This window comes from Xiphophorus hellerii, chromosome 21 (assembly GCF_003331165.1).
Source record: "Xiphophorus hellerii strain 12219 chromosome 21, Xiphophorus_hellerii-4.1, whole genome shotgun sequence".
NCBI classification, from domain to species: Eukaryota; Metazoa; Chordata; class Actinopteri; order Cyprinodontiformes; family Poeciliidae; genus Xiphophorus; species Xiphophorus hellerii.
The window spans coordinates 4,864,739-4,936,827 of NC_045692.1; the positions used below are offsets into that span (position 1 = coordinate 4,864,739).

The window sequence follows — 72,089 nt, forward strand, 5'->3', positions numbered from 1 at the left end:
ACGTAGATGTCTTTTCCTTTGTGCATTCCATCCTACTCACCCTGTCCTTCTGTCCACTCCTCAAGCGAAAATCTGTTTTGACCATACGATATAAGCAAAGGGAAGGTAAACAGAATCACACACACTCACACATAGAGAAAAGGAAAACAGAGGAAGAGTTGTTATACGGTACACATTCCTCCCCTTTTTTGCAGCCATGTCTTGTTTGTACACAGGGAATGTGGCAGAGTCTCATGTTTCACCAGCTCCTGTCAGGTAGCTGCAACCGCCACGTCGTCTGGCGCTGTCATCCCTCCAAACCCAGTTGTCAGGTGCAGCATTGCAGCGTGCCGTTGGACTGCTTCGCTTCTTTCAGTCGGCGTCACGAACGGGACGCAAAGGGGGATAAACCAGAGCAGGCGTAGGATCTGCATTTCCCTGCACCGCTCTTTGTCTGAAAGCTTTTTTTTTTTCTCTCTCTTTCTTATTCTCCCAGCCTCTCCAGTGATGTTACGTGACACCGGCCCGATGTCTATCACGGTCCTCATTACACCTCTGTTGTCCTTTCACCGGGGCCACACAGAGGATCCCTCTGTCTCAGGTGGTCATTTTTCTAAGCACTTTTCCTGTGCAAAGATTGTACAGCTTATGTGAATTTCTAAAGGTCAGGCGTCTGGATTTGCACCAGTTATATTCAGAAGTGCAGAAAATGTAGTACACTTGACTTGTAATGGCATTTGGGTCATGACTGCGCCGGCGTTGAGGAGGAGGAATCTCGAGTCGGGGCCCAGAATGACGTGGAAAGAAGAACAGCTTCTGAAATGCCCTGCGAAATCCTTCACATTACTTTAAGCCTTTTCACTTCTTTTTTTTTTGTCACATTGTCAAAGTTTATCGTATACCAATGTGACAGTCCAACACACACAAAATTGTAAAAGGGAAGGAAATTTGTATTCTTTTAAAAGTCTTTGACAATCAGAAAAATGAAAAGTTCATAGTTTCACATTAATTTGAGGCCAGTGCCTACCTCTAATGAGTCGGACATACCGTTCACTCCAATGAACCAATTGCCTCAAGAACTCACCTGTTCTTTTCATATAGCTCCCTTACAAGTCATTTATTCATAAAATGCCCAGTTTTAATTTTGCATGTCAAAACTAACTTTTTTCCTTCATTAAACATTTTAATATGGTTGAAAACAAGCACTGCACAGAACCCCCAGCATATCGTCTCCACTGTGAAACATTATGGTGTCAACATCCTTTTGTGTGCATACCCTTCTCTCTTCAATGTCATAACTATTCACTTCTATTTAAGATTAATTGTTAGATATGATTTAAGACAAAGCATACATTCTAAAGAACAACACATAAAAGTTGATCTCCAAGCACAAGAAATGCCACAAAACACAGAGGAACACTTGTTCCAAGGTTTAGAGAACCTTGAGTCAAAGTGCTTATTATCTTATTGACATTTCTTGACTCCTTGAAACTACATTTATACATAAACTTCCTCAGCAAGGCATAAAAACATGGGACTTTAAGAATCAGACACAACCAGTGACTGTCAGTCTTGGAACCTTTGGATGGATTCTGAGTTGCATCCTGAAAAGAAAAGCCACCTGCAGTAAAGTCATTACGGCGCCACTGTAATTACGCCACAAGCGAGTGATATATAAAAAAAGAGGTACAGTTGGATTGAAAAAAAAAGCCTCTTTAGCATAATCTGTGCACATGTAAAATGTATGTGCCTTCATATGGGCTTGCATGTCGTCATCTTATGGTGAGTATTTCATTTCCTCGACACGTAAGACTTCGTCTGCAAAAAAGAGAGGTGGAAAATGTAAAAGTTAAGCAAAATGTCATAGCAAGTCCAAATCAACTGCATACATTAAACAGATGATTTACAGTCAGCCCTACAATCATCTAGCATACAGGGAAACCTCTAATTCAAAATTTTGCAGGTCTTTGTAGCTAATTAAACGCATTTTATTTGAAAACCCTATATTGGCAAAATAGGCAAAACTTTTTACTCCAAAACACTCTTATTCATTAATTTAGCAGCAGAGATAATTGTTTTTAGTCTGTTATTCAACAATCAAATTGGTGAACAACAATCGTTATGTTGTTTCCATGTGTTAGGATAGTCCAGTGTTATGACGCAGCGTGGTATGAATACTTTTGCATAGTCAATTGTCACGTCTGAAGGACGAAGCAGTGCCGCAGAGTCCACTTTCGAAGGACGACAACCACTGCAGCGGTGAGAGCTAGAGATGCTAATCCAGCCAAGGAGTGCCACTTTAATCAAATGACCGTCAGGCCTCTGAAGAAAGAAAGGGGGGGGGGAATCTACATTCATTTAAGTTTTGTATGCAATAGAAAACAACTGGAAATGGAAACTCTCAGACAAACGTAATTCTCAAAGACATTCTTCAAACTCGAGATTGGAGGGAGCCGCCGCAATCGACGGCGCACTTTCCACTGGCAATCAGCGTCCCCTCCCCGAAAGTTTGAATAGCTTGTGATGATGATTAGTTGACCATGTTGCGACGAGCGACGAGGAGTGGATGCAGATGCGGCTAATTCCAGGGGGTTGGGTGGGACGGAGGAGGTTCACGGAATGCTGATTGTGTGGCACACACAAGTGCTAGCGGCTAATCAATACAGTCAGCATCGCTAGCCCTTGCATCTTCATTTGAGGGCTCAACACCTGTGACTGCGAGCCTGGCGCTAATTTCAGCTTGATTACTGTTAAAGCTCATCTGTTTCTTTATGATCACCCCTCCCTCCCTCCCTCAATTAGAGGACTTGCCGGTGCAGTTAAATCTAAGCAAACAAATGTATTTTCATTTGAGAAACTTAGTTAAGTAAACAGCGTGCCACACAGCATATTGAGTGCATGCATAATGCAAAGGGAGGAAATTTTGTTCTTGTTGTTGTAATTATAAACCTTTCTGATGAATCTGGCAATAAATATTTCAAACGTAAAACATGTTCCTCAACTCATTTCCATACGTGGGGATGTTTACAGTAAATTGCATTGTTTTGAATTTGGCATAGGGATATCATTTGCATAGCAAAATGACTCCTTCTGTGCCACACACTCAGAGCTATACACTAATGTACCGTATAGTCTGTTGAACGGTGGCGTGCGTGTGGTTGGGGAGGGACACGCAAAGCGCTTGCGGCTATCATTCCCCGTCCTTTTGTTTTCGTTCGGTTTGAAGCCGGAGCCGGGGCCACGGAATGACTCCATTAATGCAGAACCTATTTCTCCCCAAATCAAAGAGAAACACCCTACCCAGAGTAATGACAACCGCTTCCCTCCTTGCCTCTGGTCGTTCTCGTTTGCCTCATCACAGGGAAGGAGGTCACGAGCTACCGGCAGCAGTACAGTAGAGCAACGTTTCCTTTGACAAAAAGGCCGGAGTGGTGCTTTCATCACTCAAACAATACGTGCAACCGTGAGACTTTCTTGTTTTTCGAGGAATTGGTCAGCCCACATCTCGCCCAATGACCCCCGGAGTTAGGCAGCAGAATATTCCACGTGCAAGGTTAAGCGGGTATCGATAACGGATGTTTCAACATAACTGATGAGTATGACTCCGAATGTGCAGGACATAAATACGTTTCATTGCTGCGTGGAGCAGATGTTGACAGGCTTTGTGTTATTTCCTTCATTTGTGCTCTGTTGTGTCTGAATGGATGAAAATATAGTTCATTCTGAATTTGTGTGATATTGGAGAGCCTAATGGTCATGCATATTTCCTCTGCTTATATTCACCAATTTCTTAGAATGGGCACTGACTGTATTTGCAATTCAAGTACAGGACTTAGAGGGTTTTTTAACAGATAGCAACATCCGAGCAGTGTAGAGCACAGCCCTCAACTACCGTGAGTTGCAAAAGTTTTACCACTCATGGTCCAATTTAGCCCAACTACAGGTAAAAGTTGCTAGGTCAAAAGATTACGCAAGTTTAAAACATCAAAACTATATCAGTTTAAAAACACAAAACCTGCTGAAACCGCCTGATGACATATTGACGCGTAGAACCACTCTGCTTCAAAAGGTCTACACCGCCTGTAAAAACGTCAGCATTAAATTGCAATAAAGATGGCAGCTATTTTCATTGTTTTTTAATTTATAAACATCTCCTCCCAACCCCCCCCAAAATAAAAACTAGTAGTGACTTTTTTCAGCTCCCAAACAGCAATACCAGTAACGATAAGCAATGCCACCCTTAACACAGAACCTTGCAAACATCAAACTTCGAGTTAAGATCTGGTTTCTCCACTTTGGCTTCTGCATGACGTAATTCCAAATCCGGTGTGAGCGGCGACTGTGATTGGTTCTCCTTTACAAGATCTGAGGTTAAAACAGCATTCTGTTGAACCGAGGCTACGGCCCTCTTCCCTGGTCCTATTCAATTCCACAATGTATTCAGGTGTTCTTTGCAGACGGTCACCTGTTGCGGGACTCTCCTGAAACCACTGACGGTTTCTGCCTCTGTGGCCCTCAGCCCTAATTAAGACATTAGTCGATTAATTGTAAGAATAATTGATAGATTACTCGAATACTAAAATATTCGTTTACAACAGCCCTAGAATATAATAATGCCATTTCTCCATCCATTTTCTGTTCACCCTTTGTCCCTAATGGGGTCGGGAGGGTTGCTGGTGTCTATCTCCAGCTACGTTCCGGGCGAGAGGCGGGGTCACCCTGGACAGGTCGCCAGTCTGTCGCAGGGCAACACAGAGACATACAGGACAAACAACCATGCACACACACACTCACACCTAGGGAGAATTTAGAGAGAGAGACCAATTAACCTGACAGCCATGTTTTTGGACTGTGGGAGGAAGCCGGAGTACCCGGAGAGAACCCACGCATGCACTGGGAGAACATGCAAACTCCATGCAGAAAGACCCCGGCCGGGGTTACAATGTCACTGTTACCTTCTTGCTGCAAGGCAACAGTGCTACCAACTGCGCCACTGTGCAGCCCATAATAATAATGCAACAGTGAAAACTTGGGACTGTTTCTCATGTCTTTTATGTGTTTGTATGTATAATTGGTCATGTATTTCATTTGTTCAAAGCAGTTCAGTGTTGCTCAGTCGTGAATGATGCTTTGCTACATTGTTTCGTCAACAGCAGTAAGATAGTTTTGTGGTTGTTCCTGTGCTCTACTTACAGGATACAGGACAAGTAGAGGAGAGAGAGCGGCGCTATTTTCAGATGCTACTTATTGTAAGAAAGAGGAGATAACGTTCAAATTAACATTAAAACTGCAGCGCAGGTGACATCCAAAAATACAGAAGCCAATGCAATTAATGCATCAAAAAAAGAAAAAAAAAAACAACCTGCTGTTAAAAGAATGTAAACTGACACATTAATTTTAACAGCTCCGCTTTAAAATGTACATTTGGTCAAGGTGCAATCACAAATTTATTGTATTTTTACTTGGATGTTATTTGACAGATCAACATGAATGGGTGCATTATCAAGATGTGGAAATCATACAGCCTTTTCGAAACTCTGTCAAGTGTCGTGTGCATTTTGTGTTCACAACCATTAAATGCGACTTGGGGCACATCTACAGTCAAAAATATTTGCCCATTTGTCATTAAAAAGTATCTCATCACGCCTAGTGTCATTAAAAGGAAAGCGTCTCTGGACGTCACTAGTTTTCGGCCTATAGATAAATAGGTAGGTAGATAAACTGGACCTTGTTTATGCTCAATTGAATTTCCTTACGGCGTTTTGCTCTTAGTGTCTTTTTTCAAAAGGGAAGACAGGAGAAAGGAGAAGAGTGGTTTGGTGGATGGGGATTGTGTGCATGTGTGTGTTTGTGATGGGGGTTTCCTTTCATATTCCCAGCATGAATCCTCCAGAAAGTCATTACCTACTACAATGGACTTTCTGCTCTATTTGCCTGTCATATTTTTCCATCTGGCCTCTGAAGTGTGCCACCCTCTGTCCAGACTCTAAAAAAAAGAAGTGGCCCCAGACAAACAACCCTTTCTAACGTTGCAACAAACCTGCCTTTGTCTCTGACTCGAAGATGTGCTGGGAATACACAACTGGCATTTCGCTCCCCGCTCATGACAAACAGTCTCGCACAACAAGGCCACCGGAGGTGAGGATCCTTCTCTCCTACGATTGCCATGTGTGCGTCTGCTGCACCAGTGATTTCAGAATGGAAGCCTCTTGGTAAGACATCTTACCCAGCAAAACTCAAAACGTGGGAAAATCAGTATTCAATCTCACAAGGCTGGAAGGCTCTGGAGACGCCGGGTCTGTGCTGCAGTGCAGAGCTTTTCATTAGGACTGAACAATGCGGCGCATCAGTCGCATTGAAGACAGAAGCAGGGCTGTCTATAGCATGTGTTGAAAACTCAAAATTGATTTTCCAAATGTGCCTCTGCTAAAAGTAACCATGTCTCGCTTCTCTCTAACAACTAAGTGTCTGAGGAGAAACCGAGCAGATTCGGTGGATCCAAACAAAACACTTGGCAAAACCACAGCACAACCCCCAGTCTTCCTGCTGAAATCTCAGTATGTGGGAACTTTTCAGACCACGGTGGGGAGAGCTCTCACCTTTCCTCCCATCTACCCTCCCAGTGTTTCATGTAGCTCCTTATTCTGTCATTCAGTACGCAGTGGGAGGAAGATGGCTTTTTTTGGCATTGGGGTTCTTTTGTTGTTTGACTGAGGCTCACCGTTACCTCATCACCACTCATCTCCACAGGAGGAAATAGTTTCTGTTTTGACTTTCTAAGGTAAGGTAAGGTAGCTTTATTTATATAGCACATTTTCAGCAACAAGGCTTCTATAGACACGATGCCACGTGACGTTGCACACGTATAATCCCATCCTCCAGCTTCCTGCTGGAGGGCAAAAATCTGCTTCCAGACGATGACTACTATTGGTTTTAGCTGTCAAGTTGTCAGCATAATGCGCTAAATCTTAAATGTACACATGATCTATAAACGAAAATGGGATGCCGTGTTTAGATACTAATTGACAACATAACAAGGTCAGGAAAAGGTTTTAATTTTTAAAAAAAAATAGCAAGGGAGAGGGAAGTAGGTTAGTTATGCTAGCTTGACTTTGACAACCTTAACATGTAGACGGGCTGTGGAATTCGGTGTGTTTCAGTTCAGTGAGGGAAAAAAAGAGGTGATCCACACATCAACTCTGACAGATCACCAGTAGAGCAGGTGTTTAAATTGTTAGTGTTTGGACGATCACTTATCAATAATCGCAAAATAAACATGAAGCCTGTGACATAATATTGCAACTGACTGAATGTTCTGTTAATTTGTGTGGGAAATATTTGTGTTGTTGAATCCTGATACCTAAGTAGCTTTGTTTCCAGTCGGTTGCTATGGCAATGTGTCTGTGTAGAGCAGCCAACACTGAGAATGAGAAAAACGAAGTATACCAGCAGTTTCGAGTAGTTCTTCAACAGTTTTTCTGCATTTTCTCCTTTTACTGTGGCGCACCGTACTAAATTAATAACACCTACACCTCCAGGTCTCATTTTATTAACAGAATTATACCAGGGCAACATGACTACGGATGGCAATTAAAAGAATCATCTTTTTGCCTGACAGCATTGTGCACACGCGCAACATTTCCAGATCTAAACAGTAACGTGCAATGTGTCCATAGGGATTCATCTCACAGCACACACAGACGACACAGAAAAAACACTTTTGCCACTAAACCCGCCAAATATCTGCCTCGTGGCATTCTTCCAGCACCCCAACGTTCCCCGCTCATCTGTAGTTATTTAGGTGAAGATTTCTTCTTTTCTCTGTGTGTACCTGTGGCTTTGAAGCGCCTCCTCTGTATGTTTGGAATATGTTTGCGTTTCCTGCTCCAAGACAAAGCCTCCTTGTGATTCCGATGGCTGTTTCCAATTTTGGCAGACGCTGCTCAGATTTGCATAGCAAAGTGTCCCACCTGCTCTGTGTTTGTCAAACACAGAAAGACGGATATAGTGTCTTTATTTTAAGAAGGGAGATTTGATTAAAAGATTACTAATTCATCCTCACAAAGCTTGGGTTTCTTGGGGGGGGGCTGCATGTTTTTGGATTTGCTCAGATCTTTAATTCTGCTGCTTCTGAAGTGAGCAGACATGACTTTGGAAAAAAATAAGAAATAAATAGCACTACTGATAAAGGCTAAACGAGACTTTTCGATGTAATAATTTTGAGGACATATGTTTCCAAAAAACAGGCTTTATTGGAAAAATCTCCAAGCTAAATATCTGCAATTTTAACCTTTATATTTAGGAATTAATGTGGAAATGTCCCAGTTTATTCTACATTTGACCGGGCATTGTTGTGAAACACTTTTACAAAATTCAAATTTTGTAAAAGTGTTTCTATTTTCTCCATCTGTTGTTTATTTACTTTACTTAAATAAGTTGAGATCACATTTCGTATACAAGTTATCCATTGTTCCTAATGGTAAAATGTCTAATTGAAATGAATAATAACTAGGAGGTAGGAGACGATCTCAGGAACAATGATGTCCCTGTTTGAATCATGTACTGAAAAGTGAGAATTCAGCTAGAGTATCTGTCTGACAGCTATTTTTTTCCTACAAGCAATAAGCTTTGATTAAATTACAGACGGGGCTGCTGGTTATTTAACCGCTTTCTTACATGTAAAGAAAAAAAAATGGCTCACCTAAGAACATACTATGAACGGATACATTTTTATACCTTAAGTGGAATAAAATAATCCTGCCAGTTCCTTCATCAGTCAAAAGCTAGGTTAAGCTGTAAAAAAAAAAAAAACCTAGCTCCGTTTACGTTCACTAGCACATTTAACTGCTTCTTTCTTCAACTCCTTTGGGATGGATGCAAAAGCTCTGAGCCATCTAAAATGAGTGCTCACACAGTTAAGAAGTGTGGTTGTGTTTTGTTGAAGGAGCTCGGGCACCAGGCGTGCGGCTCGGAGCAGAAGTGAACCGCAGCCGGAGTTTAAACACCGGGCTCGGGTCCCGGCTTCATCGCCAGCAGAAATGCAGACGGTTTGGCTGTTCTTGTGTTGAGGGACCGGGGCTTTCTCGCAGCGAGTTGTCTAGAACACATCTGGTGTTGGACTCACAGAACATCTCTGAGGCACGTCGGGAATTGGGGCGACTTTGTGTTTGTAAGAATAAAAACGGTGTAAAAGTGAAGCTGGCCTGGTGGGATTCAACACATCTTCTATGAACAGTGTAATGCTGCGAGAGTTCTGTTGGAACTAGCTGCACAACAAACTATCGTCCTCCTAGTACTTCCTGTCGTCTTTTCTGACTCTTTCTCCAGCTGAGACATCTGGCTGTTGATCATGCGACTCGTTTGAAAACCACCTCATCCTAGTGCAAACCTTTTATCCAAAAAGCGTGCTTTTTTTTTTTGAAATTGGCATGTTTCCATTAAGCAAATCTATATAATTTCTATTTGCACAATTCTATGGTTAATGGAATCGAAGCTGTTGACAAAAAAAAAAAAAAAAACAGTTCTACTTTTAAAACATCAAACAGAACGTCATGACAGAAACTATCAGTTATGTAAAGATCTCTAGGAACTGTGGGATTTGCCGTGGCTCCCCACAGTGGAAAACACAAAGACCTGATATTGCTCTAACTGTGAGGCGGTCGCTGTCCTTCATCGTCATTTCTGTTAGCATTTGCTGCTAAGAACACACACCGGCACGCGCGTGCGGCGGGGCACACACTCTCCCGGCTAACTCTGGCTTTATGAAACATTTCCCAGGAGGCTGTACTGTAGAGAGTGTCGCGTAGATCATTTTCTCATTTCTCCTTTCTGATGAAAGCTTGTTTTGAGAGCCCCCGCCTCCCCGCGCCCTCTTTGAAGGCACAAACTAAAGTGACTGGAGCGAATGAAGATGCTCAACAGGATATCATAGCTGTCAAGGCGATATTACATTCCAGGAATTGTTCCTTGGACCATTGTTAAATTTAATTGCGCTCCAACTGAATCGTCGGTGTCATCTGCATACAAATACGCGTTCAGATTGCGCTGCGATTTAATGAGGGGGGGGGAAGGAAAGTTCGAGTCGGGGGCGACTGTGGCTCTTTGGTAGAGTAGTCGTCTTGTGATCGGAAGGTTGTAGGTTCGATTCCAGCTTCCTCCTGCCACATGTCGATGTGCCTCTGGGCAAGGCACTTAACCCCAAATTGCCTACCGATCTGCATATCGGTGTATAAATGTGTGCGTGTTTGTGAGTGCGACTGGGTGAATGTGACTCTAGTGTAAAGCGCTTTGAGTGGTCAAAAATGACTGGAAAAGCGCTATATAAGTTCAGTCCATTTACCATTTACAATGAAGTTTGGCAATAAATAACCGCATTTGTCATTAGCGGTGCGGTTTGTCGCAGGCTCGGAAGTTACTCAAAGCCAAAGTATCGGAACGATCTCCTTCCACAGCGAGCTGACCCATTCTCAGTAGCATGGGGGGAACCAATATGTGAGCTGAGTCCCGTCTGGCAGCGGGCGGGAATGAACGGAGCGATAAGGAAGTCCAGAGCCAGTCGCCCACTGCCCGTCACAGACAGCTAGACGTGTGACAGATCATAAAATTAACAGGCTGCTTTTTTTTTTTTTTGACATATCGAGACATTACACAAACAGAACTGCAGTCCAGAGATAGCAAGGCGAGGCAATCACCGCAGAGAGACGGAGGGGGTCAAGCGAAAGAGGGATGGGGGGGGAGGGTGGAAGAGGATGGGCAATTTATTGTGCTTGAGCGGTACCTCTGGTTCCTGAAACTTAGATGATGTTGGAGGGAAACGATGCCGGTTTTGGCGTTCTGAGAGGCAAAATTGCATTTCTCCTTAAAACATTTGCTGCAACTAAGTCAGTCCCCCACGTAGAAACAAACGGTCAGAAGGAGGATGCAGAAGCAGATTCGGACTGTTCTGTTCTCCTCTGTAACACTTCCAACGGTCTGATTTGACCAGGCTCATACAGTATCTTACAAGAGTAATAATATTCCTTTAATCTTTCATTATTCCCCTACATAAAAAAAACAATACAGTGGATGGCCTTCAATTCACAGAACTATATAGCACAATCAAGTTATTATTTTGCCTTCAGTTGTCATAAAGATTCCATATGTTATCAAATATGACTTCAATTTGACTTCGTAAATTAGCGCCCTGGAATTGGACCTCTGTCTCTTTAAGACACTTGCTCTTGCCTCAGGAAGTGGTCAAATCAAAATAATCTTAGGCAGATTTGGTATTTTTTTTTACATTTTAAATTCACAGTAAGTAGGGCCATAAACATCCAGCGACTTTTAACTAAAAAAAAAAAAAAGACTGGGGATTTTTTTTTTTTTTTTTTTTGCTTTAGTGAAGCACCTTTTGATCTCCACATGAGTTAAAAATAATTTTGAATTATTATTTTACACAAAGAACAACATGTTGTGAAGACTACATGTGGAGCCGAAGAGTAGAAGAAGGATTTTTATTTTAATTTTTTTTTAGTATTCACCAAGGTCCTTCCTCAGATCTAATTCATAGATATCCATCAGGCATGGCTTCTTGTTCAGGCCGTCGGAGCTGCTCTGCAGGATGACCAATGGGGGCTCCGCTGCGGCCGCCTCTGCTCCGGCTGATAACCCGTTACCAAAGCGGAACCCGCGCGTCACTGTGGGCCCAAAGCAGCCCAATGTTTGGAGCACATTTTCCACTCGAATGGACCCAGTGTCTTTTGGAATTCTATTGAGTCCGCTGCTGGTGATAAAAAAAAAACGTGAGGATAAAAAACGAGGGCAGTCGACAGTGGAGAGATGTATGAACAAGCTTTTTTTTTGATGGAAGATGAGATTGGGAAGACCGGGGGGGTAACGGGTGGCTTCGGGCTCCAGGGTGTACCACCTGTTCTTGTGGGTTTTTTTTCTTTTCGGCTTTCACTGCTGAAATGTTAAATCTACCCTTTTTACTCAGATGTTTCTTTTATTTTTCTAAATACAGTACATGGCACAATCCCCCATTGGTTTTCTTTCAGTCACTGCTTCAGCTTTTTGTTTCTGGCTTCCATATGTCATGTTCTGAGTTTGCCTGTAGATTAAATTAATTTTCCAAAATAAATTTCAATGATATTTTCCTGCTCTAGTTTTCAATCTCGTATTCACTTCTCATTTCTAAATTTGTTTCACCAAAAATGGGAAATTTAAAGGGGCAGCGTTACGTAAAATTGACATTGCATGTTATAATTGTATTCCCTCATCAAAAACATGCCTGGAGTGTTGCTTTGATTTTTTTTCTTCGTGCACGTTTGAGAAGTCCTTTAATCTCCCGTGGCAACCATTCAGCTGAGCAAAACGCCTGGGTGGACCTATCCCCGCCTTTGGGGCGGAGCTCCAGGCATCGCTGGTAAAAACGTTAAGGAGTTAATAGAGGAGCCATGTTGTGATGACTTCTGAAGGTGGAGTTTCAGAAAGAGACAGAAGCCCAATTTAAATTTTTAAATCACTAAGTCTAATTCATTTTAAGTTATATTTGATATGTAGTATTTTTTATAGCAACTGAAGGCAACATAGTTACTTGATTGTGCTGTAAACTGATACCATGTGGCTGGAAAATACATGTTACTTCCCCTTTCAGATATGTTTCTACAAGACAGATGGAGATAAAAGCCTAACAGTATGGTGAAGTCACATTCAATCACTTATTTTTTTTTTATTCCAGAACGAGATCGCGGATACAAGCGGCCGAAATGGGTTTTCTCCGTAGGGTGTCTGGGCTCTCCCTTAGAGATAGGGTGAGAAGCTCAGTCATCCGGGAGGGACTCAGAGTAGAGCCGCTGCTCCTTCACATCGAGAGGAGCCAGTTGAGGTGGCTCGGGCATCTGGTCAGGATGCCTCCTGGACGCCTCCCTGGTGAGGTGTTCCGGGCACGTCCCACCGGGAGAAGGCCCCGGGGAAGACCCAGGACACGCTGGAGGGACTATGTCTCTCAGCTGGCCTGGGAACGCCTCGGGATTCCCCCGGAAGAGCTGGAAGAAGTGGCCGGGGAGAGGGAAGTCTGGGCCTCCCTTCTGAAGCTGCTACCCCCGCGACCCGACCCTGGATAAGCGGAAGAAGATGGATGGATGGATGGATGGATGGATGGATGGATGTTCCAGCCTCTCTATTCACGTAATATATTTGGTGACAATTGTTGTCTCATGCACCATCAAATTGTTTCGTTGCACCAGATGTCAGTCAGAAGCAAATTTTTCAATAAAACCTTGGTAATATGAATAGTTGTTTTTTTTTTTTACTCCTAAAGTTACTCTTTAAGTTGAGTTGCTGTTTGCAGTGAACCCAGAAGCGGAAAGCAGAAGGAAATGAACATCTTTTAATTATTCATTAATTTATTGCAAGTCATTTAATTATCACAGAATGTTTTCCTAACATCTCTTAGAGCAGTGGTGTCTGGAAATGTTGCTACTCAGGCCAAAATCACCAAAAAGAGTAAAAGCACAAAAAAAAAAAAAAACAGATTGGAGACTTTTTCTACTTTTACCTGTTTGTGAATAAGTAAATATATTTCCAATATTTTAGTGGAGCAAACAAACTAGCCTGAATTTTTAAAAAAGGATCTATATAAAGCAGGGTAGTTCTAAAACATAAAAAGGATCAAGCAGTTATTTTATTCTTGAATAAACACACACTTTCCTGTAACCCTGTTTGTTGTTTTGCATTGTTAGTCAAGAAAAGCTTTTTTCCCCTCTATATGTCACATCAAGGACAGGATGTGAATCACTCTTTTCTTTGAAAACACTTGCTGCCCTTTGGCCAAGTTTAATAAAGGCATTCCACACTGTGTGAGAGTCACTGGATTTTAGAGGTCCTACTTATGAAAGCAATCAAATGAGAGTAAATTATGTGTTAATTAAGAGACGAGTACTTCCTGTTGTACCATTTTTCATTTCTTTGGAGATTGGAGTTAAATGCTAGAAGCTGGCCCTGGGAGATTTGAAAAGTGTCCACCTGAATCAACTCCCTGTGCTCGTGGGCCAAATTGGCACCACTCTTCAAATGCAGTCAGGGGCCACACAAAATCATTGCAAGGGCTGCTGCGAATGGCTCCCGGGATACACATTGGACATCCCTGCCTTAATAATTCCTATCAAATGGCATCAATTAGCCTATCGATCATAGCTAAATATTGAAAGGGCAGCATTATGTGTTTTAGAGCCACATAGTATCATTTTATAGCACAATAAAGTAACTGTGTTACCTTCAGTTGTTGAGTCATTCATGACTTGAAAAGAATTTGACTTCATAATTTCTCCTTCTGAAACTCTGCCATCAGGCAGTTATCATGACATGGCTCTTCTATTAACCCTTTAGCAACGTTGTTACCAACACTGCACTGAGAAGTAACTCATTTAATGAGCTCAGCAGATGGACAGTTCCACCAGGTGTTTGCTAATTGCTTCTGGCTAGTCTGAAGGAGCTGATTGGAGGAGTCAGAAGCCCTGGAAACTGCAGCTCTGAGGAGAAGCTTCATCCTCGAAGGCGGGGCTAGGTCCACCCAGGTGTTTTGCCCACCTGAATGGTTGCCACGGGAAATTAAAGGATTCCTTAAACATGCATGGAAGAATCAAGGCAACAGCCCACATATGTTTTTGATGAGCAATATAACATGATGTAAAGCTCTAAAACGTCTATTTCACATAATATTGCCTCTTTAAATCACAGATGTGTTCATGGCACGGTTCAGTTTTCCTAAATCCCTTTGCTTCAGAGGTAAGATTTTAAGTTCTGATCTGTACCTTCAAGGCAATTGAAACCAGTCTCATGAAAAAAAAGAAAAGAAAAAAACAGCAAGAATTTATATCTTAGTTTTTGTTAGTTTATAGTTAACTTAATATAAATCTTAACTTGGCAGGATCACTAATTTACTTAGCTAACAGCTAGCCAGAGAGGAGCCAAGTGTGAAGTTATATCTTAAAACTACTATTATCTCCAAAACACCATCAAGCATGCAAACATTATTTCACGAACCTTTAAGTGATCACAAACAAACTTCACCTACCTTTGTATTCCATAAATAGGCTTAAGAAACCTACATGTACTGAGACTGGAACATTTAAAGTAGTTCTGGCCAGACTAACCCTCTTATATTAAAAGCAAAGCTGTGTAAAAAATACAGTTCTATTGATTTTTAAAATGCCTTGTTTTTCTGTGTGGTAGGAAATCCACCCCAGAAATGCTTTACATATTCCATTATCAGTACTTGTTTTGCTCAAACAGATTACGGTCGGTGTACTGCACTTTTTTGAGCCTGGAGTTCAGCAACACACACTAATAATTCTGTATTTCTCCACACTGTACACATTCAAACAAATGAGCTACGTTAGATTTCGAGGAACCTTACACTTCCCCACTTGATGGTCCATCTGTATTAATCGTTCTGTAGGATTCTTTTTTACTTCTCACAGTGTGTCAAAGTGGAAAATTTACTTAGACTTATTTTGCTCATGTGCGTTTTTATTGAAGCATTTTTGCATTTCAAACATCTTCTGCATCTTCCTGCCTACCATTTTTGGACAGTAAATCGGTTTATAACGTGACGACATTGATCCCGACAGCCCTTAAACGGTTGTTCACGACGTCGTTGGCGCATTGTTTTCACATTACCAACAAATCTCTGAAGCAACGATGAATATGTATAACCGTCGATTCTTCGGATGTGGAGGGCTGCTCTCCTCACCAGAGCCAGCGTGGTCACAGTACTGTGAAGAGACCGCGGTTATGAAATGCCACATTGAATTTAGATATTACATTGAGACACCAGACTTGTCAGGCTGTGTGAGATTTATAGCATAATGAAAATAAGGAAAAGAAAAAAAGGGGGCCCACACCATGGCCTGTCTCATTTATCGCCCCCTCTGTTTGTTTCCCATAATGCTGGGCCATAGGGAGTCAAGTGCTCCAAATGGTCCTCTCCCTTGGATATAATGCGTGCCCCATGCTGTTGTCAGGATGACTTAGCGGTTACCTGGTGAGAAGTGCCAAGAGTCACCTGGGCTTTTCTTTTTTTTCCAACCGTGTGGCTGAGAAAGTTGCATCCCAAAGAAATATATCTAAAAAACTGGGGCTGTCCACGTCAACGCACATAATTAATCTAAAAATGTTAATGCATTGATGTTGCATAGTGCCGATTAATCACATTACCTATTTTGACCTAAAAGCCTCTATTACTTAGTTCAAAACAGCGGTTACATGGTCTTGTACTGCGGTCAACAGTGCAAAGTCACAAATGAAAGTAAATAGATGAGTGAAGAGCGTAAGACTGGTCCGCTCAGCATTAAATTTTGCTTTAACCCTCCTGCAGTCTTAAGAAGATGCTCAAGAAGAATGTGGCAGATACAAAGCGGGGGGTTGTCCAGTCAGACCGTCAGTTCCCGAAACCACACACATACAGAAGCGCCGTAAAAGCACACGCGGGCTCAGTGTGACCCTGCCGGACCACTTACAGAGTAAAAAGCTCATTGGGTCCAAGTGTCTCAGTCTCTTAAGACCGGAGGAGGATTAAAAGAAATCACTATGGTAAGAGCGGGTGACCTCGATTCAGTTCGAATCGCATCCTCAGTTCCTGTCAGATTACTGTCAAATAAAGGCCACTAGTGAAGAAAAATTCGATTTAAAAAACACATACCACGATGGAGGTTTGGATAAAAACCAGGGTAGTATGCAGCTTGCCTATTGCAACTGTGAATTTTCTTTCCACCGAACTACAACCAGTTTGTAGTTAACATTTCTAAATTACGATGGGAACAAAAATAATAACTCGATTAAACTCGATCCCATCCGCGTCTTTCAGTGGGCGGGGCATTCTTGAATGTCCCGCCCACTGATTCTGTATGTAAAGTAACAGACGCATGGACCCAACTCATCCTTCACCCATGCATGTGTTCTTCTCTTTTCTCTTCTTACTCGCTCGATACAGCTCAGTACCCTGGTTCACTTAAGCCACGTAACATCCTGACTGATGGCTCCCTCAGCAGCGCTCTAAACGACTGGGCCCATAACCATTAGGAATTATGGAACATGAGCACTTTGCCAGCATTCAGAAACATACACTGCTGATTGATCAGCAGTGTATGTGGTCCCCGCCCCCCTCCTCCTCAATGCCAGCTGCTGTAATACGTTGACACAAAGGACGACTGATCAGCGAGGCGCCCAATTGCTGTTGGTCCGTCCACCACCGGGAGAGTCCGGAGATGTACCGGGGTCATTAAAAGCGACACCCGATACGGAATGGCTGTTCTCATCTCAACTTTTACAATTTGGCTGTTTGTTTGGGAGAAATCCATGTACTGAGCTCAATGGTAATCAAGTCATAAACATGCAGACAGAAAAATGGAACTCTATCCCCACAAGGGGCTAATTGCTGTTAGCTAATTCAAATGACTTTAGAGAACTTATTGTAGCTTTTAACGTGACACATTATGCAATGTGATCACCTGATGGAGGAAAACAGGAGCTTCAGCGTCTTGCGCTGTAAGTGAACCGTGTAAAAAGTATTAATTCTGAATCTAAATGCAAATAGGGCGCTTTAGTTTTGGAGGTGGTGAAGATGCCACAATGGTTTAATTGAATTGATATTTTATGAAGCTGTAATGATGGGTAGATTTCCTGACGTGACATCCTTTAAATTCCCCATTATCAATAACCCCCTTACTTTTTGTAGGCAGACATATAACATTATGGAACATGAGCACCTGTTATAACCTCGGTGTGGTGGAAGGCTAACGGCTAGTCAGACAAACCACTGTTTTAGCTAGGCTTAGCTATTTAATAAACTTAAACTTTGATGGGATACGGCACTATATCAGCAGAGTTAACTTTTTCAGTAATTAAGTTTTTTCTCTGAATTACTCAGTTAAAAAAAACAAAAACGTCAATGCCGCCACATTTAAGTCACGCTGGCTGTTGAAGTGGCTGTTAGCATTCCATCGTTCCTAGGATTTCTTTAGTTTTGTTTCTTCAGAGTTGTACGACCAAATGACAATATGACAACTTTTTTTATCATAGACGGGAACTATTTCTAAACATAAAAGTCCCAACTATCCCCTTAAGCTGTTATCATGTTTGCATTAAGGAAATAATGATTATTTACGTAGGAATTGGAGGTTGGGAGAGAACCAATAGATGGAAAAACTCTTTTACTAGCCAGATCATTATTCAGATGCATTCTAAATTAATCGGGCCCTTTGTCATTTAGCCTGTTGCATTAATATTCGTACTGATATTTCATAGACTTTTTACTGTTTTGCCAATGTTGCTGCGTGATTCTATCTGTTTGTGTTTAAATTTTTATTTTCTTCCTTTCTGCAAGGAGGATTTCCCTAAGGGGGTAATAATAAAGTGATATACAGAGATATACTGGAAGAACAGCATCTTGTCTTTATACAAAAGTAAAGCTAGTTAAACATCCAGAAAATTATAGTAATATTCACATAGTTAGTAGGACAAGAAATTCTTTAGACGTTCCATTCTTACCAGTTGTTTCACGTAGGAAGACCTTTGATGGTGCACTGCCCTCCGCCTTTATTTTGCTGAACTTTTGTGTAAATGACTACCTTCAAGCAAAGATGGTTTATTGGTTTTTAAAGTAGCATTTGCATAAACTATTGAAATTTTTAGACAGGAGTGAGTTTAAAAACGTAGAGGGCCACTTCCTGAAGCACCCTTAATATAATCCTCCAGAAACAACTGATCTTCTGTAGCTGCCTTTCCATTAACTGTAAAATTGCGCAAATTGAAATTGCGAAAATAAATTTGTTTCATGAAAACACAACAATTTTGAAAAAAAAAATTGTTTTTTGGCTACCACTGGCGAAAACACCAAAGAAGACAACAGGAAGTGATAGGAGGATGATGGTTTTTCGGGGGCAGGGAGGTTTGGACAATGTCTAGCTGGCTCTACCAGAGATCTCACAGTAACACACAGTTCGTAAAAAGTTGTGTGCCATTCAAACATGTTGAATCAATACCTCTTCTGTAAAATTGCTGACTACAATTTCCCCAAAACGCCACATACGTAGCCATTCCTAAATCTCTCCAATGCTTGAATAAGCTGATGTCATCTCCTCTAATGCCTGAATTATGAATATGATCTCATGTAACTGTTTACATCCGTCGCCGCCGCCACGATTTCTAATGACGTATTGTGAGAATACGTGATTTTAATGACATATTTTATTTATTGGAAACACCATAATTGCAAAATTTGTATTTTTTTTATTTTTTACATCGACAGAATATAGACAAAGATTTGCGCATATTAGTAAAGGAAGCGCAGCTACTCCAACACACTCAAATAGCTGAGTACTGCCGTTAAGCAGTGTTTTTTTTATTTTATTTTGCCACCTGCTTTGATTCTGCAAGGAGAAAACCTGTAAAACACCAGGCCTAGTTTTTAGGAAACACCATAGACCGCAGGCTGACAAGCAGCTGGGGGGGGGGGAGAATACTACGGTAAGTGCAGTTTTGAGCCTGAGTCGGGTACTGCTGCGTCGTTGTTTATTTCCCCACAAACAGCCAGACTGCAGACCGCTCACCATAACTGACACATGAAAGCCTGGCCGCATTTCAAGAAGTTTCCGAAGAGAACGCGGTCTGCAAAAACACCTGTGAGATAACACTCAGGGAGGATTAAACTGCCATTTGATTCTCACTATCCCTTTCCTCCCCCCTCTCTCTCTCTCTCTCTCTCTCACGCTCTCTTTTCATGTGTTGCGTTTCAAGTAAAAAAAAAAAAACTGCGACTGTGGCATTCCTGCTGCCTCCAAAGGCCAGCCAGCTGATATCATTCAGAAATGAGCCTCTCGGATTTGTTTATTTAATCCAATATTTATGGCCCCCGCGCATGTCGGAGAACGCAAAACAGCTCATGCCTCTACGGGCTTTGAGATAAATCTAAGTTTTTTTTTTTTATAAAAAAAAAGGGTTGAAAAAGAATACAGAAATGGGAAAATAAGAGTATTAAGAAGATTTTTTTTTTCTTTCTTTGAGGATTGTTTGAAGCTCAGTGCAAAGAAGATAGCTGGAGTCGACCCTGAGAGGAATTATCACAGCGGGCGAGATGGATTTTTACTCGGCATTGTCGTAGTTCATTTGCACTGCTGCTTGTTGACAAACTAATCCCCACGTCTGGTCAGAGAGCTTAGGCAAAATTGCAGGAGAAGTGTGAAGAACTAACACTCAAAAAGCCCCAAATTATTTTCACATGCTCAAATAACTGACTTATTAAGCAAAAGCAAGTTGGAAAGTGAATTTACTTATACCATAGAGAGTAGCTGTATGGCTATTAAACGTAGACTTCAAAACATGAAAATGAATTTGCTTAATGGAAACGCACCATTTTCGAAAAAACCTTCTTTGATTCAAAGTGTTTGCGTTAGGAGGAGGTGGTTTTCCAGCAGTATCAAATCAGATGTGCTACGTAAACGGCAAAGGAAACTCGTTTTCGCATCACACGAGTCACATGATCAACAGCTGGATGTTACTTCTGGCAAAAACGCAGAATAAGGCAAGAGGAAGTAGTAAAAGGATTAGGTTTTTGCTTGTTTTGTTTTTCTATGGGATAATGTGCAGCTGGCTCCACCAGAGCTCTCACGGCGTCGCACACTTCAGGAAACGTTGTGTGTCACTCAATCGTGTTGAATCCAAAGCTCTTCTGGAACAACAATTTCCCCAAAACGCGATCCCAAGTATAAGGGGCTTGTCGCCCCAACGCCTAAATAAAACAATGAGCGCTGATGGTTAAATTACGAATATATCTCGCATAACTGTTTACATCTGTCACTGCCATGATTTTTTATTGATTTATAACATGAACAAGCTTGATCACGTGTGATTTTAGTTTCATTTCTTATTTAATAGACGTACCGCAATTGCAAAATTGTTTTTTCAGCATTAACAAAACACAGACAAAGATTTGTGCACACCTTTAATGGGAATTCAGCCACTAACATCCATGTATTTTAGATTTTTTTCCCCCTACAGAACAGTATTGCTACAGCCTTTCTAGGGAAGCGTCCGAAATATTCTGTCCTCGTTTGATCTCCCCTGATCTCCTCCCAGTTGGCTGCATGTCTGTCGGCTCTCCCCTCCCGTTTTTGAAAGCGAGCCATGATGTTCTCCCAGATGGGAGTGTGGAGCTCTCTCTGACTCCTCGCTGCGTGTCCAGATAAATTGGTCAAAGGTCTCATCTGCCGCCGCTGTTCTCCCCCCTCCGTGGCCCCGCGCCTCACAGGACGCCTCCAGAGAGACGATTCACCGAGCACAAAGCCACGATTTGGTTCGAGAAAAAAAAAACATGTTGCTGGATACTCCCATGGTCATGATCACCAATCATCACAGATAGCCTAATGTGTTTTTAACGTTTAATGTTTGAGTTTGTATGAACATCTGATCAGACATGAACACAGATAAATACACAAAAAACAGAAGTTAGATATAAAGTAAAACATACTGCTCTATTTCATTGCATAATCTTTTTTTAACCTTCAACTTAAAGCACTAAAACACAGTTTGCTTAAAGATTCTTTGTAAATTAATGTTTTTGTTTTTTACAGAAACTACACTGAGATTAAACTGAGCATCATCTTATCCCATCCCTCACACACTTTTGTTTATCTGCTTTTCATTTCAACGGTGTACGAAGACAGAATGTCATTGGAAGACGCTCCCGTGGGATTGCTCTGGTTTGACAGTTCGTGTGGCATGTACACAGTCTGATCTCCGGATAAGCAGGATGTCACTGAATTTATTTTTGAACGTGTCTAATAATGTAAGTGTTGCAATTCGCACATGCCTGTATTTATGCAGCTGGGAACCAAATTTTACTGCAATGACCCAAAAATAACATTCTTTGTTCTCAAGCAAGGCCTTTGCTTTCTGCATTGATGAAGACTGACTCACATCGGTATGCTGGATACTTGAAAGTGGAACTGACAGACTGACCTTCTTTCTGATTAGACCACTTGGTGGCAGTAATCACCAAGTGATTAGTGCCAAGTGGCACAAGGATCACAAGGATAAGTGATCCTTGTTCACATACTTTATTTAGAATTTTATTGCACATACTGTCATGAAGTGCGGGTGGTGAGAGTGGTGAGGCAGATGCAGCGGACCCAGGTATGATGAATTATGATGTTTAATATGAAAATAACTTAGTCCAAACAACGAGCAGGAGTACACACACTGAACACGAAGAGACTAAACATTGACGTTGACATTGACGAGGACCCGACGAGGAACAAGGAACACAGGTGGAGTTAAATACACGGGAGGGTAATCACAGAACGAGACACACCTGGGAACAATCAAGGGGAGGACAGGACAACGAAGAGACTCAAGGACACAAAAAACTCTAAATGAACACAGAAAACACAGATCCTGACAGTACCCCCCCCTCAAGGGCGGCTACCAGACGCCCAAAAAAAAAAAACCACAACAAGGGTGGGCGGAGGGGCGCCGGATGGGGGGCCAGAGTCCAGAAAAACAAAAAAAAACAACCCACCATTGTGGGCGGAAACACAGGAAGGGCCAAGAGTCCAAAAACAAACAAAAAACTACCCACAGGGTGGGCGGAGGCAAAGGAGGCGGGAACCACGGAGGTGGTCTGGCGGTCGTCCGCGGCGGCGGGAACCACGGAGGCGGTCCGGCGGCCGTCCGCGGCGCTGGAGGCGGGAACCACAGAGGCGGTCCGGCGGCCGTCCGCGGCGCTGGAGGCGGGAACCACAGAGGCGGTCCGGCGGCCGTCCGCGGCGCTGGAGGCGGGAACCACGGAGGCGGTCCGGCGGCCGTCCGCGGCGCTGGAGGCGGGAACCACGGAGGCGGGACCCCAGGAGGCGGTCCAGCGGCCGTCCGCGGCCCTGGAGGTGGCGATGATGAGCCCCGGGGGCCGCCCACAGACGGCGACGACGAGCCCCCCGATGCAGGGTCTCTGGTGGAACGCTGGGAGTCTCGGTCGGAACGCAGAGGGTCAGGGTCTCGGGTGGAACGCAGAGGGTCAGGGTCTCGGGTGGAACGCAGAGGGTCAGAGTCGGAACGCAGAGGGTCAGGGTCTCGGGTGGAACGCAGGGGGTCTCGGTCTCGGGTGGAACGCTGGAGGTCAGGGTCTCAGGAGGAACGCTGGAGGTCAGGGTCTCAGGAGGAACGCTGGAGGTCAGGGTCTCAGGAGGAACGCTGGAGGTCAGGGTCTCAGGAGGAACGCAGAGGGTCTCGGGAGTCGGGGTCTCGGAGGGAACGTAGAGGGTCTCGGGAGTCGGGGTCTCGGAAGGAACGTAGAGGGTCTCGGGAGTCGGGGTCTCGGAAGGAACGTAGAGGGTCTGGGTCTCGGTAGGAACACAGGGAGTCTCTGGAGGAACACAGGGAGTCTGAGTCGGAGCGCTGGGGGTCTGGGTCTCGGAAGGAACACTGAGAGTCTCGGAAGGAACACTGGGAGTCTCGGAAGGAACGCCGGCTGGAACGCCGGCTGACTCGGCCTCGGGTGCGCCGGCTGGAACGCCGGCTGACTCGGCCTCGGGTGCGCCGGCTGGAACGCCGGCTGACTCGGCCTCGGGTGCGCCGGAGCGAAGCCTTGGAACCGGCCGCGGAGGCGAGCCGCAGCGAAGCCTTGGAACCGGCCGCGGAGGCGAGCCGCAGCGAAGCCTTGGAACCGGCCGCGGAGGCGAGCCGCAGCGAAGCCTTGGAACCGGCCGCGGAGGCGAGCCGCAGCGAAGCCTTGGAACCGGCCGCGGGGGCGAGCCGCAGCGAAGCCTTGGAACCGGCCGCGGGGGCGAGCCGCAGCGAAGCCTTGGAACCGGCCGCGGGGGCGAGCCGCAGCGAAGCCTTGGAACCGGCTGCGGGGGTGACAGCTCCGGAAGGCGACGAGGGGCCGGGTCCACCGGCGGCTCACGTCGCTGTCTCCGGGCTGACCGTGGAGGTGGCGGCTCCGGAAAGCGACGAGGGGCCGGGTCTGCCGGCGGCTCACGTCGCTGTCTCCGGGCAGACAGCGGAGGAGGTGTTTCCGGAAAGCGACGAGGGGCCGGCTCCACCGGTGGCTCACGTCGCTGTCTCCGGGCAGGCAGCGGAGGTGGTGTTTCCGGAAAGCGACGAGGGGCCGGGTCTGCCGGCGGCTCACGTCGCTGTCTCCGGGCAGACAGCGGAGGAGGTGTTTCCGGAAAGCGACGAGGGGCCGGCTCCACCGGTGGCTCACGTCGCTGTCTCCGGGCAGGCAGCGGAGGTGGTGTTTCCGGAAAGCGACGAGGGGCCGGCTCCACCGGCGGCTCACGTCGCTGACTACCCGGACGGAGGAACCGACGCGGGCCGAATCCGGGGGGCGCCAACACCAGTCTTGTCCCTCGGAAAAGCTCCCGCTGCAGCTCGGCGAGAGCGTCAGCCAGCGCCCTGTCCTCCCTGCCGGATCTCCGCCTCCGCACTCCAGCTGGGTCCATAATAGCAGCCTCACCTTTCGGTCTGGTCGGGTCCTTCTGTCATGAAGTGCGGGTGGTGAGAGTGGTGAGGCAGATGCAGCGGACCCAGGTATGATGAATTATGATGTTTAATATGAAAATAACTTAGTCCAAACAACGAGCAGGAGTACACACACTGAACACGAAGAGACTAAACATTGACGTTGACATTGACGAGGACCCGACGAGGAACAAGGAACACAGGTGGAGTTAAATACACGGGAGGGTAATCACAGAACGAGACACACCTGGGAACAATCAAGGGGAGGACAGGACAACGAAGAGACTCAAGGACACAAAAAACTCTAAATGAACACAGAAAACACAGATCCTGACACATACTTTTTAAAGAAATGACAAAATTGAGTGTTCTATTAAAATCACTCAATTTCCTTATGTTTAGAAATGCATAACAATGTCTTTTTCATACAAGAATCAGGATATAGGTAGCACAACACTGGTGGAACTACTATTGTTTTAAAATAGAATTGGAAATCTACGATGGCGTGTTGGGGCCATTGCAGATAGAAAGAAAAGAGTTCAATTTCCACCAAAAAAAAAAAAAAAGTTGATTAATTTCAAACTTGGACATTTCTGAGCTCAAAACTTTCAAAAGTTGAACATTTTTGAGTTTAACAGCTCAGAAAATGTCCACTTTCTTTCTAGAACATATTTGAAGTTTATCTCAATTTCTATTTTTTGTCAGAAATTAACTCATCCACTTTATTTACAATGGCCCTAAAACACTGTTATAAATATCACTGTACTTGGAAGATATGTCCGTTTTTTTAACTTGGAAAAAAAATAAATAAATAAATGAATCACCATTAGATGTAAGACTGGAGTTCATGGGGAAAAAATTATTTCAGCCTCGGTCAAATTTTTGTCTGGCTAGCCAAATTATATCTATCTCTCTCACAAAAAAATAAGCGCTCTGAAATTATTGTTGGTGTTAAATCCATAGAAGACTTTGCTTGCCTAGAAATGTTGCCAGTGGCAGTTTTCAATTTTTCCATTTAATCCAGGTCAGTTCCTGTAGTTTAGTCAAAAATACTCCAGTTTCTGCCCATTTGACTTTTCATTTCTGTTGTTGTATATTAACTTTTCAACTCATACTGCTTTGAGTTTTCCATAAAAACACCTCAATGTTTACTGGATAGCTTTTCTTTCTAGAAACCCCTGCGTTATATCTGGACTTACTCCATATTTTAGATACAGATGACTAGGAGAAGAATAAGTTGCAACTCTTCATGGGGTTCATGTTTCTTTGTAACATTTCACCAGACTGCACACTGCAATCACTAAAAAATGTCATTAATTAGACTTGTGTAGCTATTTGTTTACTGTAAAAATTGTGTAATTTATCCCTGGTATGTCCTTTATTATTTATCTAAAGGACAGAGCTTACAAAGCCAGAATTGAGCTTAACAGTCTGTTAAATCAAATGGTTTTGTCATTACTGGATTTTTTCTTTTCTTTTTTTGCTACAGTCAAACAATGCTTTAAATATCTTCCAAGTATAGAGATTCAATAAATTTTACCTAGGATTCCAAATGGAGATCTGACAGCGCCTTACCGTAGAATCATGTTGTGAGTCGCAAAGCGTCAAGATGATTGCAAACAAAAAAGATCAAGAATGAAAAATGTAATAGCTCAGCATTGTCTCACCCTAACAGCAGATAACAGGGTCCCACGCGGGTTCTCACTTGATTTAGTGGTCGTGGGAAAGAAAAGAAAGGAAGAAACACAAATGGCTTGCCTGGCAGAGTTCCTAGACAAAAACCATTGCTAAGGAAGAGGCTGACAAAGAAGAACTCGTCGTCTGTCTTTAACTGAGGGACTATTAAGAATCTACGCAGCACAAAATCACTTAGCACGAGCAATTGCAAAACTTTAATTGGGATATTAATTAGAATTTCTCATTAAAGCGCCCCGTTGTCGTAGGGAATTAGCTTAATGAAAGGGAGGCTTTGGGTCGTCATCCTTTCCCAGCAGGTGCACACTTCACCCAGAGAAGAAGAGTCGCGGTCTGGGCGAAGCGACACGTGTCAGTGGGAGGACCACCACCAGGAGGAAGAAACATGGAAATAATTCACAGAAGTGTGGAAACAAACTGATTCAGAAAGCAAAGAGTGATATTTCATCACAAGCTAATGCCCTTGAAATGTCTTAAAAATTTTGTACAGTGTAACTAAACGTCGATGTGTATAACTGGGTCTTTATTTCGGTAGAACACAAACGTGTGAGTTTTTGGAGCGAAAGGAAAACAATATTGATTGTTATGTTTTTTTTAAACTAGTTTAGAATCTAAAAAGTGACATTTATATTGCCACTTCACTCTTAAAGCTTGAAATAAAATCCAGCTCATTACTGCCTACAGAGGTCTTGTAATAAATAGAGTTTTCCTGTATGGAATTTTATTTATCTTTATTTGTTTTGCCAGGAAGGCTCTACCTGGCATGTAGATTTTCCTCTGTAAGAAAAGATTACAAAATGTTTATAATTTTTTTCTTCGTTGTCACACTTTTAGTCTACTTTATGTCGATGTATCATATAAAATAAGTTTGAAAAAAAAACCCCCATCAAAATAGTACAAATGCATTTACATTTTTCTGTGAATATTCACATTTACTTTGTGTCTATGTACTTTGAGTATAGATGTACAATTTTGTTTTTCATTGATGAGTGGGATCTTTTACTGAAAAAATCATTACCCATTCTCACCACCAAAGGAATTGTGTTGTCTTCCACCCCTCAGCAGATCAGAGTTAGCAGGAAACCTTTTCATTTGACAGGACGGGTGAGTGAATAATCAGCAGGCGCTCGCCATGATGCCGGGCCGCGCTGGGGACTGGGCCAGGTGCTCCAGTTCACAAAGTTATTTATTAACCAGAAATCAGCATTCTAATTTATTCTGCCACCACAGCTGCCATTCCCACGGTCATCTCCCAGTCGCCGCACGGACGCCCCGCATGTTTATTATCTCTGTGTCCCTCGGTCTTTATCTTTCTCTCTCTCTGTCTCGCTTGTCCTCATTCGCCAATGTACCTCCCAAACCCCCCCCCCCCCCCGCTCATCATCCAGCCTGCCCGCTTTGTTTTCATTTGCACAGATTGCATATGAATCCCAAATCCACAAAAGTAATGTTGAGTAACTTGTCTGACACCCGGGTTTGTGAGACGAGGTCCATATCACAGTGTTCTGCTGACAGGCGTAGTTGTGGGACACGAAGCCCTAGATTTGCAACGTGGCCTCAGAAAAGTTTATAAGCAGTTAATGATTTCCCCACAGTGGATCACTTTCAATGCAGCATCACGCTATAGATGCAGCTAAAAAGAAGGCGGCTAAGTATCACTAGCTTCCATTACAACTGTGCGCAAATCTTCGGCGTTATTCTGTTAGTGTCGACAAATCACAATTTTGAAATTGCAATGTTTCCATTAAATACTAAATTAAAACCACACATGCGCCTACTAGGCCTATGTATGTGGTAATTTGGGGAAATTGTAGTCGGCGATTTTACAGGAGAAATATGAATACAACATGTTCGACTGACACGCTCCTGTGAAAGCTGAAAAAACAAGAAAACAACCCATCATCCTCCTACCACTTACTGTCGTCTTCTTTGTCATTTCCACCAGTGGTAACATCCTGTTGTTGATCACTTGACTCGTGATGGGAAAAAGTGTTTCCATTGCATTTTTGCGAAAATAAATCTATTTCGACAAGGCTGGAAACCCACCTAGTGCAAAAACCTTTTATCGAAAAACTAATTTTTTCAAAAATAGTGTGTTCCCATTAAGTACTATTTTCTTCGCAATTTCAATCTGCGCAATTATTTGGTTAATGATAACGCAGATATTTTGTCAAATGCCTTCAATCTCAAAAAGATCCCAGCAGTCTTCATGAAGGCTGTTTTATTAATTTGGCATTATATTACTTTTCCATCAAATAGCTACTCGAACGGAAAAAAGGGCTAACACATTCTGTTCTCAGTACGTGCTTTACAGGGAACAGTATTGGTAGCCATAACTACCATTATCTATATTTCACATGTAAATAATCATTCTCTTCAATGTAAATAATTATCTAATTTCACTGTGATGATGGTTTAAAACTTCATAAAAATAGTGTTTTCTCAAACCATTTCGGGTATGAGCAACTGGGTGGTCTAGCTAAGTGCTAGGTGTTAGCTTCAGTATCCAGGACAAGCTAATCTTGTACATTTTTGAAGTATACATCCCCTTCATTTTTAATTACATAGCTATGGTAGTATTATCACAAGTCTGCTCTAAAAAGCGATCAAGACTGTCACCTCCAAATGCAGAATGCGTTTTTTAAAATAGACGATGCGTTCACTCCTCAGTAACCTAGATACAATGCCACGTAGCATGAAAACGTGTCAGGCCTGTCAGCCATCAAAGCAATCCCACTGGCTGGCCAAGAAAACCTATTTCACTTTAACTAAGCCTGCAATCATTTACAAAGCCTTCCATTTGACTCCCTTTGAAAAAACATATCATCATTTTGACAAATAAACCCACAGGTAAACAGGCGAGTCCATCCACTCTGTGTGAAAACAAAACCAAGGCAATTTGCATGAGTGACTCGAGGTGTCTAAGCAGAGGAGAATTAAAGCGGCGCCTATGAAACCGAGCTATTGATGCCCCGTGTGCCTCCGCTGAGCTGAAAGGAACGCCTTTCTTCTTTTGTCAAGTCACACAATGCCGTTTGCATTGTGGAGCAAATATCTTTTTTTGAAATGATATGTTCCAAATATGCCATTGTGCAGTTTTCCCATCAAGTTTCCATATGTAGCTGACAAATAACAACACGAGGCACACGCTGAGGCGAAAGGCCACACTCTGCGCGCCGCAATTTCTGTCTTTACAGAAATAATTCAGAGTAGATGATAATGCTCTCGCCTTAGGGCATTGTGCTTTCCAGTTTCACATTGCATATCGCGTATTATTGAGCTCCTTGTGCCGGGGAAACACAAGCCAAACGTGCGATCGCTTCACTTCCTTTCAGCACCTCTCCCAAGAAAATGACAGTTTGAAACCTTGCCAACGGAAAAGTGCCGACTGATATGATAGCGGAGGAGGAGGATGATACACGAATGATTCACACATACAACATGGTTGTATACTCCTGACTACTCGCAGATCTCCTTATAAGTGACTACGTCAAACCAAAAACTGGTCACATCACATCATTGCATCTTAGGTTAAAATAGCCAAACGAATACTAAAGTCATGTTCTTTAATAACAAAGAAAACCTGGATTAAAGACAAAAAGCATTTTTCAAATCAGTCCAGTTTATTCTACTTTCTCTCCACTACACTACAGCTGGTTAAAAACAACGTAGCCTACCATGAATGCTAAAGCTAATTAGCATAGCATTAGCCTTAGCATTTGATAAGCATTCGTCTTATCAACAACTTATTCATTTGTTCAGTTGTTTGTCCACCATTAGCACATTTAGCAACAAGGACATGAGTTTGATTGACACCGCTAAGACCCTCCCCTGGCCCTGATTGGTGGTTTTTGGTCGGGAGTGGAGCATTTCTTCAGACGGCAATAGCAGCTCAGGGACATGGAGGAAATCGATCTTTTCACACATTATCTGTCTCATAGCAAATTGTCGTGACATGGTGACACATGTAAAAAACATATTGTAGTAAAAGTTACATACTGCAGTTTTAACTCTTTTTGGGGCAAAAAAAACAAAACCTATTAGAAATGACATTATTAGAAAAATAATGTGAAACATTTAGGGTAACCAATAAAATAAATGTAAGTGCATTAATCTTTTTCTGGATGTACTTATTTTTTTTACATTTTTGAGTGCTCTTAGGAGCCTTTCATAAATAATCCATGATGATGATATCTTTCAAGTAGCAAAGTTGCGCGTTGATGTTCGTAAATCTGGACATGTTTACAAGTAAATAGCAACCAAGATGTACAAGCCATCCAAGTGATGCAGTGCTAAAACCATGTAAAAAGTCACGTTTACAAATACCTAACATTTACTCTCCTGCATTCAAATTCCAAGGATTTAGTGCATTCCTCTTCTGGGAATCAATGTTAGCTTCACCAGCAAAAGGCAACCCTTTGGACTGGAGTGTTTGAACAACGCATTGCAAAACCAATCTTATCATGTCTCTGCCCCGTGACCCTGCACATCTAGGTGGTAATAGGTGAAGTGGAGGCTGTTAGACCCCCACCCAGTTGCTCATAAACCATTTACGCCAGTTTGTAAATGGAAGTAGCCGTCTGCGTGTTGACCTTGCCATGCACCCGTGAGTACTGGAAGCTCTGGTTGTCTCCATTTATTAGGAATGGAAGTGAACAGTGGAGGAGTTGATTGGACTGACACCAGACACCAGGTACCTTCCCCCCAGTGGTCTCAGGTCTTCCACCATAACGCTAATAGACACTGACAAGCTCTCTGAACACAAAATGTTAATGACCAACTGTGTTAGCGAGATGTTACACGCTCAAACTGATATCAAAGGCTTTGCAGGGGGCAGGACGCTGAGAATAGAGAGTAACTTAAAGACGGAGAAAATGACATGTGATAAAGAAGAAAGAAAATGAAGCTTTTGTGAAGCTTTTTGTGTATACAAGTGAATCAGTCAATACCAATAAGACATGTCGAATCTAAGGAATTATTTGCAAGACTTTTCTCTACTAAAACCTTAGTTCGGTTATGTCTGCTGGACAAGAATTCCTCAGTTGAACTTAAAATATCAGAACACATCGCCACAGCAAAACATTTGATCATGGGCGTTTGGTTAAGTAGTAATTTGCCTGTAGGCTTCTAATAAGAAGGAGCACTTCAATGCACCATAGATACTACTTTATTCAGCCTCCCCAAGGCCTCAAAAGTGCTAACTCCAATCACCGCGTTCAGGAACAAAAAGTTCAGGGAAAAGACGTCATTCATGTTCATTTAAGACCCTTAGAAAAGCCGCCTCCCACTGTGGAAAGAGTAATACTCATTCTTTTGGAACTCAGCGAGGGGTCCGCACTTTTTTTCTTTTTTTTCTGGGGAAATAAAGAGTCAGAAATCGCACTGTGATATTCAAAAGATCTGAATAAAATGAAAAGCAGGCTGGTCTGTCGCCATGGAGTTTGTGTGGCGAGTGGTTCAGTCAGGCCAACTGGCTGATCAGTCATAAAAGATGTGGACTTAAAAGTTTCATCCATTTAAAATGAATTCATCATCCAACGTATATAAATGTGCTGCTTTTACCATAAAAATAAAAACATGTCAGCTCGAGTTTAACAACAGGCATTGTTGGTTATTCTTAAATGTGCGTTAAATGTGTAAGGCCTCCATGTGTGGATGCACATGGTAAATATTTTCTCCAGGTCAAATGTAGATTGACATTTTACTGAACACTGCCAGTAAAACATTAGCTGCAGCGGATAGACTGCGTTATGTGTTTGTAAAATCTTTTGTTTTGCTGTTATTATGGATTGTTAAATTAAGTGACTTCGTGCTATTTAGATCATCAGATTTCAGCAACTTTACTTTATTTCTAGGAAGTATTTCATGACAAAAGAACGACGTAGAGATATTGAAGCAACGTCTAAAAATATCAGAAGTAAATGTAAAAAGAACAGCATGGTAGAACTACTAAAATACATTTCTCTCTAAAAGCTACTCCAGTAAATGTAAATGGAAAATTCATGCTTTGTTCACACTTCACAAATTTACATGAATTATTAGTTAAAATAATATATTTTTAACTGCACTGGCATCAACAGGACGCAAAATAAAAGTAGCCGACCTGAATAAGTAGATGTTAACGAGCTTTTTCAAGACAATTAGTAATTTATTTTCGACCTGGCAGCTGTTCCCCTTGGCCTATTTGTGGAGGAAATACTGTCCTCGAAGTTGTTTCAGATGGAAAACATGACCCTGAAGTTAGCATCTGATTCATATCCTATTTAACAGCAGCTAAGTAAGTAAAACACAAGTCAAACCCATTCATATTCGTATTTTTTCTCGCTCCCTGTTTTGGCTATGCTACACACAGACCCATCTTAATTGCTGTGGGCAACTGACTGACAACAGCTCCACCACTGTATCAGAATTCAGCACCAAAAAACATGCAAACACTTCCCACACAAAGAGCAGAACATTCAGTCCGTTTCAGTTTTATGTTTTACGATTATTAATAAGTGATCGTCTGAACACAGCAGTGGTAGATTAGCTAATTATAACACCTTCTCTACTGGTGATCTGTCAGAAATTTATATTTGGAATTCCGCTGCACATCTACATGTCAGATTGTCAAAGTCATGCTAGCTTAACTGACCTATGTCCATCCTCCTCGCTATTTCTAACATTTAAATTAAAACTTTTCACTGACTTGTGAAATGTGATACCCTGGAACCTAGTTGTGGTAGCGTGTACATTTAAGATTTAGCGCGCGACGTTGACAACTTGACAACTAAAACCAGTCGTGGTCATCTTTGGCTAGATGGTTTACTTTCTTGCGTGCGTTTAACGGTTTGATTTACAGACAGTGTGGAGTTCAAAAAAAGTTTCAAAAGTTTAAAAAGGTTTTTCACATGAAAAGGCTTTCATTAAACGTTTGTTTTTGTTCTCATATTGGCACAACTTTTCCAGAGGGACTTTTAACACCAACACCAATCTTTATCAAATCAACTTTTAGGATCAGAGGTGGAAAAATCCTTTCAGCCCCAGCCGATGTTATAAGCCTCCTAAGCAGTGGGGTTGAAACGTATTAACAAATCACCACAATTACATGCAAATACCATAATGATTTTTCAATTTATTAAGATGTATGGATGATAATAAAAATATATTCTGTTCATTATGATGAATAATGTGCAGACTCTGCTGATTGTTTAGATTATACTGCGCTCATTTGAATACCATGCACTTAAGAAAAACTAATTTATCACTGCAGCTATTTCACACAAACGCGTTAATGATATTTGCTGAATAAAATCTGCTTTGTAAAAAGAAAGCAATCCATCATATGATCCACCACAGCAACAAATTATTTAATAGAAACAAAACATTGGCACATGTAATTACAGTGTATTGATAGAAATTAAACCGTTTTGAGGTTTTACATGATGAGACAGCAATGTTGCTTTTTCTAAATTTATATCCAAAAAATATACCATCAGTGTAAATATGGGGTTTTTTTTAGAGGGAAAAAAAAAGTTCTGTCTTTGTGTCTAGCATTTAAAAGCATAAGCAGGTTGTTCAGCTCTTAAGGGTAGCAAACATTAAACAATTAACAGCGTTGTTTCACTTTTTCACTGCTCCTCTTTTTTTAGAAATTTAGCAAAAGCAAATGCCGCTTCACATGTTACGCGATTTGTTGTGAAAAACAAAAAGACAAAGTCCAACAAAAACAACATATTTCCTTTTTAAAAAATGTTCCTGCTCTGAGCAACTAATAACACTACTAATAAGCACAAGAGTTGCCTAGTTACCTGCACTTATGCTATTTCAAGCATCGAGAGTCGTTTTATCCTTCTACCTCCTAATAACTACGCTCTATTGATTTTCCCTCTAAACATCTGTCCTATTAGTTGGTTCTCATCAAACGTCTGATGATGAAGATGAGGGGTGAGCAAACCGCTGCCGCCATAACAACGAATCCCCATTATTGCGACCCTGGAAAAATACATAGAAGTGGATGGCAGGGGATGGCAAACAGGAATTAATAATGAGGGAGCAGTGTTGCATCTGGATTGTGAGTTGTTCCCTTTTGAAAGGCCATCATTTGTTATTAGGTCTACCAGTGATGAACCATGAAGGGTCCCACAAGGTAACTAATTTCCATTAGCCTTCAACGGATGAGATAAGCTTTGGGAACACGGGGAGGGAAACAATAAACCTTGTAACCGCACTAAACATGTATTTCTCAAACATAAGCGCCATCATTTGTCACCGCTGTTTAAAGGGTCAGTATCATGTAAAATTGACTTTTTTTAAGATTTACATCATGTTCTAATTTTATTCACTCAACAAAAACACACCTGGAGTGTTGCCTTGATTCTTCCATGCATGTTTAAGGAATCCTTTAATTTCCCGTGGCAACCATTCAGGTGGGCAAAACACCTGGGTGGACCGAGCTCCGCCTTCGAGGATGAAGCTCCTCCTCAGAGCTGTAGTTTCCAAACTTCACGACTCCGCCACTCGGCTCCTTGAGACTAGTTGGCAGCAATTAGCAAACACGTGGTGGAACTGCACATCTACTGAGCTCATTATGCAAACTGCTTCTCAGTGCAACGCTGGTAAAAATGTTGCCAAGAGGTTAATAGAGGAGCCATGTTGTGATGACTTCCTGGAGGCAGAGTTTCAGGAAGAGCAGGGGTTTTTAAAGAGACAGAGGCCCGATTTCAAGGTGCTAAATTAGGAAATCACATCTTTTGAAGTCATATTTGATATTTATAGCATTTTCATGACAACTGAAGTTAACATAGTTACTTGATTGTGCTATAAAATGACACTACATGCCTGGAAAACACATAGTACTGCCCCTTTAAACTGAGGTTTTACTAGTCAAGAGAAGCTCAGTAAATACTGCATTCCCTTTGGATAGTTCCAGCGCACCATTGCTATGGTAAAGTACAATAAATAGCTTTTAAAAAGAAGGTGGGTTAAGCAAGGGGAGAGGCGTAAATCATAAAGAATCCCAGGAACCCCCGGAACATCTGTGCAACCTCCATAAACGCTCCGTTGAGACAGATGCTCCCTAACATGGAAATATGCCCCCTCTACCCCCACCACACACACACACACACACACACCCACACACCCCCACTAAAAGAAGAGGCCCCGTTTCAAGCAGGATGGGTGAAGCAGTTCTCGGTTCATCTCTGTTGACCCTACATCCTTCAAAAAGATGAACCTCAAACACGTCATCGTTCGAGTAAAAATAGAGGGCGGGGTTCGATGACGGGATGTGTAAGGTTCATCTCCCTTTTTTTTTGTTCTGGGGGCAATCAGGGCTAAAAATGGCGATAGAGGAGGTATCGATGCATGAAAGAGGCACGCATGCTGAATGCTGAAGCCTTCACCGTCTTTAACAGCTCTTCAATCAAACTGATGCATTTGCCCTTTTTGCAAACTGAGTCTGTGACAGCCACCCCGCCCCTCCCAGACCCAGAACCCAGCCCCCCCACACGATCCCCCCCCCAAAAAACTAATTTCAATGTGAAAGTAGGTAGAGAGGGCCTGGAATTGGACATCCTCTAATGGCCTTGACCTGGTGTTTTGGTTTTTTTCATTGTATTGATGTGTCTGGTCGTCTTTTCTTACGCCCACATTTCATGTGTACCACACATTTCACACAGCTAAATGTTGAGATAATAAGACTTATAGTCAATGGCGTTTAGACAGTTCAATCCAATTCAAATTTATTTCAAGGGCTGCACATTAAATAATGTTACATGTCAAGAAACAGAGCAACCGTTGTTTTGTATGTAGGTTTGCTAGCCACAGGCTAATTAGCAAACCCAGTTGTTGATTGGACAGCAACATTTAAATGAAAGATTCCTGTCACACTGATACGTACGCTGAATTTCTGTGACTACAAACAAGGAAAACATGAAAGAAAACTAGTTCTTCTCAACAAAGTAGGTTGGTAGACGTCACTGTTCACGTAGCCATTTTTGTCAATGTGAATCAATCAATTCAGCCTACAAAACTCAGTAATACCAGGTTATGGCATGTTGCAACAAAGCAAACAAGTAAGCTGACTAAAAAACAAAGAAAGAAAAGAAAACTCAATTTTTGTGGGTGACACATTGCAGTGTGTTAGCCGCATACATGTAATCCTCCCACAACTTAATTTTCCATTTATTTCCCAAAAGCTGCTAGCTTAAATCCTCTGGCATATTTACTTCATCACTATTACAAATACAGAAGCTTTACTGACAGTTTTATCTTTTGTTTCAAACACAGCATCAGTCCCCAGTATCCTTTTGCTTTTTTAGCTAATCTGTGTGATTGCTAAACATATTCCCAAACCACGCTTACGCATTTACCTTACCTACTCAAGAGGACAGCAAAAGTTTTCTTCTAGAGTTACTTGTAATTGTACATTTCTAACAGCAGCTTACCGTTTTGATTCTTCGGAACGCCTCTGCCTACGAAATGGGAGGGGCTTAACATTGGTGTTTTTTGTGAGGCAGTGTACCATCTGAGGTGGATGAAAATCGGCCTGTTTTAAAGAAATCTTTGAGAACTTTTTTTCCCCACTTTAACTTAAATCAAAAACGTAAAATATTTTTGACGACCTAGCTGAATCTGTTCTATAAATATCTATCAGCTGGTGTATTTGGGTTTGTTCACATGTTTATGTTTAGCGGGGGGTGTTTCATATCGCGTTCATTGAAATCTGCAGTAATTAATATAATAAGCATGTTCCAAGAATTCATCCACTTTTCATGCGTTTTTCTTAAAAACAGAATTAGGACGATATGAACTGACCCGCAACAAAGAAAATTTAAGAAAATATTCAAGAACGCTCCACTAATATTGTATCTCGGCTTCACATAATTTAGCTGTAATTTGTGCAGGCGACTGAAGGGGGAGGCCAGAAACAGGTGGAGTCGTGAATCAGTCCGCTCACTTCCCAGGCGGCAGCCTCCGCTGGGTTAAGAGGTTAGCAGGTTGGTACATGACATCCATCTCCTGCCAAGTGGTGTTATTTCTGTCTGGGCACCTGCTTTGAAGCCGGCTGGAGCGCCATGCGAGTGCAGGCCGTGTCCTCCAACACTTCGGAGCACCTGCACTATTCAGACGTGACACTCGGTTGGCATCCCGCCGTCACTCCTGAATGCGACGTGGTGACACGTCCTCTGCTTGTCCCGCTATATTCGGCCGATCCGGATTCCAAAAATGGGTCGCAACTGGTTTGGGTGTCACAAAGGAGTCTGATGCAGATCGTGTTTTTAATGGTTGTTTCTTTCTTCTTCTTTTTTTGAGAACAATAAAGTAGAATTGCAAATGGAGTTTAAAGGCAGTCCTTCAAGTTCAGTGGAGAGGAACACAGTGAAAAATACTCAAATCAAGGTGAAGAGATCAACACATTTTTTTAGTAATTCATATAAATTTGTTATTTTATTTGATTTGTTTTACATTGTGTGTTTTTACAGTATTTTCCCCAAAGAAATGTTGCTACCATACAGGGGCGGTATTATATACTGCTCAAAAAATAATTGACATTGATCATTTTTCTGTTATTTTCTTCTAAGTCAATTCCATTGTGTTAATAATAATATTTAAAATGAGAATATTTAATTAATTGGGAACTAGAATGTGTTATTTTAGTGTTCCCTATAATTTTGTGAGCAGTGTATGTTTTCCAGGCACATAATGCCATTTTATAGCACAACCAAGTAACAATGTTACTTTCAGTTCTTTGTTATAAAAATGCTATATATATATATATATATATATATATATATATATATATATACGTATATATATATATATATGTCAAAGTATGACTTAAAAGAAATTTGACCTCACAATTTAACACTTTGAAATTGGGCCTCTGTCTCTTTCTGAAACTCCGCCTTCAGGAAGTCATGACAACATGACTCCATTTTTACCGGAGTTTTAATCAGAAGTAGCTCACGTAACAAGCTTTTCAGGCGCTTGCTAATTGCCGCTGGCTAGTCTGAAGGACAGGGTTGTATAGTAACGAAGTAAAAACACTTCACTACTTTACTTAAGTATATTTTGGAGTACTTCATACTTTCCTCGAGTATGAAATTTTTTGATAACTTTCACTTTTACTTCACTATATTTCCGAACTTAATTGCGTACTTTTACTCCGATACATTTTCAATGTGTGGTTTAGTTACTCGTTACAAAAAAGCGAGAGAGAGAAACGCAAGTGTTTTGACCCCACCTACTGATTAGCAAGTAGCAAGTAGGCTACCGAACAAAGTCGGTAGCCTACTTGCCTGGGCTTGTTCATCACCACCAATAGGATACACCTGTTTCGCTTCTCCCATTAAACACAAAGCAAGTCTCTCAATCAGCAGCAGCCACATGGAGGAGGAGACGGAGACCACAATGACTGCAACTACGTCGGACACGGCTCCAGGGGAACCACCAGCTGGTGATGAGAGCCCATGGCCTTATTTAAACACAATACACTCTTTCGTGGGTGTTAAAGATTCGTCGTACTGCATGAAGTGTATGTTATTCCTGCCCAAAGATGTGGAAATTCTTTCTTACAAAAACTCCCCGTCCAACTTGAAGAAACATATCGAGGTAACTTCTTATGAAATGGTTATAATCCTCCTGTTTCAGTAACTATAGCTTGGTCACTAGGCACTATTGTGAAATCTTGAACGTAACGTTACCTGTATAAAGGAACTTTGTTTGGCATTGTTTCAGTTCCACACGTGGTGTATGCCTAATGTTGACTGTAGCAGGCTACCTAGACTCCTCTGTTCAAGGGGGGACGGAAGCCATAGCGATAGCAATTTAGACTAAATTTAACGAATATAGGAAAGGCATGCAAGTTCAAAACCACAAACCATTAACATGTGCTACTCTTTAAAACTGGAACAAACTTTGTGTGTGCTTCTGCTGTCTTAACAAAGCCAAGGTTAGCCGACGTTGCAGTCGCCACAATAGCTACGTTTACATGGTGGCCAATGTTCAATACCAACCAGTTTACTTAAATAACATTGTACTAGATTAAGTGTGTTTTGTTTGCATTTATGTTGCAACCTAAGGAAATTAGTGTTTGTAACTGATGTGTGGGTCAATTTGTGTCCAATTTATTTATTTTTTTGGTCTTTCAGAGAAAGCATCCGCACCATGTTCAGAAATACATTGAACTGACCACAGCAAAGCGCAAAAGGGCCAGTGGACCACCCACCCCCGCCAGCAAGCAGACCACATTGACTCACACCTTGGCCATGACTCCTCAGAAGAGTGTTGAGAAGGCCATTGTCAAATATATTGTACATGGGCTGCGGCCCTTCTCAGTAGTCGAGCAGGAGCCATTCAGAGAATTCATCAAGGACCTTGTCCCTAATGCCAAGATGCTGTCACGGGTGACGCTCACATCCAAGATCGAAGATGGCTTTAACGAAATGAAGGCTGTGCTGATTGAAGCAATGAAGGGGGTCGACTACGTAGCTACTACCACTGATTGCTGGTCAGTGAGAAGATGAGGGTTCATTGGCGTTACGGCACACTGGATCGACCCGGATAATCTTGAGAGATGTTCAGCAGCCTTGGCATGCCGACAGCTGAGGGGATCCCACACTTTTGATCTCTTGGCCAATGCGTTGAATGACATCCACGCAGAATTTGAAATCAGAGGCAAGATTGTGAGGACAACCACTGACAATGGTGCAAACTTTGTGAAGGCTTTTCGAGTGTTTGGGGAGGACGAAAACAACAGTGAAGAGGGAGTTGAAGCTGAAGCGCAGTCTGAAGATGAAGGAGATACTGGGGTGCCTGAGGAAGATGTGGAGTACATTGACACTACAGCTCTGCTGCATGAAGATGATGGGTTTGAATTCCAGCTGCCAAGACACCAACGCTGTGCTTGTCATATTCTAAACCTCATCGCCAGTGAAGACTCCACAAATGCAAACTCCAGTGATGCGTACAAGAAGCTGCACCATGCAACGTTTGCTAAGTGTTATGGCCTGTGGAACAAATGTGGAAGATCCACACTTGCAGCAGAGATGGTTGAGGATGTCTGTTCTCTTCAACTTTTAAGGCCAAATAAAACAAGGTGGAACTCGTTGTTCATGGCCGTGGAACGTCTACTCAGGATTTGTAAAGAGAAGGGAGAGGGAACCTTAAGAGCTATTGCCACCGACCTGAAGGTCCCAATGTAAGTAGGCCTAAGGTTTTTTTCTTAAGTAAAAATAGAACAGCTGCAGATAAACAAATGACAATGTGAATAACAGTGTCTATTATAAACACAAATCACTGGAAATCTATCAGAAATGTCAATTTTCTATTCAGTTTTATAATCCTGGGTTCCATCTAACAAAAATCCGGATGTGTCTTCTTTTTTTGTCAACACAGGTTCAACCCAGCCAAACTCGCATTTCTCACGGAGTATGCTGCTGTAATGAGCCCTGTCGCCCAGGCAACCAACATACTGCAAGCAGAAACCAACACACAAATGGGTTGGCTACTTCCGACAATTCACCTGCTACAGATTAAGCTCGACAAAGTCAAGTTGCAGCTGAAGTACTGCAGGCCTCTTGTTGATTCTTTACAGTCTGGAATTCAGAACCGATTCTTGCACATGTTCAAGGATGCCGAGCTGGTTGCAGCTGCAATTCTTCTTCCCAAATTCCGAACAACATGGACGAAGGACGATGCCACCATTAAAATGGGTAAGCTTATACATTAATGAGTACACGAATCTGCTTCAGTAGTGATGGTACATGTCGACATGCATGTTGACTGCATTCATGCGGCTCAAAACCATGTCAGTCCCACTACCATGCGTTACTGTGAGCGTGGGCCACTTTTCTTTTTACTAACTTCACCAACGCATACTTGACACATCTAAAACAAATTTGTTTATCTTGGTGTTATCAGGCCACATGACGTGCTTCCAGCAATCCATAGTCTTTCTGTCTCTGAGACCATGATAAACAAATTTGCTTTAGATGGTGTCAAGCATGTGATGGTGACCAAATGAGAAATGCAAAGAAGTGTCTCATGCTTAGTCAAGAATGATGGTGGGACTGACTTGGTTTGGGATTGCATGAATGCCGTCAACACATTGGGAAGCATTCATGCATCAATAGATTTGCTTGTTAGTTGGTACACGAAATAATTAATGTAGGCAAGAAAAAAAATCAAATGCTTTATGTCACTACTTTAGACTATGGCCACTACATGGCAGAAAGCTGCATCGTTTAAGTGCTATAACTCTTCTATATTTCTGTATTTCAGGAATTGATTACATCAAGCAGCATCTCGAGGATCCCTCCATGCAGCCTGGTGATGCGACCAGGTCGAGTTCTTCGGATGAAGATGACTTCTTCTCGTCTCTGCAAGCATCAAAGACCCAAGATGGCGCCAAACAATTTGATGCCTACCTGTCCTGCTCAGCTGACCACATGGATTTGCTTAGGTCCTTTCCTTCTGTCTGCAAGCTGTCTGTCAAGCTCAACACGCCCCTCCCAGCATCTGCAGCATGTGAACGGCTGTTCAGCATAGCAGGTCTTGTGTTCAGCCCACGAAGAGTACGGCTAAATTCTAGGCACTTTGAAAGCCAGCTGCTTTTGAAGATGAACAGAAGGTTTTACAGTTTCAAGTGATAATGGGGTTTTGTGCAAGGATGACCACAAGGGAGGTTGAGATTTGGAGGGGAAGAAAAAAAGTCGAGGGCAAAAGTGTGGGGGATGGGATGAGGGGCTTGTGTTTAAGATTTAGTTAAGTGACAAGTTTACCAAAATATAAAAAAATGTCATTCAAACTGCATTTGCCTCGTTTTACTTTTTACTTATACTTTTCATTACATTACTTGAGTACATCCATTTTTACAGTAATTTCCATACTTAAGTACAAGATGTTTCAGATACTTTAAGACTTTAACTCAAGTAACATTTCAGTCAGTGACTTGGACTTTTACCAAAGTCAAATTTTGGAGAGGTACCGATACTTTTACTTGACTCTGAGATTTCAGTACTTTATACAACACTGCTGAAGGAGCTGAGTTGGGGAGTCATGGAGTTGGGGTGCTCTGTGAAGTGGAAGCGTTGAAACTTCAGCTCCGAGGAGGAAAACAAAGCAACATTCCAGGTATGTTTTTGATGAGGGAATAAAATTTCAACATGATGTAAAGCTCAAACAAGTCAATTTCACGCAATACTGGCCCTTTAAAGCTTATCCAGATCGCAGTGCAGTCCCATAAACCAGGAAGAAGGAAAACAAAATGACTGGTTTTAAATCATAAAAGATTTTTTCCCTGTTGGCGGCCCTGTACTGACTTTCTTTGTGAAGTTTCCAAGAGTTCTTGCATTTTTGTGGAGCACAACAAACTTTATCGATTACAAAACAATGTTCTTTTTTTTTTTCCTACTCCTCCTACGCAAATCTCCAAGCGGACCGTTTTCCATGAGCTCTTTCGCAGATGTTCGCTATCAAACTGCCGGCTCTTTAAATGTTTCGAGAAATGATTAAAGCTCACTTAACATGCTGTAATTTCAGGGATAATTGTTGAGTAAATACTGGGAAAAACAAAGATGAGGGGAAAAAAAAATTAAGGTCCCTTTCTTGGTGCTGAAATTAGAGTTTCTCCTTGTAATGAGGTAGACAGACAGCTGTTACGCTTTGTTAAAATGGAAAAAGTTGTAGCTGGATTATGGTTCATCTAATTTAGTGACTTTTAAATATATGGTTTCCATTTAAATCATTGTGTCCAAGCTGAGTATTTTTCAGATTCATTGTTTTGTGCAAGTAAAGAAGCATTTGCACGTTATGTCACGCGTAAATGCTTGCCATGACACACGTCAAAACAAGCTACTCATGCATTAGCTTCTATAAAGCTTGGCAAAAAACAGAAAGTTGCTAGCCTAGTATTGCGTTTAGCTCATTATCTGGAAAAAAGGTGTAAGCGGAAATGCCAATTAAATCAGGGAAGCTCTATGATTTAATCAAATCAGCAAACATCTTAGGAGGGAGAAGTTAGCGGTAATATTTTATCCTAGAGTTAGCTAATTCCAACTTTTGGCAATACTGCTGTCCGTGAGCCCTGACTAGATGTGCTACTTCCACAGTCTCCCAAGATGGGAGTTCAGTCCCCCCATCCCCCACTTTCTACGCTCGTCATGACGCCTCAACGTGATTAAGTGACGTAGTTGCCAAGGGTCAGTAGGAACTACTTCTTTGTTAGGATTAATCTGAAATTCAGGATACAGAAAACCTAAAAACCCCAGACCTTAGTGAAGTAGCTAAATGACTCTAGCACAGCTCATTAGCTGAGTTTCCATTGCAAATGTGAGCAAATCTTTGTCAATATTCTGCTAAGGTTGAAAAAACAGTTTCGCGATGGTGGTGTTTCCTTTCAATTAAAATTAATAAGATTGTTTACGTGATGAGTCATTAAAAAATCTCGGCAGCAACTGATTTAAACAGTTGCATGAGATACAGCCATAATTCAGCCATGGCGCTGGCAATCATCATCTGTCAGCCATTAGAGGAAACGTCGGCCTCTTATTCAATCGTTGGAACGACAAGCCGCTGATATTTGGGAGCTGCCTAGTGGGGAAATTGTAGACGGCAATTTTGAGGAAGAGTTCCAGATTCAAAACATTCTGACGCAACTTTTTCTCAACTGCATATTGTCCACATAAACAAAAACAAGCCATCAACCTCCAACTACTTCCTGTTTACCTGCGACTCGCTTGATGAGGAAAAAACCTTTCAATACGACGACTGAAAAACCACAGAAAACGTGAGTTTTTTCAAAATGACCATATTTCTGTTAAGCAGAATTATTTTTATAGCCTCAATTTGCACAATTTTATGGTTGATGGAAAAGGCCGCTACCTGATCAAGTGTTAAGTTTCGGCCAGCCATAGTTGTGGCAGCTGGTTAAGCCACTCCCAACATATATCAAGTTTCAGGTCATGTGTTCTCACTGTTTAAATGCTGTACAAAAGTCATTTAGCAAACAACTGTCAGAAAACTTTCATTTTATATTATGAGCGCTTGTTGCCATCCCATGCTTCCCTGGGCAACATCACCTCACGTCAAAAGCAGTCACTCCTCTTAGAAAATGGTGAATCTCATCCTGCTGTAATGCTTTTTCCGTCTTCAGGATCATGTTTATTTTGCAATAGTTTTTAACCAGTACATCCCAAAGGCAGCAGTGGGCAGATCAGAGCCATTACCAAAGACAATAGCATGTGTAGGGAAGGTTTGGCTAACACTGCTGCTCTATTGGATTAGGAGGCCAATGAGAGGGAAAGGCGATACTTCATAATGATGTGTTGTGGCTGCCTGAGTAGGCATGGTCCGTGATGAATCGGAAGGTCTGGCTTCATAAATTATAATTATTTCGTGCCAACATGGTTTGAGCGAGCTACTTAGCATCGCAGCATCTATCAGTCGACCCATATGGCTCAGCGATTAACAGCGGAGTTTGTGTTTTTTTCTAGCAGCCACCAAAACATTTATGATGGAGAGGAAAGAAGAAAGGAATAATTATATGGTTAGAGAAGTAAGGAGTCGGAATTCCACAGACTTTTTTTTAATTCCTCCTAATTCTTTGGTCGCTAATGTCCACAAGAGGTGGACTAACCTCACTAGGTTAGCCAATAGGCTAGGTTAGCCCACCTCTAACAAAAGATTTACCTCCTTTTTGTTGTTCTGCTTCAGAAATACTATCATCTTATCTGTTGTTTGTGTTTTATTTTTTTGTTTTTGTGGACATTTTTTATGTAATTGATACAATAGGTGACATTTCTGAAAGTGTTCCAGTGTGTTTTGAAATGTTATTTCCTCAAACATGTTTGGTTGTAGAAAAAATAAAACCTTTTGGTTCATTTCTGTGCCCTTTCTGCCAAATGTTTGTTTTGAAAATACTGAATCTGAAATTCTTTTTTTTTTTTTTTATTTAATCCTGTTGTGTTTTATGTTCTTGGTAATTGTTATCGTCTTTGTGAAGGCTATGTTTAAACAATCATCTTCAAAATGCTGAATTTGAAACCTGGGAACAGTGGAGACTTTTGCAGCCATTTGCTAAAACACAAAATCTTACCAAGTATTTCTGGTCTACTTTCTAGTGCAAATATCTTAGTACTCTTGAAATTAGACAAAACTAATCTACAAGAAAGTTTTTTTTATATAGGAGCTTGTTTTAAGTTAAAAATTTCTTTATATTGATGCAAAAGTACTAGTTAAACCTGTAGATTATTTCACTTATATGAGACAAAACAGAACTAGGTTGTTGTTTTTTTTTTAACAATATTAAGACATTTTTGTTACCTATAACAAGCTCCTATATTTTGCTGAAAAGTTACTTGCAAGTTAGTTTTGTCCTATTTCAAGTGTGCTAAAATAATTGAACTAGAAACTGAAAACGCAAAAATCTTACCAAGTAATTTTGGCCCAAAGTGAGGCGCTTCATGATATTATATGATAACACTTGTGGCTCAAAGTGCCTTGTTCTAGTATTTGTGCAATGTTTGTTTCTGATGCGGGGCCCAGAAGGCTAGAACTCTGGAATTTACTGGCTTGTTTGTGGCGAGTTTTTAATTCCATTAACTATGCATGCATTTCTCGCATGCTTCATTTTTGCATGTGATTCCCCTTGAATTCCTGGCTATTGTGTAAGTGCCTGGCTGCTAAAGTCAAAAGTAAGAAGAAGACGAAGGAAAAAAAAGGGATGAAGTCCCACTTGAGCAGAGCGACACATGCTCAGACAGGCTTGTGGAGCCAACACTTGTTCTGGGGTTTTGTCATTTCTAATTACCATGCAATTCCAAGTGCTAAGTCTGTCCCAGTCAGCCCTCGTTCCCCAAATCATGTAGCAAAGCCATGCTTCGTGTCAAATTTAGGCTTCTACTGTAGGTATCTACGACAATAAACACTGAACGTGTCGGCGTTAGATGAACTGGCTAATGTGAATCCTCAAGTGAACACTAAATTCCTAATAAATGCGAAAGGGGAAACCCGTAAAAGTCGATAAGCGACGATCCAAAGTGAGAAGGATTGCTCAGAGTTAGTTTGGCTTCTGTCCTGAGGCTCATCCAAAGCTTCCCTGATGTTTCCATGCAAGCAGGCAACAAGTCGCTCCGAGCTCCAGCAGGTTTTAACGTCTCCTCTGTGGTTTCCCCCCCGCCGCCGCCCCACCCCAACCGGGCCGCCAGCGCTGAGAAAAGGGCCCATTGTCTGATGCAAGAGCATTTCTTGGCCTTGAAACAATCATGCTGTGGGGTTTTCTCCACTCTCGAAGAGTTGCTTGAAACCCTGCCATTTAGCGATCAGCTTTTATGGTTTGCAGGTTTGCACCTTTGAAAGCAATAAAACTTTAGGGGCTTTGTTGGACAAGGCACGCCGTGTGTCTGTGTGAAACAGGAAATGTTCAGTTTTCTTAAAAAAAAAAAGGAAAAAAGAGAGAGCTTTAAAAAAAAATACATTGCAAGACCAGAGTGAAAAAATGGATTTAAATCAAGAATTATTCAGTTTAATTTTAAAATTGAAACATGTAGAATAACAATGAATACAAAACAAACATGTTCACAAGTTTAATTTAATGATAATAGCAGGCAACTATATGTTTTTACCACTTGACCGTTAGGTTTCTGGAAATCGTAAGTAGCCCCCAGCATGATGCCACCACCACCAGCAATTAAGCTCAATCTGAGCTACAGTTGCATTAAATGTACAAGTTAAAGTTAAATATAAAAGATACAATTGTCTCTGCTAAATGTAGCTAAAAGTAGCTGCATTTGAAAAGTATCAAATGTATCATTTTCTACTTTGCTACATTTGATAAATGTAGCCATACTTAGCAAACGTAGCTAAATAAAAAAGGTACATTTGCGTACATATGTCTACATTTAGCTAAATTAATCTAAATATCTTATAATCTAAATGTCACCATATTTAGCTAACTGTGGTTAAGGTATATGTAGTTACATTTAGCTAGTGTAGGTAAATGTAACTTACATTTAACCACATTTAGCTGAATGTAGCTAAATATAGCTACATTAGATAAATCTTGCTAAATTCAGATAAATGTAGCTTTAAAAACACTGCAAGAGAACCTTGACAACTTTGTAACAACTACTCTGTTTAAGTATACATGCAAGTCTGTCATCTGAATACTTGCGTCTTGTACAAGATACGAACGTGTGGCTCGAATCATCCTGCTGTTTGCAGTGATTCTTTTGGTTTTTCTCTCTCTACACAAGCAGCTCTTGCTGTGAACCCCCGATACATGGCGAGGAGTCGCAATCAAACCGCCGCATCACTTTCAGCGGGGATGTAAAATTAACACAACAATTCGTCCACAGCGTTTCCTGCCTTCCCAGCCTCTCTATGGAGTCGTAAAGGGGGGGGGGGGGGGGAAGAAGAAGAAGAAGAAAAAAATCACCATCAGAATTTAAATGAAACGCCGTCGTGTTTGACAGAGCTCGTTGAAAGTGAAGTGAGTCTGGAATAGCCGCGGTTCACAGATGAGCGGGAGGGGAGAACCTGATATGGACTCTTGTTATCATAAGCCATATGCCTCCTGCAGCCTGTGGACTGGCTGCAAGGTAAATAAAGCTGATGACAAACAAGCAGCAGAGAGCGCTGGCTGTGCCGCCCCCTCGCTCACCTGCTTCCTCATCCCGACAACGCAGGCCGCCAAACAAATTAGCATCAGCTGGCTGATACATTTGTAATCTATTCAGAGCTCGGCAAACAATACAAATTGGATTTCTAATTTCTCCTGACTCATTTATGCGACGCGAGCGTGTCGCCATGGAAACATTTGTAGACACGTGGCAACTTTCATCAGAAATACCTTTATCTCCCGTTTTCCACTGAAATTGCTCTCAAAGTGTGCGTGATTTCTTTCTTTTTATGTTGTTTGCAAAATGAGTTTCACATATTTGAATTTTAACTAACTCTCCAGCTCCTGTTGCCGCCACGTGCCTCCACACACAAACTCTTACTTTACACAAACACACGCCGTTCTAGATGCAGAAAAAACGTTTGTCCCACAAAAAAAAATAAAAAAAATAAAAAATAACAGGTGCATCTCAAACACACACGTAGGGCTCTTAAGCATTGATTAGCCAGATTAATTACAGCATAGCTTCCAGACACCTATCTACTAATAAAGCAAATTCCCATTAAGGAAAAAAAAAAAGAAGAAGAAAGAAACAGAATTTAAATTCCCAACTCAATTCCCAGGCCTCACTATGCAAGCTAAATCTCAGCCCCCAACACACTTTTGATTATCCGACTCCGAAGAACAACAAAAGCAATTAAAGATACCGTTCTCCGACTCCATTGAGCCTTCCTCCCCATGCCAGATAACCTAGAGACGCCAACCGCTCTGATAAATGGGCCGTGAACTTCTATCTGCTAAAATAACAACGTGGCCTAATGTGTCCAGCAGGATGCTTATCACAATGTAATCATTGTCGCGTTTGCACTGAGAGTGCAATGTAGGTCAGGGCTGTGCGCGGGGGGACGGCGGTTATTATTTAGCTTTGCCTTGACAAGTTTTCAAGTGTATTGTTGAGCCACTCTGATAGAGCGGCTGCCGTTTCTGTGCCGTGAAGGAAATATCCTCAGCTTTACATCATGTTCTAATCTTATTCCTTCATCAAAAACATACCTGGAGTGTTGCCTTGGTTCTTTCATCCATGTTGGAGAAATCCTTTAATCTCCCATGGCAACCATTCAGCTGTGCAAAACGCATGGGTGGACCTAGCCCCGCCTTCGAGGACAAAGCTCCTCCTCAGAGCTGTAGTTTATATTTCATGGCATGTTCTATGCTGGGAAAATGTCGGAAATGCCTGTTTATGTTGCAGTGTATGTTTGTGACGCTACGCTCTTTGTGAGTTGAATAACTTATTTACATATTTACATCTGTGGCTTGGAAAATGAAACTGTATTTGGGAAATACTATGTCTATGGGACAAGAAACACTCAGTGTATTTATTTATTTGCTTTTCCTGACTGTTATATTTATTAACACTATTTTGATTATTTACCCATAATTCATCCAGATACATGACTAGCAAGGTCTGAAATGCAATAGTTTGGATTTTGATCCATTTAATAAATTATTATCGAAAAGCCCAATTCTTTTAGGAACTTTATCACCAAGTGAAACATAATTATTTTAATTATGATGGTTTATCTGATTACAGGTAATGAAAGCATGACAGTTAAAATTAGAATATTACATCAGACCAATAAAAAAGTATTTTCAACAATACATGGGTTTAATGAAAAGTATGTTTAATACCTTGTTTAAAGGTTGGCACTTTTAATATGACAAACGAGACTCATTGGGCCATGTGCTCAAATTTATTGAATATGATTGTACATGGGTACCGAGTTGGACCAAATAGCATCGCCTGGATGCTAATTAAACGGTGTATCTACGTCTAGAATTATACTGGTTCGTCTAAATGTTCTGCAGAAACCTGCTATTGAGTTTCAGCGTGCTTGTTCCACAAATGGAATTTGAGCAGTTTGATTTAGACGCCTTGGCCAAGTATCCAACAGACTAGACATGATATTAAAAGGTGATGGTAATTGACTGAAACTCACTGACTGATCGGAGCGAATCCTGACTTGTGGATTTCAAAGTATCTCTGCAGCTCAAACGAGTCGAGCACGCACACAAACACGCCGAAGACTGAAGTCATTTGGGAATCGGTTTACAAATCCGTGTCGGACATCCCATCTGTGCCGCCGGATGGTCTGTCCGTGCGTACACACGACTCGTCCAAGATCCACATTCATAAAGTGTGGGTTAACATATTGGTTCTCTTGTCACGCAACCAATCTTTTTTGACTTGTAGCCAGTGAGGTTTTCTGATATTTCTTTCCTCCCTTCTTTAAGCTTCTCTTGCAGTTCATGCAGGATAATTTTTTTTTTTAGATTACAGGAAACATAGTTGGCTCTCAGAATGTGTGTTTAGCTCAGAATGTTTTGGCCCAGGAGGCTGAACTAAGCTGGAAAGGCTTTGAGAATGTAAGATCTTTGATTAGATTTGGCAAATTAACAAAGCTGCACAATAAATTACTAAAACACAAGGAATTGCCATAATAAAAACCGATATTGATATTTCTATTTAAAAGGACAGAAGTATCTCTTTAAGATGAATATAATAAAGTTTTTTTATTTCCCCATGCTCGCAGCAGAAATTACAGATTTTTTGTTTGCGTTCATATCAGTTGTCAGGTGTTTGTCGGGAATGAGTTGGAATGTTTTGATCTTAAATGTCAGGGACACAATAACTTTCCTTAAAGGGGCAGTATCGTGTAAAATCGACTTTTTTGAGCTTTACATCATGTCATAATGTTATTCCGTCATCAAAGCCATACCTGGTGTGTTGCTTTGAGTGCTGCATTTATAAAAAATCCTTTCATCTCTGGCAACTACTTAGTTGCGCAAAACGCCTTGGTGGTGCTAGCACCGCCTTCGCAGTCAAAGTTCCTCCTTCTCGGGGCTGCAGTTTCCAAACTTCTGAGCTTCTGTGACTCCCGCACTCGGCTCCTTCAGACTTTAACAAACACCTGATGGAATTGGGCATTTGCTGAGCTCATTATAGGAGCTACTACTCATTACGATGCTGGCAAAAATGTTGTCAAAGGGTAAATAGAGGAACCATGTTGTGATGACTTCCTGAAGGCGGAGTTTCAGAAAGAGTAGAAATTCTTTTTTAAAAAGCCCAATTTCGAGGTGTTAAATTGTTTAAAGTCATATTTTCTATGTGTAGCATTTTTATGGCAACTGACTGTAACTGTCAGGAAGTGCGGTGCGGTGCGGTGTTGGTGGTGAGGCAGACGCAGCGGGCCCAGGTAAGATGAATAATGATTTAATGAAGAAACTCACAGTGCAAAACAACGAGCAGCAGGCACATGGACACACCGACGACGAATAGACTTGACATTGACGAGGACCCCACGAAGAACAAGGAACACAGGTGGAGTTAAATACATGGGAGGGTAATGACAGAACGAGACACACCTGGGAACAATCAAGGGGAGGACAGGACAACGAAGAGACTCAAGGACACAAAAAACTCTAAATGAACACAGAAAACACAGATCCTGACAGTAACATTACTTGATTGTGATATAAAATGGCTCCATGTGGCTGGAAAACACGATACTTCCCCTTTAACTCCGAGGCTTTGGTCAATTTGTTAAGACCAAACAGCCCATAATGACACTTCAGCCAAACGTTGTCTGAAGTGAGCAATGACTTCATGCTGTATCACACGAGAAATAATGAAAAAGCTTGACAGGGAGCGAGCACGCTACAAACACCAGATCACCACAATCTCAGCAGCCGAAAGTTTCTCTTTCTTTGAATTTTCCACTTGACCAAACACCTGAAATTGTCCAAACCTCCACAGCTGATTCAGGCATGTCAGGCAATTTACTCACTTGTCTCCCCAGTCCTCCCCTCTATCTCTTGTTCTCTGTCAACATGGCGAGATGAGCCGCCTCTGACACTACAGACTGATTCCGCTGTTCAAACTGAACAATGAGATGTGTTGCTGAACAACTTTTTACTGTCATGGGAACAAGGAAAGGCTTTATTACCACAACACAGTCATGGAAAAGACAAATAGGTGCAATCTTTCTGCATTTAACAAATGTAAAAGAGGAAATAGGAACCAGTTGCAACTAATCAGAAGGGGTGAACTGGTATGACAACATGGGAGCAATAATAACCGAAATTCACAAGTCACAAATTGAAACTGTAAAATGTGGTGTTCCTCAAGGCACAGTCCTAGGACCTAAATTATTTACACTATATTTGTTATATTTTTATGGTATCCAGTATTTTTTAAAATTTGAATGGCTGCTGATAATAGAAACTTTTCTTTCTGGAAATATTATGAGCAAACTAATACAAATAGTGGAAAAAGAGCTAGCTGAGTGTGATGAGCTATCCTTAAATGAGAAAAAAAAGCTAAATTTACGGTATTTTCTGTTAATCTGATTAACAATTATGTAAAGTTACATATAAATGGAGGTGAAATTGACAAATACATTTTATGAGGTTTGTTTACTGGAAAATGCTAAAGAGAAAATTAAAATACAATCTATGTAGATGTTTCAGTTATAAGCATGAAACTATGGAACGAATTAAATGATCTCAAATTATGCACTTTTTTAGTGAGCTTAAAAAAACCCCCACAGAATGTGAAATTATAAAAGCCGATTATTACACATTAACTGTGTAGTAATGCATGTATGTAATGTAAATATGTATGCATACTTAAATATAAATGTGACTAAGTAAACTTACTTATGTAGATGGATAGAAGACATCTCTCAATACTGCAGACTGCTGAATGTATTGGTAATTTATTTAAATGTATTAAATTATTGGTTTGTTAATTAGTATTTTATTTTTTCTTTTGCAAGTAAATGATCAAACTTCAAACATAAACTCGGTCACACAAGGATCACAACACTGGGAAAAACTATAAAGGCCTATTCCAAATGATTTCAAGCACATCATTTTTAATCAAAAACGTTCAATTTTTATTCCTCCTTATTTTTTATTTGTGGTAAGTAAGCTTCATATTTTATGGTCGGAAGAATTTTCTTTTACGCATAATGTGGTATCTTAGCGCTGTCGTGACCTGCTGTCATTTTGACCAGCATGTCCTTGTAAACAACATTTTAAATTTCAAGGGGTCTTTCCTTGTTAAATAAAGAAGAAATAAAATTTAACACAGCCGTCAAACTACACTGGAGTGGAGGTCACAGTAAATTGCTGCCCAAGGTCAGACTGAGCAATTCACAGAGAAACTGAGAAAAAAAAACAAAACTCTACAGCCATCAGTTAGCGTGTTGTGTCTTAAAGTTGGACAAGATCATTAGAAGATAACTTTGACGTGTTTAAAAAGGTTTTTCTCCTTTAAAAACAGTATGGATGCATGACTTAAAGTTTTACCATCGAGTCATTTAGACAGAAAACACCAAATTAGGGATGTTTGGACATATTCACAGCACAATGTTTGGCACAAACAACTTCTACAGATTTTGTCAGTGTTTTGTCACTTGTTTTGTAGTCATGGGACCTTGCAGTCATTGGTAGACTGTCTACCAATGACTGCAACCGATATATGTTGCAGTCATTGGTTCCAGTCTACCAATGACTGCAACATACAATTTTTACACAAAATGTTTTCCAGAATAGAATAGAAATCGATTCTGTTTTACAAATAAGTCATAGAAGAGATTGGATCAAGCAACAGATCAATGATCCAAAGTCCGCCAGGAAATCTACAGAAAACTGTCTGAATACGAAGCAGTTGGAAGTGTCCCATCGTCCCAATCAAAGCTAAGATCTCAGCCTACTTACATTTTTGTGCCTAATAAAAATTAATAAACTCAATAAATGTAAATGTTCCTCCACAACAACACGTGAGACTGATAGTCATATAAATTTGGCAAATTCAAATTATTCTAAATCTGGGATGTAATCAGTATTATGGGATACAGTTAGCAGCTCACAGATCCCCCAAAAAATCTTTCACTATATATATTTTTTTGTTTTTGTAAAATCCATTATGATTATAATTCCCAAACTCTGACTTGATATGTATATCCCAACAAGGTTGTAATGCCTCCAATTCCCCAGTTACCTACACTAGCTCCCATTTGTAATAAGTACATCGAGAGTCAACAAAGATATTGAAAAGCCTGTGTAAACAATAAAATTTTTTTTAAAAAATCTAATTTTTTGCTTAGAGGCCTGATCGCTGGCCTGTTTAATGCAACAGGAACAGAGTTTCAGGAAGCAAAAGCAGAGTTTCTGGAAATAAAGCAGACCACTTCTCTAGAATACCGGATATGCTTTTGAAAAATTTTGAATCAGTAATAATGATATAGCAAATTTACTTCTGCATTTTGGCTGTGCATCAAAAAAAAAAAAAAAAAAAAAGAATAGCATATGATGTATTTAAAAGTTTATAGTGTTAGAAAAGGATGATAGAAATATATCTGATTTAAAATAAAGGGGCAAGAAAAAGAAAATTGTGCACTGTACCGCTAACAGAACTCATCCATTATAATATGAGTGGGCCCACTCCATTGCTATTACTTCTAATCAAGAAAAAGTATGGATTTACCAAAAAAAGGAGAAAGAAAAAAACAAACATTTATTTTCCTTTATAGTTATTTTACAGTGGTTTCCCCGGTTTCTCCATCACATGAAGTTTTTGTTTAAATTTCTCTTTTTGTCCTTTTTGTACTTAGCTTGCCTCGTAGGATACAAGAACTTGCCTGTTAGATTAAATAAGGACGTAAATATAATATTTTTGTCGTGATGGACTGGTGATTTGATTCTCTCCAAATAACAGCTTGGATTAGTTCACAACCTGTCATGACCCTTAATGGAACAAGCTTGCGTGGAAAAAAAAATCTACTGAACGTTACATTACCAAGGGAAGGGGTTTTGCATGTTTGCCCAAATTAAATCCATTTTCTTTACTCACTTGTGCCATGTATGGTCATGTGAGGTGGTACAACAGTCAGAAGGCACACTCAGGACTGGTCACTAGTCTATCATATTCTCAATAGATAAATATATGTGTTTATATACAGTATATATATATTTAAAAAATACATGAACAACATTTATCAGCATTTGCCGAGAACGCTCCGTTTTGACCCATGCCTCTTTTTTACCTCTCTCTCCTACAAATCCCTCTTCTCTGACTGATAAAAAAGTGGTGATGCATGAGGAAAATCCCCAGTCCTTGTTTATCCCTTAAGCAAGCATTATGCTAATTTGTTACACTGTGATGTCATCCATGGCTCCATTGCCAAGGATGCCTTAAACAGTGTTTGGGTGCAGTCTTTAGGACTGCGATAAAGTCTCCTTGGTTGTAGAATTTGAACTTTACGACAACCTGCAAAAAATCTGAGACAATATTTCAAACTAAAGGGAAAACTCATGCAGCGTACAGCCTATTCTTATGTTTTCATCTTAAAGCATGAATGATTACAAGGACTTAGAAGAATTGAACTACAATCCGTGAGGTACATGTTGGGAGGTGATTGTATCTGCATTTTTAGACAGGTTTGTGAATATTTTGCACTGCCTGTGTGATCGTTTTAAACATCAGAACCCATTTGTATGTCCGGTGGAGGTGTTGCTGAACAAATCTGTTAAACCCGACTTATTTTTGAGATCTCATTCAGGAGATCTTGACTTCTCAACTTTAGGATATCTTTCAGTGTTCTGAAAAAAAAAAAAGGTTGAAGTCATATTCAAAGTGTTCTTTCCATATGTGGCTTCAAAAAATTATCTTGATGGTAATTGATTTGTTGTGGCAGAAACTAGATGACCCATTGGTTTGACATGTATGGTAATAAATGCCATCAATCTGAAGAAAGATGCTTTCAGGCCTGTGGAGTTTCTGGGGACTCCGGAGGCCTTTTTGCACTGCAGGGCCTGGAGCGACTGCAGGGTAGACTTTCCGCTGTCAGTCATTTTGACTTACAGCATTAAAAAAAATCCGCCATAATATACTTCTTACTTGTTGAACAGCTGAACAGATCCACATCGTGCCATCACACATCAAGCAAATGATTTTAGGCTATGTAACCTTTTCTTATCAAATGACAAACTACATATAAAAGATGAAATGAAACACTTAACCAAATGTTTCAGGGTTTTGATGTTGATCTGGAGGCTGAATCAGGGCTCTCTGTGGCACTGGACACAGGAACTGCAAGCGCCAACTCGGTCTAAGTTTTGAAATCGGGGAGCATTTCTCTAATTTTAGTCATCAGAAGCCTGCAAGACTCTGAACGGCGGGTTTCCTGATCAATAATATGCTATTTTTTTTGATTGATTGATTTAATTAAAGGTAAAGAATAGTCCTTTTTTTCTTTTTCCTCGCAGATGAGCGGGTACAGAAAGAGCTGAACAGGACGACAAAGAATGAAAAAATGTTCTGCCAGGTCTGTGTGGGGGTGGCCTCGGGCAGCTTCAGCAGGAATCTTTGATATGACAGTCCCTGCTCACTTTCGAGGCGGGACATTGCTCAATGCAAACACAACCAGGGCCAGCGAACAGTAGGGTCACTCTCTGCAGCTCAGAGACACCAGGTAGTAGGCAATCAGGAAGACTGGAGCTTCTGTAGTTGCAGAAGTAAAATCTTTAAATTCGGAGAGGTTGAGAAGGACTTTTGGTTGGCCATGAGAAAGTTCTGGTAAACATTGGGAATGCTCTAGTATGTCTCATCAGTTGACACCTTTAGGTAGCGTTGTATGCAACAGATTTGTGGATTTGATTAGTGGATTACTTCTTTCTGTGAACAGTGAACACTTCTGAATCTGAATGGAGCGGATTCAGAAAGGAAAGGATTGCTAGGTGCCACACCTTGGAGTCGGAGACAATGGAAAGTGCAGTGGCAGACCAGACTGGGTTTTTTTCCCCCTTTAAACATCAGACCTGCAACAGTCAATATTCTCGCTCCAATTTTTATAAAACCCTATTTAATTTAGTCACAATTCTGCCTCATTGTCACTGCTGTCATCACAGAATCAAGGTCACGGTAAACATGTTTGGCGATTTTGTCCGACTGATGCATCAGGTTGTTGTTTTTTTGCTGTTGTGCTGTGTGCCAAAGGTCATGGCAGATGCTCAGCAGAGTGCTTATTCATGACATTTATCCTTTTTACTGTCAGTTAGCCTTACTCAGGCACAATGCCATGACAGGTTATCCATGCCATTAGCAGAAGACACAGAGACGGCAGACAACAAAGACGAGGCTGTCTGAACGGCGAGCGGGGGTAATATGTTTACGGCGGAGAAGAAAAAAGGGCGGAGGGGCTCCAGAAATGACAGGGGGAGAATTGAGGCTCAGAACTGGGATTTGTCTTACATTTCCCTGACGCTGCCCTGAATGCTGCCTATTATTATCCTCAGAAGAAAGAATTTATTTTCTATTTGTTTGGCGGGCTTTTTCTTTTTTCTTTCTTTCTTCTTTTTGGGTCTCAGGCTTGATATTTATTTATTCATTTGTGCCACCAGTGGCGCCTGAAAGGGGAGCTGTGAAGTGCATCACATTAACTGTATTGACATAAACAGCTCACCAAGCGCATTGCCTCTGCCTTTGATGGGGGTTTAAGTAGGAAGCCATTGAGAGACTTATGGAGAAATGTTCCCATGGGATCAATAGATTAGAGCCCTTACTAATCTTACCGAGCAAGACAGCAGCTCTCATACGGAAAAACTCCAGTGATATCGCTAACATATGCTGCGCCATCACTCCCCGCTGCCTTCAAACCGTAATTATTTTTCACTCTAATACAGGGCGCGAACTTGGAAGCACAAGTACTGCCATCCTTTTCCATGTGTTATGGTATTGCTTTCAGGCGTTAAGAAAGAGAGAAATGTTCTGATGTGCTGTGTTATTATTGCTTTTTATTTTTCAGAATAGTCCGATGGTTTATGCCAGGCCGGAATCCAGTGTACCGTTTTTGTTATAGTGTCACTTTAACTTTAAAAAAAATAAATAAATTATACGAAACACTTAAAAACAAAAGCGTGTGTACAATCTGCTTTGTAACAATCATTTTGGGTTCAATATAGAGGTAAAATGTAATGCAAGGCAAGGTAAGTTTATTTGTATAGCACAGGTAAATGCATGGTACTCTTGCTGCAAAAAATGCAAAATTTTACAGTGTATTTTTGGTCTAGTTTCTAGGGCAAATATCTTACTTTTGTCTTATTTCAAGTGTTCTAACTTACAAGTAATGTTTCAGCAAGATATAGGAGCTTGCTGTAAGTCAATAATCCCTTAATATTGATGAAAAAGTGCTAGCTCCACTGGCAGATTATTTCACTTATTGGAAAAATGTCTTAAGTGAAGTCAGTGGAACTAGTACCTCTTATATATATATATATATATATATATATATATATATATATAAATCAATACCAAGGAATTGCTGAAATATTACTGCATGATATGTAAAAACTCCCTTATGTACAATTGTTCACATCACATTCAAGGTCAGTTTGGTAGGATCACTTAAAGTAATTCAGAGGACATGCAATATGCTCACAAAAAAGTTATACATTTGTTAGCAGTCTGACATTTTGGATTAATATTTTTTCTCTTCTGTCTTTCAGAAACAAAATATAAAACAATCCACCATCGTGTTTTTTATTATTATTATTATTATTTGGCTACCAGTATTGGCTTACAGCAAAAAAAAAAAAAAAAAACTCAAGCAAATGGGGCTAACATTTTTTTCATCTTGGGATCATGAGGTTTTCTTTATACCCATTTAGTCCACAAGCGATTTCCTGAACGAGGCGCCCAGAGTGTGACAGATCCAAGGTGAGTCGTCCAAGACCGAGTTTCAATTAGACTTCTCTGTGGGCACTGATCCTCTGCACCATTAATCAATTCATTTCAATTAAAGCCATCCAAGAAATGATTAAATAATTACCTGCAGGCTCAGGGAGTCATATATCCTTATTATGGGAGCCCATTGGTCATCAGCTTGAGAATGTCTGACCAGCGCCAGATGTGGCACAGCAAATGAGGGAGCTGGGTGACGAAGACGGTGAGTAGGACGGCAACATTTAATCATCTGTATTCCGTTGAGCTGAAATGGAAATGGAAGATAGTGTCAGAGAAAAGTTCTCTTGTCTGTAAATCTGAAATTTGCGTTTTTATCTCTGTGGGCTGTACAGGCCCACCGTGGCCAACTGAGGCGGGATGACAAGGTCAGCGGGCGAACATGGATCAGTGGACATCGAGGGGTGGCACAGGAAATGTCATGGCTGTCTGTCTGCGCTAATGCAAGGTCCTGTTCCTGTCATCATGCAGATGTTTGGCTCTGTGGGGAAGAGTGAATGCAGATGATGAAAGGTAAAAACGGTTTTAAATCTTCAGAGATTTCTGGACTAGACTTTACGACTTAGAATGTTTACCTTCTTAAAATTCTAGTTTGTATTTTTCAATTTTCACACTTCCCCTTATCAGCAAGAGAAAGTGTAAGCTTAGTTTGTCGACAAGCAAAGAAATCTTGTAGCTGTTGTCAGCTACAAATAGCTGCTAGCTACAACTACAAGATTAGTTGCTGATCAATGCAGCTTAAGAAGCTACAAAGCCAGTTGATGGCTAAAAATGGAAAAATACAAAATGCTGTTTTGTATTGTTCGATTTTCATACTTCCCTTGCTAGCAAAAGTAACCTTAGTTTGTAAACAAGCTAAGAAATCTTGCCTACAACAATTTGCTAGTTACAACTAGCTACAAAGATTTCTAAATCTTTTAGCTACAACTGAAAGAGTAGTTGCTAATCTTGACTGATATTGTTTAAATGGTTCTGTGTGGGCGTATTTGGTCATGTGTGGGGTGGTAGAGTGGGGCCAACCAGAAAAAACTTTCCCATTTCATAATTCATAAAAAAAAAACACCACTCGTACTTTGTTCCAATCGCCCTTGGTTGGTGAAAAAAAAAAAAGAAGCTGCATATATCAAATATAGCTTAAAAAAATTTGGCTTTGCGATTTAAAGCTCTCTGTCTGAAACTCCGCCTTCAGGACGTCGTCGCAATATGGCTCCTTTATTAAACCTTTAACAAAGTTTTGACCATTATTGCACTGAGGAAATGAGCTCAGTAGAGGTGCAGCTCCACAAGGTCTTTCCTAATTGTGGCTAGCTAGTCTAAAGGAGCTGAGTGGGAGAGGGTTGCTCTGTGAGGCAGAAGCTTGAAAACTGCCACACCAAGGACGGGCTTTGTCCTCAAAGGTGGAGCTAAGTCTACCCAGGTGGGGTTTTTTATAGCTGAATGGTTGCCATGGGACACTAAATATTTCTCAAACATGCATGAAAGAATCAAGGCAATACTCCAGGTACGTTTTTGATGAGAGAATAACATTATAACATGATGTAAAACTCTTAAAAGGTCAATTTTACACAATGCTGCCCCTTTTAGAAAGATGACTCAAAGGCATACAGAAAATAGTGACAAAAATATTACCTTCTTTATGACGTCGACATTGTGTTGCTTTTTAATGGTAGTGGGGACTGATTCTCAAAAGAGGCCATTGCTCTGGACTTAATCAGTTCACGCAGACATTTTTATGACAAAAACACACATGAAACCCCGTCACGCAGCAGGTACAGTGAGGCCAGTTGGGTTAAATAGCTGTCATTATCAGGCTGTGTGGCAGCAGAATGGAGGTGACCCCAGACGGCTCTCTATCTTCCAGCCCCGCTGATGCACATTAATGGTTAATTGATGTCACAGGGGACTGCTGATCAAAGGCTTTCTAACCAGCCTTTTTCAAGCACGCTCCGCTGCCATTCTATTAGCAAGACGCTCACGTCAGACGGAGGCGGGGTGGGTGGATGCCCTCGTCCTCAGTTCTAACTCAGATACCCCCGTGCCGCCACATTCAGGCACACCTTCCTCCCATGCGATAATTATCACGCCCCAAACACACAAATATGCGCAGGCACACACGGCGAATCCCATATCTTGAGCCGCAACCATATCTGCAGCTTAAAGCGCCGCTGTTCTGACAGCCATCAGCAGAAATGGAGGCAAATCTTATTTACCTCGCTAGGTTTTCAATTTTTTTTTACACCCTCCTCCGCTCCCCCCTCCCCCCAATTCCATATTAATGACATTTTCATGGTTTCTCTCCTCACTGCTGCCCGCTCACCCAAACTTCCTCTCAGCAATCATGCTAATTTAGCGAGCGAGTGGCTTTTAGGTGCCCAGCTACGATGGCTGCTGTCACTAAAGATCAGAGACCTTTTTTTTTTATAAAAAAAAAAAAAAAGAAAAGAATTGAAATGCTGGAGATTTGCCTTGGTTTGTCTGTCGATCAAAAGGAACCAATTCTTCTACTTAGGAGTTATATTATGTGGAAAATATTTTATGCAAATTCCAGTTGGGTTTTTTTTTCCATTTTAGCTTCCTTCTTCATTTACTGGGTGAAGAATTTTAAGTGAATGAACACTGGTGTTGAGTACTGAACATGTCACGCTGTTTTTATTATTGATATGAATTTTCTTATTTTATTGATTGGGCTATGGGAGATGGTGAATTTCTTTCAAAAATGCTTTTTTGGAAACCCTTAAGCCTCTTCTACAGGACGGCTAGTGTCGTAGCTCTTTACGAAGTTGGCGCCACAAAATCCCGGATCAGTGCGTGCGTCCAGAGCGTGCAGCCGGGATTGCAGAACCAAAGAGGCGTGGCATTAGCGTCACCTGAGCGACATCTGGAGGTATCAGGACGTTTCAGGCCACAGAGTGTTCAGATGCATTCAGTGCTTTAAATACAGTTGTGTTCAGTCGACATTCTCTCCATCAGGACATTTCAACTGATCACCAGGTATAAAAAAAACAAAACGTGAAGATTACAGATTGCAGTATGTTCTAAGAACAGGTTAGTGACTATTCCCTTTGAAAATTTGACATCAAAACAAAACAAGAGAGATTTAAGATATTTTTTTCAAATGGAGTGACTAAAAATTTAAAAAAAATTGTGTTTGTTTGTATTGGGGGTTTTTTTGTATTAACTTAGTTTCACTATAGAAACAAACAACAGTAGCTCAACAATTAATTTTGCAGTAGGATGTTAATATTAGTTGGCCGTTGTTACAACAGAAGCATCTTGTAATTAGTTTATCCACTGCAAACAATGAACTTCTTCAAAGACTTACAGAATTGTAATTATGTTGGTGCACTCTTATGATATTTTTTAAGCTTGAGTTATTGTGCTAGTTTTTGCTTACAGATGTGACTCACATTTTAGTTGTTTTTTTGTGTGTGTGTCCATTTCTGGTCTTTTCTTCAGTCATGTAAATATAGTTTTCTGTTTTGCCATGGCTTTTGGAGCCTGCTCCAAGCCGCCGCTACTGAAAGTCAAAACAACTTCAATCCAGAAATCCGTTGTGTCAGCACACTTCAGCATGACTCATCTAACTTGTGTTAAAAGCGGCAATTGATGTGCAACAGTTGATGTGACATGCGACCTCTGATGTGCGTTTCCGCTCCTCATTACGGCTGTCCATCAATAATAATGAGACCTGTTTTTATTCACTTTGTAATCACCCGAACTAGCATATTTTCTCCTTTATTTCTTAAGTGTGACTCCTTGATCCTGGCATTATGCCTGTGTGGCTAAATCAAGTCCTTCATCCTTGTGTCATTCAGTGCTTCTGTCTACACTTTATACTCCATTTTCTTGAACAATTAATCCACAGAACTATACCTATGCTTGCTGTGTAACAGAAGATTTTTTTTAGTCAGATGTGGACAGTCCGGTCTAATATGTGCATTGGACTGACTACTTGGGCTAACCACCTATCCAAACAGCGCAGTCTTGTGGTGACGGATGTCATTGTTTGACATATTTCTGTAATAGAAACCCCACAAGTCTCAAGAGTGTGCAGTTCCAGCCGCTCTGTGGCATACTACGCGAGGCTGTCATTTTTAGCTTAAGTTGTGAATATTTGTACAACTGAAGAGTACTGACACAAACTACAAAGGAATACAGAATGTGTTTTTTATTCATGTTTGGAACACAACACTGTGTTAAAGTGTCAGAAAATATCAGCGTCAGCAGAGGCAATGGAGGACAGCAGCTAGTGTAGAGCAGTGGTGGTTTTTGATATGGGCAGTTGCCCAGGGCGGCATTAGAAAGGGGTGAGCCACCCATGAACTACAAAATAGGGTATGAAGTCAAATTTTCTTTAAATTGTTTTTGATTTGTACAACATTTTCATAACACCTTTAGGCAACATTGCTACTTGATTGTGGTATAAAATGGCACTGTGTGCCTGGAAAATGCTTTTTTAATGCGAAAACAACTGGAACACACTTGAGTTATGAATTGAATACGCAACACAGGAACTGAAGGTGTTACAAACATGGAAATGAAAAGAAGAAACATAAAATCTCAGAATTCCTTCATTTTTGATTTGGTTGCTTTGAAAAATCTATCTTTACTCAGCAACCTTCCCAAGAAGAAGAAGAAAAAAACAACATATGAGCCAAACAACATTTGGTGTGCTCATGGTGCAGAAACAGTCAGAGACATTATTCAGCTCGTTGGTACTTTTTTATGCACTGATATCATGTTTACACATTCAGTTTTCATGTGCACACCTGCTTTTCATGTGTGCAGGCTTTGAAACTAATTAACCCCCCTCTACCCCCCCGGAAAAAAAAAAAAACACCCAACAGAAACTAGTGGAAGCGCACTCCTTCAACTGTGTTGGGAAGCTGTTATATTGTGAGTTTGGCGGGCCGCCTGGAATAATTAGTGTTGCCCTGGGTCTGAGTACGTGTTTGCTGGGCTCACTGAATATTCCCTCTTATGCTCTTTGGCTGCCAATTAACTCACACGCACAAACGGTCTTTCACATACCGCCAGCAGTAATTTGACCAGTGTTTTTTAAGAGAATAAGTCAAATTGTTTTGTGCATCCCTCGCGTTATTTCCAACAGATTTAGATTTTGATGGGATTCCAGAGGTTCCAGCGAGGGCCGTCCGAGCCGACTTAAATTGGCCTGACAACACCTACCAAAAGTCTTTTAGCATGTCTAGAGAAAACACACGCGTTGTGTTGAGGAATGAACTCCGGAGACCGCGCTGCCGCTGTTTGTGTTAGCCAACCCCGAAGAACGCCTACGATATGTCAGGAGAATAAAAGGCATCCAGCACGCGGGCGCGTCTGAGGCCTTGCGGAGCCGGTTATGCATCACAAAGGAAACTAGATAAACGCATCATCCTCATCGCTCTCGCGCAGCAATTTCCCAGTAGTGGGTCTTCTTGATGAAGTGCCAGATCCCCTCCCTGTTATTCTCCTCTCGCCAGCCAGGTGTCCACATGCATGACTGTATTCATCAGTCAGGTGGCTGCGGCCTGGCTTTCTTTCCTCCTTCTTTCCCATCCTGCCTGCTGTCCCCAGCTGTGAGCGAGACTCTGCTGATTTATCGCTTATGCTTCACCAGTAGCCGTTGCCGATCGCCAAAATGAACCTCCATAAGAGGCATTGATTAAATAGATTGTTCTTTTGCGAGGCATGCTGCACGGATATGTTTCGAAGTTTGAATATACACGCATGATTAATGCCTCACCTGGTAAGTCCTGGCCTATAATCGACAGGTATGATGGCAGATGAAAAAAGGGAGAGAGGTATGCGCGATTCCAGAGGATGAAAAAATAATTACAGTCATCAGAACGAGGCCTGGAGTTATTGGCGCACGAACGTGGGGCTTCTCTCCCTCCGACACCTGCGTGAGCCTCGCAGTTGCGCCACTTCTTTTGTGCGGACGCGAAGGTGATTAACGACAAGACGGAACATTCGTCTTGGCTCTTCCTGTTTTTGTTCGTCATATCCAAATCCACGCGGCGTACCTGTAATTACACTAAATCCCACATAACTGCAGACTCGAGGAAGCAGTGTTGAGAAACATCCGATCTCACCTCCACCCCATACTGTCTAAACCTTGGAAGCCTTGCGCAATTTCTTCCCCTCCAACATCAACAGTTAACTGGGCGTGTGACGATACAATGTGATGGTGGGTTGAAGGGAAAAATGAAAACAGTTTGCTTTAGAGTCATTCAGCTTCTTACATCTTCACAACATTCGACTTGTTCAGGTGATCCTCACAAACGTTTTGTCAGGTATTGTTCTTGTCTTGTTAGGCCCATTCCCTATCTTTACCTTTCTTCTGGTGAAGCCACGGTACTGGGGATTTGGGTGCATGAGTCAACTCATTTTGAGGCTTACTTTTCTCCTGACTGATATCTTTGTACATTGAAATCCTTTTGATCTTTTGTAACATCTCTGCAAATAGTCACTAAAAATGACTATTTATGAAAACGGCATTATTAATCTAGTGCTGTGCGCCACGCAGTCAGAGAAAAAAACGCAGGTAAACCATTGAATAACAACGCAAAACAACTTGTGTTATTTTTTCTCCCTCTGTGTGTCGGCTACACCTCAGACTTGCTGCCATAGCAACTGACAACAACATCACAAATGCGTCAGGATTCAACATTTCCCACACAAAAACAGAACATTGAGTTTTTATGCTTTCCGGCTCGATGTTAATTTTACAGTTAATAATCCAATTATTTATAAGTGATTCTTGTGGTAGATTAGCTACTGCTGTATAGCTAATATATCATAGTGGTGGTTAATTAGCTAATTTGAACACCTGCTCTACTGTCAATAGTTGGTGTGTAAGTTGCCAAAACACACCGAATTCCACAGCACATCTACATGTTAAGGTTGTCAAAGTCAAGCTAGCATAGCGACCTGTTTCCATCTCCCTCACTAATTTTTTAAAATTACAACTTTGTCCTGACCTTGTTATTGTAAAGGAAAATGATTATTATCTAGTTGTCAAAGTACTGCAGTCTATTTCTTTTATATATGTATACATTTAAAATTTAGCGTATAAAGTTGACAACTTGACAGCTAAAACCAATAATAGTCATCATTGGCGAGCAGATTTTTGCCTCCTACGATCCCTGGGGGTCGTTGTCTTGCACGCATAATGTCTTACTGCAATGTGTCCATAGGGAAGATTTCCTAAAACAGACTCAACAGGTGCTGCTTTAGAGGTTTAAGGGTATGTACACAACTACGTTATTGGAACCATGTAGCTATTGCTTAAGCACTTCAGTTTTTCAAATAGTCCAGAAATCTCATTAAAAAAACATTAAAATATTCTTTTATTTTGGTGCTAGCAGGAAGCTAGGAGACAGATCTTGCTAACCTTAGCATGCTTTTTACTGCTTCCTTATATTCCCTATTACAGTGCTGCAATTTAACTGATTTTAAAGCAAAGGACTTCCTTTGCTTTTAAAATCCTTAAAAGCAAAGGATTTTAATCTTTATTGATAGACACCGACAACCCAAATGGTAACTCTACTTCCTCTTTTAATTCAAATTAAAAGACTCAACTATACATAAAAGTGTACCAGACAAAGTCTTACTATGAAGTCAGCTGAAAACAAAACGGATAGCATTTAATGGGACAGACTAGATATTGGGTTACCTTGCTTTACAAAATCTCAAAACATTCCCACTAATAAACCCGCGAGTCCTCAAAAACATGCAGCAAATCGTTTTTCGCTTGGCGGCTTCTTGCTAAGCCATCAAGGATTGAGTTAATGAAAATGGCTGGATGAAGGGGCTCTCTGATGAGCAACCTTGGACTCCCTCTCACAGCACTTCAAAAGCGAGGAATTAATAGATTTAGCTGGTCAGCAGAGGACCACTGACTGCAAATGTCACATGGAGCTAATCATTTGCTCCAGAATAATATTCAATGAGACAATGAGTCATTGCATAACCTTTGGACCTGGACTTTTAAAAAAAAAATAAAAAATTGATCACACTCTCTTCTAGAAAATCCCGGCTGGGTATTTTGCGGATCATGTCAACAATAGAAAGGGACTCGACGCTTCGTGATGAATGATAGGAGCAAACCGCCACACAGCAGATACTTGCACAGTCTTCACCATGGCAAAATTAATATTTTACACCCTCACATTTTGCGACGTGCTGCCCGGAGCTGTGCTGTAAACACTCTGTCGATCGTAAATTTTAGTTTGGGTAGTTTGTGGCGAGATGGATATGGACAGTAAATCTCTCGCTTTATTGTTGCTGTGGGAAAGTCACAGTTCATTCACTGAATTCTTTCCCCGGTTTAAACTCTCTTTCATTTCGTGATTAAACTGAGTGAGTTTGGGAACTTTATAGTGAGAGATGCATGCATACAAATGAGACACGTGGTGAGGATAAAGGCTTCCTCGGGGGCATTTTGCACTCAGTAGGCAGAGTTGGAAATTTCTTTTATGTTTTTTTTTTCTTCTATTTTCGTGCCATACAGAATGTTACCAATATATGGCGAAATCAACACAGTACTGTTTACTTGGAAATTTTGACATTTTTATTTAAAAAAATAAAACAGTCCTAGTTAGACTATTTAGCATTATATTTTAAATATATATTTTTTACACAAAAAAGTGAAAGTAAAATTGAGCATAGGTATTTTCCGCACTATAAGGCGCACCTTCAATGAATGGCCTATTTTAAAAGTTTTTTCATATATAAGGCGGACCGTATTATAAGGTGCATAGAATAGACGCTACAGTAGAGGCTGAGGTTACGTTATGCATCCAGGAGCTGCGCTAAAGGGAATGTCAACAAAATAGTCAGATAGGTCAGTCAAACTTTATTAATAGATTACAAACCAGCGTTCTGAAAACTCCGTTCATTCCCAAAATGAATAAACAGCTGTTTTATTATTTTCCCCGAGGTAAGGTAAGTGACGTGGTATTTTTGTGACACAGTTTATCTTTTAGCAACAGCAAGGTATACCATATAGTGGAGGGGAACTTTTCCTCGATTCAATAAACACGTAAAAAACAGTCTGATACTGTTACGGTAAATCAAACGTTAGTGCAATCACAATATATATCCACTTCCGCACCATTGATTCGTTCATGTTAAATTCTCTCGCTGCTGCTCTGTTCCCGTGACTGATCGCCTTGAGCTTAAACTCTGCGTCGTAAGCGTGTCTCTTAATAGGAGCCATTTTGGGGTCTTTACACAAAACCCAGCGTGCACCGCGCGCTTCTTCTTCTACGGGGGAAAATGAAGTCGGCGGCTGCTTACAGTAGTTGCGAGACCTGTTGTGGCTCAATATTGGTCCATATATAAGGCGCACTGGATTATAAGGCGCACTGTCAGCTTTTGAGAAAATTGAAGGTTTTTAGGTGCGCCTTATAGTGCGGAAAATACGGTAAGTAGAATTTTCACATGATGTTAGTTTGCAGAGGCGTTTTGGAAGAGTGCAAAAGATACAGAAACTCACAATTTTGTCCATTCAGCGTTGGAAAGAGCAGGAGTTTCTTAAAGAGACAAAGGCTCAATTTCAAGGCGTTAATTTTACAAAGTCAAATTTCTTAAGCGATTTTGGATCTAAAATTGAATTCTGAAATATTCAGATTGATAAAACCTGAACTTGGTAAATCTATACAGTTTAAGATTACTTAAACCTTTATTCTATTGGGTTTGTCCTAACAACCCAATAGAATATTCATACTTTTCTGGCATTAAGACCATCTTAATATAAGTATTTGAATGAATTGTTGGAAACTTACTGCATATTCATTAAAACAATGGAAGTTGAGTGTTGCATGTATTTTCACACTCTTACCCTAGACACTAAAGTCACACCATGAAACATGGTGGTGGCAGCATCATGCTTTAGGGTTACTTTGGAAACGCAGAGTGATCGCAGCAAAAATCTCAGTTAAAAAAAAAAAACTCTTTCCACAAAAGTTGGTGTCAACCAAATTGCTGACATAAACCTGATAGCTTTCCTTGTCCTACGAAACTGCTACCTAATGGAACACTCAGATGTTGAGATTTCTTCCATTTGCATCTAGTCATGCACGTATGCAGTCGTCATTAGTGTTCAATGCCTTCTTATCTGTTGAATCTCTTACATGCATTAAGTCAAGGACAGCTCATTTAGAAAATGAATAAATCATTGAGCGGGTGCATTAGTGATATGGAGATGAAGAACAGCTGAAATATTAAAACATGGAATCTACTATTTTTTTTTTTTTTGCAGTTGGGAGCCCACGGTACGAGCCCTTGTACCATAATGTCTGCTTTTCGCGTGGTTTAATTAGACATGATATCTTAATTTGTACACAGATGTACGGCAAAGTAATTATACAGTATTTTCTAAAGACTAAGCAGAATGTAGTGAAATCCCTCTTCCCTATCTGTTTATTGGCAGAGTTTTAAAAAAAAAGACAGAAAGAAAGCTCATTTAAAGACAGTGGAAGGCTGTCTTCTTTGAGTAAGACTTCTTGTCCGGCCTCTTGGGACGGGCTCGCTGCAATTTATCACAGTCACTAATTATCCATGTTATAAACCACACTCTTCCAGGAAGAGGAAAAAGAAACACACACACAGAGAGAGAGAGAGAGAGAAAACGTGGAATCACAACAATGAAATTACGGCTGACACAAGAATGAAAGCACAGTATGTTTTAATTGTGTGCTGCTCACTGATTAGAAAACCACAGGGAAATACGGACCTGTGCAGTAAAGTTGGTATCTCGCCTCATAAAAAGCAGCCATTTATTCTACGCTTCACTTCGTTCAGAGCGTCTGGGATCTTGTCTGTTGAGAAACGATTGCTTCCTCGAAGCGTGGACTCAGTTGAAATTTTACCTGTTAACTCATGTTTGGCCATGACGTATACAATGTGTTAGTTCGATGCTATGAAGCTTACCGGAAATTGCCTGCGTTGTAAACAACGACGGACGTGCCAAGCCGAACAAGGAGGCTGTTAATGTTAATTCAACAAACTGAACGGCTGCCATTGCTAAAACTATAAACAGACTACAATTCTAAAACAGCGCGGAAAATCGACGCAATTTTTCACAACTTCTCTTTCTGTTCGCTCAGTAGAAATACTACAGGAGAGAACACAATAAATGGGGGAAAAAAGCCCAGATTGTCTGCGAAGCGAGGTTTTAAGTTAGTGGAATTGCACAGGAAGGTAATGGCCAGGCTAGGTCATATTGTGCTCTATTTTTTTTTTGTAGGATGAGAATAAAATTTCATTCAGGCCAAGTAATTCTAAAAAAGTTGCTAATTTAGAAATTATTTTGATCATTCAAAAGGTAAAGAATGACAGGATACATAAACAGATGGTAAACTACACTATTTCACAAAATAAGACTCTTTCCTAACTTCTAAGATTCTTTCAATAATGCCTTTCAATGGGGTTTTTTTTCCCTTCCTTCATTAAGCTGCAGCACATCCACATTATTCTAGGTCAGTGGCTCCATCAAAAACCTATCTCGCAAAGAGATCAACAGTAGAGCTAATTACGCTAATAGGCTCTGGCAAAATGTTTGATACCAAACTACTAGCTGTAATTTAAGAGCTCATGGGAGACGACACATATTCATTCGGGCACTCCTTTTCTTTTCCTTTTATCTTTTACAACATGTTCTCTCTGTAAGAGACGCCACAACACAGAATGAAGACTTGACTCTTAATTTGTAGTGATGTTTTAACACTTGAGACAGACTCTACTTGTCTTAATATTTACACATTAAAAAATCGGATCTTTAATTTTTCCAAAAGATTAAAAAAAAAAGAGAAATTCTCCTCTTTGTTGTGCATATGGAAGCGACACACTTTATCCCTCTAATGTTTTGCTAGGCTAACGTTTATTTGAAACTGATTGTGCACCACATCACATTAGGCTGGAATATAGCGGCAAACATATGTTACCACCAATGCGAGGGCTATTGGGGAAACGGCAAAAACCCGCTTACAAAATGCTTAATGACAAGTGCAGATGGTGAAAAACTATTACAAACTAGTTTCCTTCTGTTATGCTGCTGATTAAAGGCTAAGTGTGAAATTTTTGGGGCCACTGCTTGTGATGCTGCATTATTGGACGAAAAAAAGGATACATGCCAAGTACATTCCCGAGTTACCTAAACCTTTCTACATTTTTACATGTTGATCGTGTAAAGTGTGTGTTACACAAAAACGTGTGTAACTTAATTTCGTTATATATCCAGCTCTTCTGTTCTCAGAGGTTTGTTAGAGAACATTAGTGAACAAACACCAGGAGGAAGACCAAGGAACACAATAAACAGGACAGTAATATAGTTGTGAGGAAGTTTCGAACGGAACAATATTCTAATATTCTAAGCGTTGAAGTTCTTATGGATCAATCCATCATCCAAAAATGGCAAGACTCTGAGACAACGGCTAACTTACCAAACAGTGGTTGACCCAAACCAGTGAGTTGAAGACTCCAGCAACACTTGGAATATGTGTTCAATCACCTAAAAATCTGCGGCAAGATTTTAAAATTTGACTAAGTTGTCCTCAAATTATCCTGCAACGACCAATGTTCAGAGATTCCCGTGCAAAGCTGTTCGAGTCATTTCCCGAACAGCTTTGCAGCAAAAGACGGTTCCACAAAACAGACTGAGGGTGGACACTAATGCGCTTATCGCTCTTTTCAAATTTGTATTTGTGCACAGTTTTTGAAAACCATGCAACATTTTGCTTCCACTTCTCAATTATGTATTACATTTAGTTGATCTTTCACATAAAATCACAATGAAATCCATTGGAGTGTGTGTTGTTAATGGGATGAAATGCAACAAATGGGATTGTAAGAAACCTAAAATATTGTGTCTCGGCGATATGTTGAAGAACAGAACAAAAGCTCCTAACAGCTGAACTTTGGTGTCAAAACCAGACACGTCCTGTTAGCTGTAGACTGCATGCAAAACTCAACAGGTGATTAAAAAAAGGGCTTAAAACAGCCTGATGAAAAATTATTAGGCAACAAAACCTGAAAATTCACTTTTAATGTAAACCAAATGTAGACAAAAAAAAAAGTCATTCTGAGGCCAGTAAGGATGTGGTTAATAAGACCAACCGGGACACATAAACGTAAATGAAATAAAAACCAGCTGCTTTTTTGTCTCCTCGGTTTCCTCTCACACAGTTTGTCAAAAAAACAAAAAAGGAACAATCCCAAACTGAAGCCAGCACTTTTACAGTTGGTCATAAATCAATTGGTATTTTGGGATTTTAGGACAGAGTTAATCACTCTTTTGGGAGAAGTATATTAACTAAAGGCATCTTTTAAAGCTTATGAATTAATAAATGGTTTATGATCTCAGTTAAAAAACACTATTGATTGAAGCTAATCTAGTATGTTTAACTGCTGGTAGCCAAAGACGAAACTTCCCTTCTGTGAAAGGAATGATTTGTCACTCTGGATGTCAGCTGCTCTGGTCTCTGACCTTTCTCTTCTATACAACGGCATAACAAA

At 41.0% G+C, this 72,089-nt stretch overlaps 1 protein-coding gene and 1 long non-coding RNA gene across 2 annotated transcripts; one reads left to right on the forward strand and one right to left on the reverse strand.

The window, feature by feature from the left end:
* Positions 1–34,771: 34,771 nt before the first annotated feature.
* LOC116711516 (uncharacterized) lies at positions 34,772–49,868 on the reverse strand. Its single transcript, XR_004337258.1, has 3 exons — positions 49,854–49,868; positions 41,517–41,521; positions 34,772–34,895 (listed from the first exon to the last, which is right to left on the reverse strand). It is a non-coding gene; the product is annotated as an uncharacterized LOC116711516 (long non-coding RNA).
* On the forward strand, positions 38,990–41,993 carry LOC116711515 (uncharacterized). Its single transcript, XM_032550841.1, has 2 exons — positions 38,990–40,862; positions 41,431–41,993. Exons 1-2 carry the CDS (start codon positions 40,592–40,594, stop codon positions 41,796–41,798), a joined length of 639 nt encoding a protein of 212 aa, XP_032406732.1. The 5' UTR covers positions 38,990–40,591; the 3' UTR covers positions 41,799–41,993.
* Positions 49,869–72,089: the final 22,221 nt, after the last annotated feature.

Coding starts and splice junctions, on each gene's coding strand:
- LOC116711515 (XM_032550841.1), top strand. CDS start 40,592: ATGAGCCCTGTCGCCCAGGCAACCAACATACTGCAAGCAGAAACCAAC. Junction 40,863..41,430: donor CGATGCCACCATTAAAATGG/GTAAGCTTATAC, acceptor TCTGTATTTCAG/GAATTGATTACATCAAGCAG.